This window comes from Lactuca sativa, chromosome 5 (assembly GCF_002870075.4).
Source record: "Lactuca sativa cultivar Salinas chromosome 5, Lsat_Salinas_v11, whole genome shotgun sequence".
NCBI lineage: Eukaryota > Viridiplantae > Streptophyta > Magnoliopsida > Asterales > Asteraceae > Lactuca > Lactuca sativa.
Genome location: NC_056627.2, coordinates 268,424,096 through 268,496,184, shown reverse-complemented (window position 1 = coordinate 268,496,184; position 72,089 = coordinate 268,424,096). Strand labels below are relative to the sequence as shown.

The 72,089-nt window shown below is 36.1% G+C and overlaps 5 non-coding genes and 3 pseudogenes across 5 annotated transcripts; all 8 read left to right on the top strand.

Annotated features, from left to right (window-relative positions):
• Positions 1-3,973: 3,973 nt before the first annotated feature.
• LOC111891827 (U2 spliceosomal RNA) lies at positions 3,974-4,151 on the top strand (annotated as a pseudogene).
• A 6,703-nt stretch (positions 4,152-10,854) lies between these two features.
• LOC111891876 (U2 spliceosomal RNA) lies at positions 10,855-10,966 on the top strand (annotated as a pseudogene).
• Positions 10,967-22,135: 11,169 nt separating this feature from the next.
• On the top strand, positions 22,136-22,275 carry LOC128126476 (U2 spliceosomal RNA; annotated as a pseudogene).
• A 17,369-nt stretch (positions 22,276-39,644) lies between these two features.
• Positions 39,645-39,841, top strand: LOC128126475 (U2 spliceosomal RNA). Its single transcript, XR_008224472.1, has one exon. It is a non-coding gene; the product is annotated as a U2 spliceosomal RNA (small nuclear RNA).
• Positions 39,842-47,552: 7,711 nt separating this feature from the next.
• LOC128126474 (U2 spliceosomal RNA) lies at positions 47,553-47,749 on the top strand. The gene has a single exon (XR_008224471.1). It is a non-coding gene; the product is annotated as a U2 spliceosomal RNA (small nuclear RNA).
• Positions 47,750-55,129: 7,380 nt separating this feature from the next.
• On the top strand, positions 55,130-55,326 carry LOC128126473 (U2 spliceosomal RNA). The gene has a single exon (XR_008224470.1). It is a non-coding gene; the product is annotated as a U2 spliceosomal RNA (small nuclear RNA).
• A 7,376-nt stretch (positions 55,327-62,702) lies between these two features.
• LOC128126472 (U2 spliceosomal RNA) lies at positions 62,703-62,899 on the top strand. Its single transcript, XR_008224469.1, has one exon. It is a non-coding gene; the product is annotated as a U2 spliceosomal RNA (small nuclear RNA).
• A 7,377-nt stretch (positions 62,900-70,276) lies between these two features.
• On the top strand, positions 70,277-70,473 carry LOC111878456 (U2 spliceosomal RNA). The gene has a single exon (XR_002845759.1). It is a non-coding gene; the product is annotated as a U2 spliceosomal RNA (small nuclear RNA).
• The last annotated feature ends 1,616 nt before the right edge of the window (positions 70,474-72,089 follow it).

The following is a 72,089-nucleotide window of genomic DNA, read 5'->3' as shown; positions in this document are numbered from 1 at the left end:
CAAAACTTGAGGGCAAGTTTTGAAACCTTTTTCAAAACATAAGGGTTTCAACTATTTAAATTTCAAAACAACAAAACTTTTGGGGTTCAAATTTAAACTATAAAACCTAAAGGGCCAAATATGAAACTTTTCACAACAACAAGGATCAAATAACAAATAATTCAAATTAACATTTAATCACATAATTATCCATATTTGATGATTTCTTGCAAAACAATTTATCAATTTACTTAAAATAATTAATCAATTATCTTATAAGGAAACAATTATCTTATTAATTGATAAATATCTTCAATTAGATTAAAATTATAGTAAAATATATCATATAATCGGATTAATATTAATCTAACATGATAAGGTAATTATCCCAATGTAAAAACAGCAAGAAATCCCGAGATAAGCACTGTCTGACGCACCGACTCGCCGAGTCACCCTCTGGAACTCGCCGAGTAGGGCTGACTCGCCGAGTCCAAGAGTGACTCGCCGAGTCAGGTCGAACAGTGAGGCCAAAACACGATTTTCAGTTACATCAAGCATCAATACAATAGAAACCAATCATGGCTCTGATACCACTGATGGGTTTTGGTCATAAGACATCCTATGTGCTCATACAAACCCTAAAGCTCGGATCTAGGTTTCTCTATTGTACATACTTTGAATCCAAGACTTTGAACCCTAATACTAGCATATGGAAATCAGAATTCACATGTAAATAGGTTTAAGAACATACCTTGATTGTTATATAGCAATAACAATCCAATTCCTCCTTGAATTGACCTTGGAAGGCTTAGAGTCACAAGTGTCACTCCTCTAATGGCTTACAAACACCATAAGCAAGTGGAGAAGGTATAAAGAGAGAGGAGGGAGGTTAGAATTCGTTTCTAAGACTTCTTGGGAAGGGATACCCGAATTCATGACCTTGGGGTTGTTTATATAGGTGTAGAGATAGGGTTTCAGCCATTATCCTTATCTAGTTGATTATCCATTAAGCAACCAATAAGATAATCCTTGAATCCTTATCATACTCGAATTCTAAGGCTTTCCAACCTTAAATTCGTCCACCATGCTTATAAGATAATCCTTACCTTATTTTGTAACTATCACATAATTACAAATTAGCCCCTCTAGTTTAATTAATTACATTTGATCACTAAATTAATTCTTAATTAATTATTGACCAATATTAATTAAACAAATATGATTTCTCCTTTAATATATTATTCTTATAACATATTAATAAATCATAATAACCTCTCTCTCTCTATTTATTTCTCCAATCAAGTTGCTTTGGTGAAGGCAACCCAAAAGGACCATGCACCATCGGGTCAAGTACATACCAAAATAGTTATGGACTTAGACACTAATCCAACAGCCACGATGTGGCAAGAGGAAAGCCATGACATGGAAATTGATGCAGTCTAAGCCCATGATTTTGAGGTTTTTCTCCATATTTAAACACCTAATATCAAGTATTAGGGCATCATCATCATCAACCTACAGCCCCTCTTCAATGAAACCCTAGCCACTATGAAGATTTGAGAGCTTGTTCTTTTGATTTGAAGCTTATTCCTTGGATTTTGGTGAAACGTGAGAAGAAGGAAGTTCACAAGGAAGCAAGGAAGCAAGGAGTTGGTTTGGATCCATTATTCTCTTCGTTATGAGCTATTTGGGGTATAAAGTCCTCACATTGATACATCTTATTCTATATTCAAGTTTGACGTCATTTTTAGGTAGTTTTGGTTCCTTCCATGAGTGCTCTTGGGGTTTGAGAAACTTCAGAGCTTGTTATGGCTCTCCAATGGTCCATAGGTTTTGTTGAATGAGAAAAAGACCTTAGTTTGGATGATTATTGGTCTCATGCACAAGTTTTGGCCCCATTAAGGACTTAATGAACTTAGTGTTGTAGATCTAGCCTTAAAATGGAGTCCTAATGGATAAAGTTGAAAACTTTATCCATTAAGTCATTGAGAATAAGTAGATTGGAAGATTTGGGCATAGATCTATAAGGATTAAACACTTAATGAAGAATATGACATTCTATCAAATCCCACGATGTTGCCAAGGGTTTGCCGTGTCGTGGTGGTGCTAGACGATTGATTGTTTTGTCCTTAGCTGGCCACGACGTGCCCAAGAGCTTCCACAACGTGGGGGTCATTGACATGTTGACCGTTAAATTTTGTTGATCATTCACCGTTGACTTTTTGATCAATTTAACCTTTAGTTTTTGGGTTGATCAAGGTGTTCTTTGATTGAGTGACTGTCGATTTGTGGGATTGTCCGTTGCGAGGATTTGAGGGTGTTGCAGTGTTATTCGATTCTGCATTCAAGGTGAGTTTCATCACTATATTATGTGTTACATTGAATATCCTTGAAGTTTGTTACTTTTTTTTATTTAAATTTATGGCTTTTGGAACCATTTGGGTTTAGAACGTTGCTAATTTGCAACAATTTTGATTATTTGTTATTAAAACTTGTTTTAATATATGAATTAATTTTTTTTTGAAAAAATAGTTAATTTTGTAGTTGTGCATGTTAAATAAAGTTATTATTAATGTTTTTTTTTGCAAAAGGGTAGTATGGTCATTTTAACATGTGGTTCTGTAATGTTCTATTGTTACCAAACATAACCAGACTTACCAAACAGTTTGATCTATTATGTTTCAGTCTCACCAAACGCTATACTAATTATTTGTCATGTCCAACCCAATCTCATCCTGTTCATCCGTCAAACGATACCTTAAAGAACAAGACATAGCTAGAGAGAATGAGAGGAAAAGACTGAACATATGAATGATTTTTTTTCATCAATCACATCCAATCAATCACTTGAGTTACAATTCCTTTATTTTTAGAATCTTGTTTTGAGTTTCGAGTTACCTCTTTATATCCGGATATTACTTGAAGTTGATTGCTTAAGTGGTGTTGTGATGTTAGAACATAGATTATAGCACCTTATGTCCATTCAAATGAAAAATAAACATCACAAATGGTAAAAAAAAATGAGAGCGTAAAAAAAACGAGAGCGAGTATTGAGTTTCGATTGTTGAATATGGATTTTTTTTCCCTTTTCATCCATTCACTAAATTCAAATACAATGCTATTAGGATATGGAAGATGTGTTAGAGCATATTTTTTTTTTTATCTAAATATATTTTTCAGTATTAGATCATTAAAAGTCATGGCATAAATGTTAGAATCCAATTGGAAGTGATTGTAAGATGTTACTTAGGAGGTGAAGATAGTGTGATACCACCACCGACCAAATGGCAAGTTGATGAGAAGAGAAGGGCATGTTGGTTGAAAAAGCGGATAGTATATTGGAAAGGAAGACTGGACACTTATGTGAAACATAATGTATGGTTGAGTATTCAATACCTGGGAGTGGGATGACGCAATGAAGAAACGTTGCTCGAAAAACAATTTTTATCAACTTTTTAAATGAGTGAGAAATGTGTTAGATATGATTATAAAATTATACCTTTCAAGGTATAATATGATTTTTTATTAGCAAAACAAGTTAAAAGGTTTGTTGATTAAAAACACATATTTTGATAGAATGGATTTTAACAAGTTGGAGTTATTTGATTAGTTTGAGTTTGTCGATTAGTTATTAATGTAGTTAATAGATATGTGATATTAAAGTAAATGGACAAAAGCATATATAGTAGGTACAAGAGTGGAGGCAGCCATTTGTAAGCGAGTAATTATCAACATGAAATGAAGTTGTTTTGTTCACGTTGAGTGAATTTAAACTACACAAAAATAAGAAAAGACAAGCAATGCAGTAATAAACACATATGCTTATGCTGTAGCTTAGTCTAACTTTGATTTGAATATACAAAGTAGAGAAGTAGAATAATAATATTGAAGTTAGTTTGTTGTGAAGAAAGGAAGGGAGGCAGTGAAAGTGTGTGCATCCCGTATCGGGTGAATGAAGGAAGCAGGCAAGAGAAAGCTCAGGGAGGAAATAAGCATACCTTTCTCTGCGTCTTGGCTAAGATCAAGTGTAGTATCTGTTCTTATCAGTTTAATATCTGATATGTGGGCCATCGGCCCACTCGATATTAATCTTATTTTTAATGGGGGAAGACCCATTACAGTAGCTTGCTGCTGGGGTTCTTCATGTGTCGCCAAGGCCAGACGCACCCCTCACACTACTGCCAAGGCCAGGCGCACCCCTCCAATACTCAGTTCAATGTTTAAAATTAGCTTAAAATAGACTTAATGATTTGAAAGTCTTTGCTGTCTGATTTTTTCATGTAAACCCACTCCCATAGTTCCAACCATGGACCTGGCTTTTTATACTAAAAGGACCTTTAAAGGGTTTCATTCATGTTAACAATATGGGAAGTTCTAAGAGACTCAAAAATCAGTTGGTTTTAATGATATATTTTCATCAGGAGATGAAACAGAACAACAAGGTACGGTTATTATGTATATGACTCATCAAAATGGACAAACAATAAATGTTTTGAGGTAAATTTTTTAAAAAGTGGGTGTCCATTTGAGTCTGACTAGTCGGCAATATGGGCTGAAGAGCCAAGACTTGTTATCCAACCACTGTTGGAAGTGAGGAGTTGTATTGCCCCTTTTTTCTAGGTTCCAAGAGACCCAAAGCCTTCGCTCAAGCCACTTGAACCAACTTTCGACTTGGAACGGGCAAGTCAAATTACACACAACGAGACCCAACCAAACTAACCAAATCATAATCCAACCCACTTTGATACCTCCACTTGGGTTACAAGCAAACGTTACCAGGCCCGGTGATGAGCATTCTACAAGATAGATTTATAAAATCGTCTTGGAATCCTTCACACACCAATGTAGGAGTACTCACTAATATATACATAAACAAACTTAAATTTCCTTTCGATTAACAATCCCCCCAACACATTGTAATTGAACTTCTTGTCACGTAGAACAAAACCATCTACGACAACATCAAGGGATTTTGGTTCTTCGAAACCATCAGATGGTTTCTTTTTAGTCCAACTTAATCAACTTGTATGACTATCCTGGTACCCCCACGAGCTGGATTGCAGTGGGAAAGACAATTAATGTTAAGAGATGAGGACAAAGGTTTGTCTTACTTCTAAAAGCTTCGGGAGATGTGGTCTATGTTGTCCCATCAAAACATAACACCAACGCTAAATAGAAGCTTCAGCCCGCAATGTCGACGCTATCATGCCATCGATTTACTTTTTATGTAATATGATTTAATTTATGTTATTGAAAATAATCATACTTCACACATCATACTTTTTGTTTAAATGATACAGAATAGAACACAATTAAATATGAGAAACTAAGCACTTAAACTTATATAGAACGAAATACGATACAATTAAATATGAGAAAATAAGCGTTCAACTTATATAAAACGAAATACGATATACCGTAAACACTAAACCTAAAATCTCATAGACTCTGACATACTCGATGGAACAATTATGGAACGATCGGCCGAAAATCTATAATCCGCACCTTGATCGGGGCATGTTTAACCCAAACCCTAATGTCTACCTTAGGGTCTCTCGGTTTAAGATACAATGGAATTGTGATGGGTTTTAAGCAAAACATACATTCCTATGTGTGCATGCAACCCTAAATTTATTGGATCTAAGTTTTCTCTAATCGAAGATGCAAACTTGAAGACAAAAGAAGAAACCCTAGTATGCTCCTATGATTTTTGAAATCCATATAAAATTAGGGTTTAGTTACATACCTTTAAGATTGTTATTGTAAACAATTTTGAATCCTTGCTTGAAAGACCTTTGGTAACAAGCGCCATAAGTGTCGCGCCTCTAATGGTTCACAAACAAACCAAGCAACCAAATAATACTTTACAGAGAGTGTGTGTGTGTGAGAGAGAGAGAGAGGAAGAAGAAATTTCGTCCAAGTGACTTCTTGGAAGAGCATAGCCGAAATTCCTTATGGTGGAGGGCTTATATAGCCGTTAGGAAGCTATTGGATAAGGCAGGTGTTCAATTAATTCCCTTAATCCCAAAATTAATTCCAAATTAATTTCTGATTAAATATTAATGAAAATATGATTTCTAATTAGTATATTATTTCCATAATACATTAATATATCATTTATTTAGATTTCTAATTAATTTATTAACCAAGTAATGAATTAATAAATCATTATTCTCTCGCTAACAGTTATCCTATTCAATTGCCAGGTTTCAAAGCAACCCAAAATGACATTGCTACTATCAATTCAAGTACATACCAATTATAGTTATGGCCTTAGACACCTAATCCAACAAATTGAAAACGCATAATTTACATGACGACTTGTTTGTAATTTATCTTCGTAAGCGTTCTTTTTTTTTAATTGCAAGCATGTATTAACATAACGAAATAAAACCCTAGTTAAAAGTAAGTAACCATTTTTTATATACAAATAGCTTATTTGAAATGTATTATTGAAATGTCACATTGTGGGGACATCTCGATAAAGTGACTCCTTAGTGTTAGCCATATTAAACATAACAACATATGTGATGTTATTTTTGGTAAGCATTTTTTTAGATTTTTCTTTGATAACCGGAGGCATGTATCAACATACAGGAAGAAAACCCTATTTAAATCCATAAGACCATTTCATATCAACGAATAACTTATTGGAAATGGATTTTTGAAAGGCTATATTACGGGGACATCCGACTAAAATTAATTTTGTGTGTTAATTCTATTAAATTATAGAAATTGTCTACATGAGATTGTCCCTTGGCCCGTACGTCCTGACACAAGATTATAATTCTAGCTCTTCCAAGGTGGTATCTCACTGATGGGTCGGACCCTCTTCCCCCGAAAGAAGGCCCTCTTTGCTTTTTGCCTAAGTTGCACAGGAAAAGCCCAAAGCCAAATGAAGCTTCATAGGGTCTTTCTGTCCATATGCAGGTAGAAGGGGTAGAAAGCTTGTTCTTTTGGTATAAGTCTTCTTTCTTGATTGGAACTAGCTAGCTATCTTTGAAGTCAAGTATTTAGCCGGAAAGGTAAGTCCATGGCACTACCCGACTTATTTTGGTATTCCCAAAGCTACTGGCTCATTTCATTCTTTTTAAATAAGAAAGACGGAGAGTCACTAGCTTCCTTTCCTCCTAACTAAGTCGCTATAACCAAGTCGCTACAAGGTCTATCTAATTGAGCACACACATATAAGAACATATGTGATGTTTTTTTAGTATAAATGTTAAAAAGTGACATCTGAGACCAAGGCTGCGAAGCCCAAATATATTTTCAAAATACAACCCCAACATTACATAAGTTAAAAAAAATCAAAATCCTAGTTATTTTTTGATATAAATACATGAAATCAAGTGTTGGATGATAATGAAAGATGAATACGCTTCAAAGTGGTAAACCATATACAATGTTAATTGAGAAACGGTTTAAAAAAAAACAACTTTGATCTCTATGTAGTGTTCTGGGGGAGGGGAGGGGGGGGGGGGGCAGTTGCATTCAAGGTGGGTTTAGTGTGAAAGTGAATAGATATGAGAACCATGACGGGTAAACATTCAAACATGTAGATTGATAATGGATGTTTGGAAAGAAAATTGAATCCAACGAGAACCCTAATTTAAAGATGGTAAATTTTTTTTGTCACGATGTAACATCCTAAAAATCATAGAAATTTAAATTTTTCAAAAACAACCCACTAAATATAAAGCGTTAAAAAAACCAATGTTTCAAAAGTATAATCATAATTAGAGTATCCCAAGATACAATATCATAAAAACAGGAAGATGTGCACGATCATGTCTTCGCTTTCCCATGATCCTTTGAAGTACATGAAACAATAAATTGAAATCGTAAGCCAAAGCTTAGTGAGTTCCCCCAAAGTACTGTCACATAACATAACAAACAATATCATGCAACTATGAGCCTTCAACTTGATTGGCCCTTTCGAAGGGCCTACAACCTATATGGACTGCTCTTCAGGCCTTCGACATGATTGGACCGCCTTGCAGGGCTACAACCTATCCGAACCGCTCAATTATATTGGCCTTCAACACAAAACAAGACCGCCTCAACCAGACCATTATATGTCGATATATGTAAAATATAAACATAAACACTAGTGGGCTGGCATTAGTGCCTTCGACCCGCAAGTACAGTGAGGAAAACTCACCTCTGATTCCGAACGATAGCTGAATAGTTCTCTGTTCTGAATATCGGCTCTACTTGTCACATATTAATTAAATCATGGACTAACTTAAATTAATATCAAAATACCTAAAATACCATTTGGTCAAAATTGGTCAAGGTCAAAAGGCAACAAACCAGCCGAGTACGCGGGGAGTAATCAGCTTGACCAAGAAATCGAGGCCTGCGTACGCGCAACGTACCATTTGGTATGCCCAACATATGCTCCTGGCCACCTCACCTTCTTATTAAGATCTAGACCTTAACTCATGCCCTTAACCATCAAGTTTGTAACTTTATGGTAAAGCATGGCTAGGAAGTGCCCAATAACAAAAATCCTAACTACTTAACCCATTAAGACCTTGTAACTCATGCATGGAAGGAAACTAATAATAAATATTACATTTTTATACTTCTAGATGCTCCAAAACATCTGAAAGAACAACTTATATGGATTAGAGTAACCCATACTCATAATACCAAGCTTATGGGACTTAATGAACACCATTTCTTGACTAAATAAGATCTAATCAACACTTAACCAAGTCCAGAGCTTTTTACCTCCAAATGATGTCAAACGATGATGTGGTTCTGGATCCAAAGTGCTCCAAACTTATAGGGTGATATTTTCTTCTTCCATCCTCCTTTAAGTTCACCAAAACACACTCATCAAGCTCAAAATAGTCTCAAAAGGGATTAGGGCTTGCTAGAGGGTCGAAATGGGGTTGGAGGTTGATGAAGGAAGGTGAATTGGGAGATAAATATGTTTAAATAGGGTCCAAACCCAAAAAATTAGGGTTTTGGATCCTGCCACGTACACCCAACGTATGTGTCCCACGTCCAAAAATCACAAAAATGCCACTATGGGCCATTTTGCAACAATCTTCACAAAAAAGGTAAGAAATGCAATAGATTTTCATACTTGGGGTTAAGAATTAAAATACTTCATCATCATGATGTTACACACGACATTTGCTACAATTTTGTCATGGGGATCTGGAGACGAAGGATATGTGGAAGATATGTGAAAAAGAAGGAGTAGTTGTTGATGTTTATATGGCTATGAAGTTGTTAGGGGTCAAACTTGCTTTTGTCATATGCTTAGATGTTAATAATAAGTAGTGATTGATTTAAAACATTTGCACCATATCGATTGGGATATTTATTTTTATTTTCTTCGACTGCGAGGTTTATAAGGGAAGATAAAACAAAGTCAACCCACACGGATCAACCACGACCACAAGTAAATTAAGATGGTAAGAAAACTCGACTCGGGAAGGAAATTCAAAGTCTTATGCCTCAATGTCAGCAGGGAAGGGGAGACACATAGTCGACATGAAAATATAATGTTTTTTGGAACAAAAATATATGTAGACTGTGCTTGATTTATTGTGTATGGATCTTGGATGTGTTCGCAATGTGAATCTCGTAGAAATCTTGTATAAGGTGTGCAGTGAAGAATGATTTAACAAAATTAAAGTTAACTATATTGAGGGTATGTGGGTGTGTGTTGAATTTAAGTCTCAAAATCCTTGCATTAAGTTCAAAAAATATGAAGAAAATATTGGTACTTTAAAGGGGGGTTGATAGTAGTCAAGTTACTTCATCAATTACATCCACACGATCACTTACAATTCCTTTATTTTAGAAGCTTGTTTTGAGTTTCGAGTACCATTAATGGAGACCCACGGCTTGATATCGCACTACCTGAAAGTTGAAATGGACGGCTTAAATGATGCGGTGATGATGTTAGAACATGGACTATAGCACCTTTATGTACATTCAACTGAAAAAAATAAACATCACAGATGATAAAAGAAGAGCGGGCATTGAGTTTCGATTGTTGAATATGGATTTTTCCATTTCATCCATTAACTAAATTCGAATATAATGTTATTATTGAGTGTTTCTTTATTCTAAATATATTTGTTCGGTAAAAGTCATCCCATAATTGTTAGAATCGATTTGGAAGTGATTATAGGCGAAGATGATGAGAAGAGCGGGACATGTTGGTTGAAAAAGCGAATAGTATCTTGGAAAGGAACAACGAACAATGACGGGAAACATAATGTATGGTTGAATATTCAATACCTAGGAGCAGGATGACATAACGAAGAAAGGGTTGCCCGGAAAAATAATTTTTGAGAGGTTTTTAAACGAGTAAGAAATGTGTTGGATATGATTATAAATTTATATGGTTTCAAGATATAATGTGATTTTTATAAGCAAAACAAGCTAAAAGGATTATGTTGATTAAAAACACATATTTTGATAGAATGGATTTTAAGAAGTCGGACTTATCTGAGAAGTTTGAGTTTTTCCATTAGTTGTTGTGTTTACTTAATAGATATGTGATAAAAACAAAATGGACAAATTAAAGCAAAGCATAGAAGGTACATGAGTGGAAGGAGCCATTTGTAATCGAGCATGAAATGAAGTTGTTCTGTTTGTTGGCGTGGAGTGAATTTAAACTATAGAAAAATAAGAAAAGAAAAAGCAATGCAATCATAAACACATATGCATATGCAGTAGTACAGTGTAAGTTTGATTTGAATATTACTCCATTGAAGTTGTTTTTGTTGGTGAAGGAAGGGAGCTCGCAGTGAAAGCGAAAGTGTCTGCATCCCCACATCGGGTGAATGAAGGAAGCAGGCAAGAGGGAGGCGAGTACAAAAAAGGAAGCCCTGGAGGAGAATAAGCATACCTTTCTCGGCCTTTTGGCTAAGATCAAGTGTAGTATTTGTTCTTATCAGTTTAATATCTGATATGCCCACTCAATATTAATCTTATTTTTCATGGGGGAAGACCCACTACACTCCAATACTTAGTCCAATGTTTAAGAATAGCTTAAAGCTTTTAGACTTGAAAAGGCTTAATAATTTGAAACAAGTCTTTGCTGTGTCTGATGTGAATATAAGCCTGAAGAGCCAAGACTTGTTATCCTTCCACTGTCGGAAGCGAGGAGTTGTCGTAGCTCTGTGAAGCCAGCCTAACGCATTGCCCCCTTCTCTAGGTTCCAAGAGACCCAAAGCCTTCGCTCAGGCCACGTGAAACAACTATCGACTTGGAACGGGCAAGTCAAATTACACACCACCAAGACTTGTTATCCTTCCACTGTCGGAAGCGAGGAGTTGTCGCAGCTCTGTGAAGCCAGCCTAACGCATTGCCCCCTTCTCTAGGTTCCAAGAGACCCAAAGCCTTCGCTCAGGCCACGTGAAACAACTATCGACTTGGAACGGGCAAGTCAAATTACACACCACCAGACCCAACCTAACTCGACCAAATCATAATCCAACCCACTTTGATACCCCAACTTGGGTTACAGGCAAACGTTACCAGGCCCGGTGATGAACAATCTACAATATAGATTTATAAAATCGTCTTGGAATCCTTCACACACCAATGTGGGAACAGTCACTAATATATACATAGACAAACTTAAATTTCCTTTTGATTAACAATTCCACCGACACATTGTAGTTGGACTTCTCGTCATGTAAAACAAAACCATCTCCAACGACATCAAGGGATTTTGGTTCTTCGAAACCATTTGATGGTTTCTTTCTAGTCCAACTTATCAACTTGTATGACTATCCTAGTACCCCACAAGCAGGATTGCAGTGGGAAAGACAATCAGTCTGAAGAGATGACGACAAAGGTCCATCTTACTTATAAGAGCTTCGGGAAATGTTGTCCCACCAAAACATAACACCAACGCCAAATAGAAGCTTCCGCCCGCAATGTCGACACTACTGTGCAATCGATTTACTATTTTATGTAATCTGATTTAATGTTTATGTTATTGAAAATAATCATACTTCACACATCATACTTTTTGTTTAAACAATACAGAACATAACACAATTATATATGAGAAACCAAGCACTTCAACTTATATAGAACGGAATACGATATACCGTAAACACTAAACCTAGAATCTCATAATTTGATGGAACAATTATGGACCGATCGGCCGGAAATCTATAATCTGCGCCTTATCGGGGCATGTTTAACCCAAACCCTAATATCTACCTTAGGGTCTCTCGGTTTAAGATACAAGGGAATTGAAAACGCATCATTGACATGACGACTTGTTTGTAATTTTTCTTCGTAAGCGGTGCCTATTTTAAATTGCAAGCTTGTATTTAACATAACAAAATAAACCCCTAGTTAAAAGCATGTAACCATTTCTTAAATACAAATAACTTATTTGAAATGGATCATTGAAATGCCATATTATGGGGACATCTCGATAAACTGATTGCTTTGTATTAGCCATATTAAATATATAAGAAACGCCAGGACATATGTGATTTTATTTTTGGTAAGATTTTTATTTTTTTTTTAGATTTTTCTTTGCAGGCACGCATCAACATACATGAAGAGAACCCGAGTTAAATCCCTAAGAACATTTCCAATCAACGACTAAGTTATTGAGATTGAATTTTTGAAATGTTATATTACGTGGACATATGGATAAAATAAATTTTGTGGCTAAATTCTATTACATTATAGAAACTTTCTACATGAGACTCTCCCTTGGCCCGAACCTCCTGAAAATTCTAGCTCTTCCAGAGTGGTATCTCATTTATGTCTCGGACCCCCCTCCCTCGGAAGGAGGCCTTCTTCGCATTCCACCTAAGGGGTACAGGAAAAGCCCAAATTCAATCATAGGGAACAGGAGGCCTTCTTTGCATTCCACCTAAGGTGTGAAGGAAAAGACCAAAGTCAATCATAAGGAATAGGAACAGTAAAGCTTTATAGGGTATTTCTATCCATTTCTGTCCATGTGCAGGTAGAAGGGGTAGAAAGCAAGTTCTTTTGGTACAAATCCTCTTTCTTCATTGAAAATAGCTAGCTATCTTTGAAGTCAAGTACTTAGCCGCAAAGGCAAGTCCATCACGGGCACCACCCGACTTATTTCGGTAATCCCAGAGTTAATGGCTCATTTCACTCTTTTTATATAAGAAATACGTGGAGTCACTGGCTTCCTTTCCTCCTAACCAAGTCGCTACATCGTCTATGTAACTGAGCTAACACGTATAGGAACTTATGTGATGTTGTTTTTAGTATAAATGTTAAAAAGTGAAATATCAAACCGATACTGCAAAGCTCAAATATATTTTCAAAATACAACACCAACATTACATAAGTTAAAAAAATCAAAATCCTAGTTATTTTTCGATATAAGGGCATGAAATCAGGTGTTGGATGAAAATGAAAGATGAATACGCTTCAAAGTGCTAAACCACATACAATGTTAATTGTGAAACGTTTTGAAAAAAAAAACTAGGGTTGACCTCTATGTAGCGTTCTGGTGGGCGCAGGGGGGGGGTCATTGTTAATGGATGTTTGGAAAGAAAATCGAATGAAACGAGAACCCTAATTTAAAAAAGGTGGGAAATTTGTCTTTCACGACATTTGATAGAACTTTTTCAGGGGGATTTGGAGATGAAGGATCTATGGAAGATAAGTTAAAATATAGAGTGGTTGTAGATGTTTATATGGCAAGGAAGTTGTTAGGGATGAAGCTTTCTATTGTGAAATTCTTAGATGTTGATAATAAGTAGTGTTTGATTCAAAACTTTTGCACCATATCGATTGGGAGATTTCTTTTATTTTCTTCGACTGCGAGGTTTATAAGGGAAGAGAAAATAATATGAGCCCACACAGATCAACCAAGACCACAAGTAAATTCAAATGGTAAGAAAACTCAATTTGGGAAGGAAACTCAAAATATTATGCCTCGATGTCAACAGGGAAGGGGAGACACATAGTCAACATGAACATATAATATTTTTTACGAATAAAATATATGTAGATTGTGCTTGACTTATTGTGTATGGATATTGGGTGTCTTCAGAATGTGAATCTCAAGGAAATCTTGTATAAGGTGTGTAGTGAAGAATGATTTAACGAAATTAAAGTTAACTGTATTGTGGGACGTGCGTGTGTATTGAATTTAAGTATCAAAATCCTTGCATTAAGTTCAGAAAATAAGAAGAGAATATTGGTACTTTAAGGAGATGAGGTTGTTAACAAATAACTTTTGGGTTGATGAAAGGATGGTGTGGCTTGAAATTGAGGGTGTTCCTTTTCGATGTGTGCTTGTACATCTGTTGCATTCAAGAAAATTGCAATTTCTTGGGATGAAGCTATGTTTGTTGACAGGGATAAAAAATAAAGACACGTTTAAGTGGGGATCATCTTTAAAAACCATCATAAAATCACAAAATATAAGAGTTTGTTACGGTGGAAATTGAAGAGGTGAAGTATAAAGTGTGCGTGAAAGGGATACTACTAGAAAAAAGGCCTTTTATGACGCTCATTGCACGTCATAAAACGCTCAGACGACACGCAAATGCGCGTCAAGAAAGGCCCTGTCATAACGAGAGACGACGCGCATTTACGACACGCATTTACGACACGCATTTATGACACACAATGTGTATCATTAAAACCACTGTCAAGAAAGGCCATGTCATAAATGAAGATGACACACATTTATGCGTATCGTAGTTTTTATTTTATTTTTTTTAAAAAAATATTTATAGATTTACTAATTTTCAAATTAAATTTGCATTTCATGTCTCATAATAGAAAATAAAATACCATATACAAAAAATATAATCCATTGCACAAAAGTTAATGTCATTCAAAATACAAAATAAAATACAATAAATAAGAAAGATAACTCATTGCACTAAAATGTCAAATACAAATAATCATTGCTAACTATATAACCTAATACTACATTGCTATTAAGGGACATCGTCAAGAAAGGCCCTGTCATAACGAGAGACGACGCGCATTTACGACACGCATTTATGACACACAATGTGTATCATTAAAACCACTGTCAAGAAAGGCCATGTCATAAATGAAGATGACACACATTTATGCGTATCGTCATTTTTATTTTATTTTTTTTAAAAAAATATTTACAGATTTACTAATTTTATTAAATTTGCATTTCATGTCTCATAATAGAAAATAAAATACCATATACAAAAAATATAATCCATTGCACAAAAGTTAATGTCATTCAAAATACAAAATAAAATACAATAAATAAGAAAGATAACTCATTGCACTAAAATGTCAAATACAAATAATCATTGCTAACTATATAACCTAATACTACATTGCTATTAAGGGACATCATCATAACTCACTGAAGGTCTTAGGGTTCATGTCCAAATAAATTAAAACATTGCTAGCTTAAATCCATCAAGTCCTTGGCGTGAAGTCTTAGGTAGAAGCTTAACTGCAATCTCCAATCCTTCTAGCAGGCCCTATAGATCATTATTGTCCATGTAGCAAGATCAACCTGCCAAAATAACACACCAAATTAATCAAAAGCTGAGATGCTAGCTATAGGACAATCCAAAAACAAATTATAAGAATAACAATTAGTCCATGGACTTACTGTGGATCAATAATTGCAGACACCAAAGTAATAAAAATAGATATTTGTTGGCCACACAACACACATAACAAATGTAGTTGAAATGGCACATCCAATGAACCAGAAAAGAGGTAATGTGATCCACTTTTGTTTTCCTTGTCTGTAGCAAATGAAACAAAGATGTACTGATTTTGAACTTATTTATTAACTTGACAAGGAATTTTTTTATAAAGTAGACTATTAACAAGTAAACATCTAACTTAAACGATCTATCACATCACATCACATATTAGGCAATGTCTCATTCAAATTGTTTTCAGTAAAGAGAATAGGCGAACCAAGAATAAAGATAAAGTAAAGGGAGAGGTGGGCTTATAGATTTGGACATACAACAATCCCAAACCCTGGCAGTGTGGCCAAATAGCACAGGCCCAATGGAAGGAGAAACAGTCACCTTTGTTTCGTCATCAGACTCTTTTTTTCCATTAAGAACTTCCCAGATATGAGCACTGCACTAATAAGATATCAAATAGCATAGGCTCAGTAGTCACAAGGTTAGGTTTTACCAAATTGTTGATATCCTCTCTCAAACTATTCATCATACAACACCCATAATTAATCACATCTTCAATAAAGGGCAAGATACATAAAAATGACATTTTGGCCTTTTTGCGGTTTAACCACTATACTGTGATAGAAATTTCCACTATTTTTAGTTTAGCAGACATGGCTTCTCCTTTAAATACATGACATTGTATTTACTTCCTATAATAGCATCTAACTTTTTTACTTGTAAGGTATTAACAACTGTTAAACCAGAACAAAAATAGGGTTTCATAGTGGTCTTGGTGGAAATTTCTTTCAGAAATTGTTGGCTTTCATTGATTCAAAATAAAATATAGTGGTTAAACAGAAAAAAAAAAACAAGTAAAAATAGTGGCTATTATATTATGTGTATTTCCCTTTAACAAATGTTTTAGAAAATAAGTGTATACTTAGAGAATGGAAGGAGAGAGCAAGTAAGGGTAAATTTATAAAATGGCAGGACTTAATATTCGTTATTAAGTCAAGTAAACTTTCATACGAAATGACATCTCATAAAAAAAACTATAATTAGTTAAACAATAAACTGATATAAAATAATAATAGTAACAAATAAATAAAAACTAACCTCTGCCACTCGCCAGTTGCTTTTATATGCCTCTCCACAGCTCTATAAAGACGATCCAAGGTATACAAAATCAATCCATACATACATTGCCCATCTTTCTCCTGCACACAAACACACACACAATAAGCTCATAAATTTGGACTTATTATTAGTAACAAAAAAAAGTTTTTACCAGCCCCTGATCAATGCAAGTTTGGAACTGCATGATTTTCTTCTCAACTTCCACAATTAATAGTCTTCTTTGCAGTCGAGCAATTTTCCCTTTACCTTGTGCCCTTGTGTCCTGAGACAATCAAATGACAAGATAACTGTTAAAAAAAGAAAGAATGGAACTGAATTCTTTCCATGACCACCCTATGAATGGTGAAATCCATTAACACATAATTTAAAGGATTCTGGAAAAATTCATTTGGCAACAAAATACACCATGGAATGGAATGGAATCCCAAATTCCACTTTCGTCAGATTCCGCTGGAATCTAATAACCAAATACGCCCTTAAAGACACATAGATCAAGCTAAATTTTAACTACTAATAAAGAACGGGATGAGCAAATGCAGAAGTTTTAATGAATAGACAGAATTAATGTTTCCTTGTTTAGCCTATGTTTTTTTAAAGTGCACTAAATCAACTTAAATAATTATAATAAAACAAAAGTTGCCACCAAGCCATTAGAACTTGTATAGCTAATACAACATGTTACATTTTTCACTCACGAAAAATAATTAAAAAAAAAACTCATTTCTGCTTTCCAATTATAGCCTCAAAGACAGGACAATTGATGACTAAATGGGTTTTGTTTATAATAGCTATAAAATCTAACAATAGGATAATGGGGCGATTGGAATGTAAATGGAAGAATCTGGAATCTAGACTATTTTATGCTAAACTATAATCAGGGTAGTTCATGAAATCATTGATGGAATGGATTTGGAAATCAGTGGTAAGTTATAAAATCCTTTAAACAAACGATTCTCTTAAACTCCCAGAAACTGGAATTTAGTTCTTTTAACCAAACAAGGAACTAACATGGATTTCAATTCAAAATCCTATGGAATCCTTCAATCCAAACACACCTCAAGTATTTGTGAACCCCCCATAATGGAAAGTAAGACAATCGTCAAGTTGATTTGTTGTTACAAGGCATAGAATTGGAAATGCTTTATAGGGCTATTTTCAATCATTATGGGTTGCCTCCTGCCATATCAACAAAAAGGTAGTTGTCCAAAGTACCAGATCTTGCAATATTTAGAACTTTAATGAAAACAAAATTACTAAAAGGTTCTTGAATATAAAAATAATTATAAAATAAGTTTCTTACCCAAGTACCAGATCTTTCAATATTTAGAACTTGTGAATCCGTGGTAAATAAGAACAACACAAAAGCCAAGCTACCTCCAGATATTAATCCAATCTAAACAAAAACCAAAAATTTGGATTATTTTATTAGCAATATAATTGTTATTAAGTTAAATTAAAAAGGAAAAAAGAATTAATATATATATATATATATATATATATATATATATATATATATACACTTAACCTTAAGAACTCTGTCTATTACTCTACATGCTTCACCATAGTTCTTTTGTGAATAACTACTTGCAAGAATTGCCTACAAAACAACATAATCAGACAACTACAGGAAAAAATAGAACAACAACCTTAACCTTGTACTAGGTTATTTTTAAGGTTACCTGTCCTGCAAGTGCTAAAGCATCAGTAAGCAAAGAAAGATCCAACCAAACTTCTAAATAGATCTGATAAGCAGCCATGGGAATAGAACCTTCTCTTGCAGTTATTGATGTAGATAAAGTCATACTTACAAGAACAGCAAAACTCCTCCACATTAAAAGCAACCTTGGTTGAAAATGGAGGTTGATGTCACTTGTACAAAATCAGATTCCACCCTATTCAAATATGATTATATTCCATTCACAAGATTTCGTTCCAGCCATTCCACCCATGTTCACATGATTGCATTCAAACCATATTGAGAAACCAATTACAAACCCTGTTATATAATTCCATTCCAACCAAACCTTATCATCCAGGAAGATATGTTAAATAGGACAACATTAAAAGGGAGACATATTAAAATGAACATGGATCCTTCTTGAGTATAAATTTCCTCTTTCTTTTTTACATTAAGTCAAAAGAGAACTTATCGGGACTAAACCAAACAGGCTATAAAAAACAAGTAACCCAATTCTCATGGCTTATTAGTTGGAAGAGTAAAACAAATCTTAAAGCAAAGGCAAAACAATTTGTCCCAAGCAATTACAAAATGGTGGTAGGAGTTTAAACATAAATCCTACATATTAGATCTATTAAATGATATATAATAAACCAAAAAAAAAAGTGAAAGAAAATCACCAATCCTCCAGCTTCTGCAGTTGATGCAAGATGAATATGGACAATTATTTCTTGTTGATTTTTCAGACACCTTTGTTTGGCTCTGTTATAGCTATTCAAGGAAAGGGTTATATAGGTCAACAAGTTGGATATGCATCATTGTAAAATACCCTAGGGTTCAACAGTATTCAACAAAATAGAAACTAATACAACTCTGTATCAGCAATGCACGATTGTATGCAGAAAAAGCTTAATATGGGTTCAAAAATCCTAATACAGAGATTGGTCTTACTTGAAGTTAATGAACCTTTACTATGTTTAATATTTTATTTTTACAGTTAACGGTTTTAAAATGTGTATTAAGTATAACTTAAGTACTGTTGGGCTATTGAGATAGTTGAGAGAGCTTATTACCTCTTCAACATGTTGGGGCATCTCCAAGCATGCAAACTTTCAATTTAGGCCTAGGAATGTCAGGTAATTTCACTGTTTCACTGAAACATTTTTCCTTTTTTGGGTCGTAGTTCTTGAGTCCAATTTGGAGTTCAATGGTTTCAGTGAAATTATGCTTCTTCTCTTTTGCATCTGTGGTGATTTGAGTAATGGCTTCTTTTAGGGCTTCACTCTGAAGCTTACTGTGAAATCACATATTGAGATATTAGTTGTTGATGAATCAGATAGTTGAGCCTAACACAGTCAGCATGTATTTAAAAATCTTAAAGAGCTAAGAACAACCATTTTATAAGATGATGCTGACAGAATCATGAGATTTGAATACCTGAGTAAAATGGTCGAATTCTCCACATATTTTACAAATTATTTCTTCTTCTTTTCATTTCTTCCAATTCCTTTCAGTATCTTTAGATTTCGCCTCCCAGACCATAGAATCATGAGATTTGAATACCTGAGTAATGGGACCTTTTGTTCCCCCCCCCCCCCCCCCCGAACCACTTGCGATTAGCTTCCCAACTAGTAGAATCAGAGGGAACATCTTCCGATCCAATGAAGTTAGTCAATCTAATGAAAAAAATTGAGATTCTAACTCACGAAACTTGAGAAAAGACTATGATGTGAATATAACAACTTTACCCCTACAACCAACACTTTCAGAATAAACAATATTGAACCAAAATACTTACAAATTAATTGGAATTCACCTGGGACCTCTTGTGTTAACACCTAAGTTCTCCGAATAATTCTTTGAATTCGAGATTTTAGATTTGGTCGACGTCATTGATGAGGAGACCTCGCAGATCAATTACGATTTACTTTCGCTTTATCTTCTTGTTCTCCTGTTGATGATTTCAGACTCCGTCTCCACGCTTACATGATATTTTTCAGAAAGGGGCTTTGTGGAGCATTGGGGGTTTTCTTTATTTCATAACCCTCGCATGTACTGGGTTGAGAGAAAACGAGAGAAGCGGAAGCTTGGAAGAAAATAAAACCCTAACACATGCTAGATAGAAGGGAGGTAGCGATGGCTTAGGGTTTTAAGAGAGACGGGAGGTAGAGAATGAAGGGAGATCTAGAGGAGAGAGTATCAGAGAGGGGAGAGTGGATTGCAAATTTGAAAGATAGATAGAAGGTAGAAAAAACGAGGCGGGTTTTCAAAAATTTGGGGTTTTCGTTTCCCCCCTTGTCAACTAAAAGCGCGTTTCATTAAAATTATAAAGCGACAAGTACAGACGACGCACGTTTAAGATAAAGCGCCCTCCGTGTTTTTTAATTTTTTTTCTCGTGTCATATCAAGACGATTGTTCGGAAGTTCTGTGCACGATTGAGGAAATTAAAAGTGTTGTTTGGTCGTGTGAAGGGGATAAAGTTCCGGGTGCAAATGGCTTCTCGAACTATGATATTTTTGATGGTGTCACGGAGTTTCTTCTTTAAGTTAATATTCAACATGGCTGTAATGGTTCTTTCATCACTCTAATTCCAAAGGCGGGTAGCTCATTGAAAGTTATACATTATCGACCACTTAGTTTGATTGTGTTAGGATACAAACTCATTGCTAAGTTGTTGGCTAATCGACGATTTAAGATAAAATCTTTCAAAGGTAAAAGTCGATAAACGAGGATGTTTGAAGTATGTTGCTACTTTAGATTTTTCGACAAAGATAAGTGTTAGTGCCTATTTGGGTGTTGACATTATCGGAAACTGAATTAAGTTTTAGAATCTAGAGTTTTTCCGGTAAGTGGAACTTAACGTACGAGTCTTGTACCTATTTAATCTCATCTTGTCATATCTTATATTTATAACTATGGGTAATATTGATATGAGACGAAAAGCGATGCCGGGGGACCATGTCATGAGCACGAGGAATTCTTATGATGACGTAGAGAACAAGATACAGATAGAATGAGAGGAGAAGATTGATGTGATGGATTAAATTTGGAATTTGAAGCAAAAGGGGGTTGATAGTAGTCAAGTTACTTCATCAATTACATCCACGCGATCACTTTACAATTCCTTTATTTTAGAAGCTTGTTTTGAGTTTCGAGTCCCATTAATGGAGACCCATTGCTAGATATTGTACTACTTGAAAGTTGAAATGGACGGCTTAAATGATGCGGTGATGCTGTTAGAACATGGTCTATAGCACCTTTATGTACATTCAACTGAAAAAATAAACATCACAGATGGTAAAACAAGAGCGGGCATTGAGTTTGGATTGTTGAAGATGGATTTTTCCGTTTCATCCATTAACTAAATTCGAATATAATGTTATTTATTGAGCGTTTTTTTATTCTAAATATATTTGTTCGGTAAAAGTCATCCCGTAAATGTTAGAATCGAATTGGAAGTGATTTTAGGTGAAGATGATGAAAAGAGCGGGACATGTTGGTTGAAAAAGCGGATAGTATCTTGGAAAGGAACAGCGAACAATTACGGGAAACATAATGTATGGTTGAGTATTCAATACCTGAGAGCGGGATGACATAACGAAGAAAGGGTTGCCCGGAAAAATAATTTTTGTGAGGTTTTTAAACGAGTAAGAAATGTGTTGGATATGATTATAAATTTATATGGTTTGAAGATGTAATGTGATTTTTATCAGCAAAACAAGCTAAAAGGATTATGTTAATCTTATTTTTTATGGGGGAAGGCCCGTTACAGTAGCTTGCTGTTGGGGTTCTTCATGTGTCGCCTTGGTCTTACACTACAGCCAAGGCCCGGCGTACCCCTCCAATACTTAGTCCAATGTTTAAGAATAGCTTAAAGCTTTTATACTTGAAAAGTCTTAAAAATTTGAAACAAGTCTTTGCTGTGTCTGATGTGAACCCACTCCCGTAAGTTTATAAAATCGTCTTGGAATCCTTCACACACCAATGTGGGAGCAGTCGCTAATATACACATACACAAACTTAAATTTCATGTTACCAATATGGTAATTTCCAAGAGACTCAAAAATCTGTTGTTTTTAATGATATATTTTCATCAAGAGATGAAACAAAATAAGGTTATTTGTTGAATGAATATGACTCATCCCTGTGACAAAATGGACTTGTTTCAAATTATAAAAAAGTGGGAGTCCATTTGAGTGAGACTAGTTGGCAATATAGGCCTGAAGAGCCAAGACTTGTTATCCTTCCACTGTCGGAAGCAAGGAGTTGTGGCAGCTCTGTGAAGCCAGCCTAACGCATTGCCCCCTTCTCTAGGTTCCAAGAGACCCAAAGCCTTCGCTCAGGCCACGTGAAACAACTATCGACTTGGAACGGGCAAGTCAAATTACACACCACCAGACCCAACCTAATTTGACCAAATCATAATCCAACCCACTTTGATACCCCCACTTGGGTTACAGGCAAACGTTACCAGGCCCGGTGATGAACAATCTACAAGATAGATTTATAAAATCGTCTTGGAATCCTTCACACACCAATGTGGGAGCAGTCACTAATATATACATACACAAACTTAAATTTCCTTTTGATTAACAATTCCACCAACACATTGTAATTGGACTTCGCGTCATGTAAAACAAAACCATCTCCAACGACATCAAGGGATTTTGGTTCTTCGAAACCATCTGATGGTTTCTTTCTAGTCCAACTTATCATCAACTTGTATGACTATCCTGGTACCCCACAAGCAAGATTGCAGCGGGAAAGACAATCAGTCTGAAGAGATGACGACAAAGGTCCGTCTTGTTGGATTAGTTTCTAAGTCCATAACTATTTTGGTATGTACTTGACCCGATGGTGCATGGTCCTTTTGGGTTGCCTTCACCAAAGCAACTTGATAGGATGAATTATGGAGAGAAAGGATTAAATATGATTTATTAATATATTATGGGAATAATATATTAAAGGAGAAATCATATTGTTTAATTAATATTAGTCAATAATTAATTGGTAATTAGTTTTGCGACTAAAAGAGATTAATTAAACTTAAGGGACTGGAATTGTATTTATAAAATAATTGCAATTTGGGCCATGGATTGCCTTTTATTATAAGGTGGACGAATTCTATGGGGGAAGCCCATATGAAATCCTCCAAGGCCTTAAGGAAAGGGCTCCATGGGTTGCTTAGGGCTTAAGCATCCAAATTAGGGTTTCCTTGTTAGATAACCCTAATTGCCTCCTATATATATGGATCCCTTATGACCCAAAAACGTGGCTAAGCTTCTTGCTAGGGTTTTCACACAGTTTTGGTAGCCCCCCACCTCTCTCATCTTCATCCTCTTGCTTATGGTGTTTGTGAACCATTAGAGGAGTGACACTTGTGACTCTAAGCCTTCTAAAGTCAATACAAGAGATTTGGGATTGTTATTGCTACATAACAATCAAGGTAACATTATAAACCTATTCTTATATTAATATGATTACTTGTATGTTAGAATTAGGGTTTATAGTATTGGATAACTTGTATGTACAATAGAGAAACCTAGATCCAAGCATTAGGGTTTGTATGAGCACATAGGATGTTCTTAGGACCAAAACCCATCAGTGGTATCAGAGCCTAGATTGGTTTCTATTGTATTGATGCTTGACATGTTTGAAAAATTTGATTTTTTGGTTTCTGGAGGCTGGACTCGCCGAGTCCATGCAGACTCGACGAGTCCAAGCTTGACTCGACGAGTCAACTCGTCAGATGGAGCATATCTCGCGATTTCTTGCTGTTTTTGCTTATGGAAAGTTGCCTTATCGCATTAGATCAATATAAATCCGATTTTTGATATATATATATATATATATATATATATATATATATATATATATATATATATATATATATATATATATATATGAGTATATTCTTGATCTAATTGAAGATATTTATCAATTAATAAAATATTTGTTTCCTTATGTGATAATTAATTAATTATTTTGATTAAATTGGTAAATTTTTTTGCAAGAAATCATTAAATAAATCAAATATGGATAATTATGTGATTAAATGTTAATTTAGATTATTTGTTATTTGATACTTGTGCTTTGAAAAGTTTCATATTTTCCCCTTTAGGTTTTATAGTTTAAATTTGACCTCAAAAGTTTTGTTGTTTTGAAATTTAAATAGTTGAAACCCTATTGTTTTGAAAAAAGGTTTCAAAACTTGCCTTCAAGTTTTGGAATTTAAATTTTGATTAATAGTTTAATTTTGATGTATATTTAAATTCTAAACCCTAATGTTTTGAAATGTTTCAAAACTTGCCCTCAAGTTTTGGAATTTAAAAGTTGATTAAAAGTTTAATTAGGAATGTTAAATTCTAAAACTCTAGTATTGTTTGAAAAGGTTCAAATCATACCCTTATGGTTTTATTAATTAATTAAGGAGTATAATTAAAAGAGGTTTAATAAATCCATAAAATTTTAGGTTTACAATTTAATTGAATTAAAAGTATAATTGTTAATACATAATGTGATAAGATTGCAATTGATGTTTTGTAGGATCGAAGAAAAGAAAGGAAGCTTAAGGGAAGAAGCAAGCAGAATCTAACCGTGAAGGAATGGATTTCGATCGCATTTCTTGAAGATTAGATTCTTGAGCTACTACTTAGAGTTAGAATTAGATTGCTAAGAAAGATGTATTAGCATAGTTTTTCAATGAATTGCATTGTAAGGACAAATTTTCCTACAATAAAATAAATTTTGATTTTATATTATTTATTTATCCTTGCAATGGCGTATATGAAAAATTGATGTTTGAATATTAGCAATAATGGATTTGGTTCTTATTATGTTATTTATGGAAAGTCGAGAATTTACCAAATAGGGGGAGTTTCTCATCACCCAAGTTTCAATTGAACAGAAACTTGGAATCATGCAACTTGGTTGCACGATAAATGAGAAATCTCATATTTGATAATTAGACTAATTCATTGACAAAGTGTCAAGTGAAGGACTAGGAGATCGAGTACGCAAAGTTATGTATTGATTAAGTCCACCATAAGAGTAACAAAGATATTTGTCATGATTTACTAAAGGTTTAGTAAATGTGATTATACTTACAAGATTAAGTGTAATTCTAGATTGATTGAAAAAGGTTTAAATCAATAATAGAACGAATAAGAAGAATCAAGTAGGCAGAAAGATAAAAGTTTCTCCTTTGTAAGAAGAAGGGAGAGTACCTTTTATGCTTTATGATGGGTCTTAATGATTAAGAACCATATCTCAATTGAACCTCTAAGTGAGTCTTAGTACAATTGTATGTCTAAGAAGAGGAATCAAGAATTGAAGAAATGGTTAAATCAAGAAGTCAATCATGCTTCGTTCCAATAACAGGTCTTAAAGTTAAGATTGTGACAATGAGTGAAAAGTATTAAAACATTCATCAAATGTGGAAAGTTGTGATGTCTTAGATAAGACAAAGACCAACTAGAACCAATTTATGAAGTGTTTTGATAAAAGCTACACTAACTCTTGAATATTTGTTTGTCAAGAAATGGTTATTGACAAAAGAATCTTATATGTCAAGGAGTTAGTGGGAGTCTTAATGGTATTGAAAGGTTTCAAGAACAAATCAAAATATACCTTATTGATCATCACTAGCACACGAATTGAGGTTTACAACCTATCGTGTTGACATTATTTTGTTTCTATGCCGCTCCGATTAAGTTAATTATGCATGTGAGTTCTATGAGTTCTCATTTGAATGCATAAAAGGCAAGGACCTTAATCAATGAAAGGTACAATGATAGGAAAGGGTGAGCTGCTTAACTACTTGGAAGACATGGTGGGCAGCTGTGTTACCACAAGGCAAGAAATCAAGATTAAGAAAGTTCGATCCATATAAGTTTGAATTTGTCGTAAACCTTGGTTTTAACAAATTCACATGGATAGGAACACATACACCGTTTAAATCTAAGTGTCATAAGATTTCCTCCTTAATGAAAATGATTGTGAGGAAATGCTTTTACTAAGAAAGATTTTAAGAAGATAGTGATTGTAAAATTGCATTCTCGAATTCGATTATGGTTACGGTATCCCTTTCCATAATTTGAATTGTGAGGTTTGGCAATTGTTTACGCACACATATGAACTATCTAAGGCAAAGGTGTATAAGTTCAAAAAGCCTTGATAAAAGATTATCAAAGCACTAAGTATTAGAAACATGAACTTAAGAAATTCAATAAGCATTGTTTTTCTGAAAGTTAAGTTGTTTCTGAATACATGTCAAAGCTAGTAGGAGCATAAGTGTTATGTTTTATAGTAATCATCATGATAGTGGGAGCATAAAAGTTATGATTGTATGATTATTATGGAAAGTATTGCAAGTTGGCAATATTAATTATAGAAAACAAGAGTTATAAGTCATAAGGATTGTAAAGTTGTTTTGCTATAATTAAGGGAGAGAATATTATGCTTCATTTCAAATCTAAAGGATTAGGTTGAGAAATGTTAATAAATTTAGTCAAGGGTACTTAGTGTGTTCTTAAAATTTCGATTATGATTACGGCATTCATTTTCACAATTCGAATTTTGAGAACATAGCAAATAAAACATTATGCATCGTGTCCCATACGCTTCGGGTATAGGATCGATTGCAAATGCTTTAATGTTTGACCATTCTAAAATTTTCCAAATGTCGAGCGCATTTAGAGGGAAAAGGGACTAGAATTGGTTTTGACTAAAATAATTAAACAACCATCAGAGGACAATCCAAAGTTTGACGAGGATTGGTCGCTTGTGAGTAGTTGGAAGCATGGTATTGGATGGACCATATCGACATTATTATGAATAGAAAATATTCTATTAAGAATGAGTTGTCATATGGAAATTATGGAAATGTTTCCATATTGGATGGACCATATCGACATCATTACGAATAGATAAGATTCTATTAAGAATGAGTTGTCACATGGAAAATATGGAAACGTGTCCATATTGGGAATTGAATATTGAAAATCTATGACTATATTAGAAACCTTTATGCAAAAGGATGTTCAAAGAATGTACTTTGAGTGATAGACATCATGTCTATGGAATTGTCTTGTAACAATCTCCGATAGAGGACTTTGTAATTTCATTGGCAATAGTCTTTGTGACTTTGGTGCAGTGACATTACGAAAGGATCATTGCATAAAATGTTAGAATCTAGCATATTCTATGAGTATCAAGAATTTGATATTCTTTCACTTATGAAAAAGGATTTGGAGTTATGAAACGAGTATGATTGGAAATGTGTTCAATACGATCTATTTCACAAAGTGAGAACCATAGGTAAACATTGTGTGCATGTTAGGAGCATGGGACAAGTGTTGTAATTCAAGTAAGAAGTTGATTACCCGAAACGACAAATAATGAGTAATCGATATGGTGATAAATAAAAGGTGTTTTATTTATACTCAAAGGTTTGAGGCCATATGAGATTAGTATTATTCTTGTGTTTCACATTTGCATGTTTTGACTTCCAGAAAAATTGAGTTTATGAAGAATAATCGAATTATTCGAACGGGCCATAGTGGTTCATGTGTTGGAAGTAGATATGAATGAAGACTGTCGTGAATTGGTGTGTGGATTGTCTAAAAGAGTATTAGACATAAGCAAATGTTTGCTGCAACGTTCATGAGTGCTTATGAATATGATTTGAGCATTGGATTAAACCCACGCTCACTTGGATCACTCCATGAATTGTATCACGAGTGATTGGTGAGACGATAACATCTTATATTCTTGAAACCGTGATGTGTGAGTTGTGTCTTGCAAATCGGTTGCACATTGATAATATGTAAACGCACTAGTAACTTGGTGTTATAAAACATATTGTTGTGTGTAATTCGGTGAGTAAGTGCAAGCAAGCATTGTATCAAAGTTTGTCCGTTCCTTTTATCCAAGGTAGGATAAAAGCGATATCTTTGGGCCACTCGATGATTTAGTGATGACAAACGTAAATGCTCGGCCGGGCTAGGGCTAATTTGATTTGTTCAATTAGTCGGTCGTCATAAATCGGGAATCGAGATATAGTACAAAGAGAATGATTTGAAATCATATCTCATATGATATCTAGAATGGAGGAATATATGATCGCTTATCTAAGGACATGCGTATCTGATAGGATCAGAGTTGACAGCGGCTTTGGAAAGCTACGATTGCAGATCAGGATCTGAAGTCATACGCATAATAGTTATTACACTTATCCAAGTGGGAGACTGTTGGATTAGTGTCTAAGTCCATAACTATTTTGGTATGTACTTGACCCGATGGTGCATGGTCCTTTTGGGTTGCCTTCACCAAAGCAACTTGATAGGATGAATTATGGAGAGAAAGGATTAAATATGATTTATTAATATATTATGGGAATAATATATTAAAGGAGAAATCATATTGTTTAATTAATATTAGTCAATAATTAATTGGTAATTAGTTTTGTGACTAAAAGAGATTAATTAAACTTAAGGGACTGGAATTGTAATTATAAGATAATTGCAATTTGGGCCATGGATTGCCTTTTATTATAAGGTGGACGAATTCTATGGGGGAAGCCCATATGAAATCCTCCAAGGCCTTAAGGAAAGGGCTCCATGGGTTGCTTAGGGCTTAAGCATCCAAATTAGGGTTTCCTTGTTAGATAACCCTAATTCCCTCCTATATATATGGATCCCTTATGACCCAAAAACGTGGCTAAGCTTCTTGCTAGGGTTTTCACACGGTTTTGGTAGCCTCCATCCTCTCTCCTCTTCATCCTCTTGCTTATGGTGTTTGTGAACCATTAGAGGAGTGACACTTGTGACTCTAAGCCTTCCAAAGTCAATACAAGGAGATTTGGGATTGTTATTGCTACATAACAATCAAGGTAACATTATAAACCTATTCTTATATTAATATGATTACTTGTATGTTAGAATTAGGGTTTATAGTCTTGGGTAACTTGCATGTACAATAGAGAAACCTAGATCCAAGCATTAGGGTTTGTATGAGCACATAGGATGTTCTTAGGACCAAAACCCATCATGTATTACTTATAAAAGCTTCGGGAAATGTTGTCCCATCAAAACATAACACCAACGCCAAATAGAAGCTTCCGCCCGCAATGACGACACTACCGTGCAATCGATTTACTTTTTATGTAATCTGATTTAATGTTTATGTTATTGAAAATAATCATACTTCACACATCCTACTTTTTGTTTAAACAATACAGAACATGACAAAATTATATATGAAAAACCAATCACTTCAACTTATATAGAACGAAATACGATATACCGTAAACACTAAACCTAGAATCTCATAGACTCCGAATTGCTTGATGCAACAATTACGGACCGATCGGCCGGAAATCTATAATTTGCGCCTTATCGGGGCATGTTTAACCCAAACCCTAATATCTACCTTAGGGTCTCTCGGTTTAAGATACAGGGGAATTGAAAACGCATCATTGACATGAGGATTTGTTTGTAATTTTTCTTCGTAAACGGTACCTATTTTAAATTGCAAACTTGTATTTAACATAACGAAATAAACCCCTAGTTAAAAGCATGTAACCATTTCTTAAATACAAATAACTTATTTGAAATGGATCATTGAAATGCTATATTGTAGGGACATCTCGATAAACTGATTGCTTTGTATTAGCCATATTAAATATATAAGAAACGCCAGGACATATGTGATTTTATTTTTGGTAAGATTTTTTTTTTCAAGATTTTTCTTTGCAGGCACGCATCAACATACATGAAGAGAACCCGAGTTAAATCCTTAAGAACATTTCCAATCAACGACTAAGTTATTGAGATTGGATTTTTGAAATGTTATATTACGTGGACATCTGGATAAAATTAATTTTGTGGCTAAATTCTGTTACATTATAGAAACTTTCTACATGAGACTCTCCCTTGGCCCGAACCTCCTGAAAATTATAGCTCTTCCAGAGTGGTATCTCATTGATGTCTCGGACCCCCCCTCCCCCGGAAGGAGGCCTTCTTCGCATTCCACCTAAGGGGTACACGAAAAGCCCAAAGTCAATCATAGGGAACAGGAGGCCTTCTTTGCATTCCACCAAAGGTGTGAAGGAAAAGACCAAAGTCAATCATATGGAATAGGAAAAGTAAAGCTTTATAGGGTATTCTGTCCATTTCTGTCCATGTGCAAGTAGAAGGGGTAGAAAGCATGTTCTTTTGGTACAACTCCTCTTTCTTCATTGAAACTAGCTAGCTATCTTTGAAGTCAAGTACTTAGCCGCAAAGGCAAGTCCATCACGGGCACTACCCGACTTATTTCAGTAATCCCATAGTTAATGGCTCATTTCACTCTTTTTATATAAGAAATACGTGGAGTCAATGGCTTCCTATCCTCCTGACCAAGTCGCTACATGGTCTATGTAACTGAGCTAACACGTATAGGAACTTATGTGATGTTATTTTTAGTATAAATGTTAAAAAGTGAAATATCAAACCGACACTGCAAAGCTCAAATATATTTTCAAAATACAACACCAACATTACATAAGTTTAAAAAATCAAAATCCTAGTTATTTTTCGATATAAGGGCATGAAATCAGGTGTTGGATGAAAATGAAAGATGAATACGCTTCAAAGTGGTAAACCACATACAATGTTAATTGTGAAACGTTTTGAAAAAAAAACTAGGGTTGACCTCTATATAGCGTTTTGGTGGGCGCCGGGGGGGGGGGGGGGGGTCATTGTTAATGGTGTTTGGAAAGAAAATCGAATCAAACGAGAACCCTAATTTAAAAAAGGTGGGAGATTTGTCTTTCACGACATTTGATACAACTTTTTCAGGGGGATTTGGAGATGAAGGATCTATGGAAGATAGGTTAAAATATAGAGTGGTTGTAGATGTTTATATGTCAAGGAAGTTGTTAGGGATGAAGCTTTCTATTGCCAAATTCTTAGATGTTGATAATAAGTAGTGTTTGATTCAAAACTTTTGCACCATATCGATTGGGAGATTTCTTTTATTTTCTTCGACTGCGAGGTTTATAAGGGAAGAGAAAATAATATGAGCGCACACAGATCAACCAAGACCACAAGTAAATTCAAATGGTAAGAAAACTCAATTTAGGAAGGAAATTCAAAATATTATGCCTCGATGTCAACGGGGAAGGGGAGACACATAGTCAACATGAACATATAATATTTTTTAGGAATAAAATATATGTAGATTGTGCTTGACTTATTGTGTATGGATATTGGGTGTCTTCAGAATGTGAATCTCAAGGAAATCTTGTATAAGGTGTGTAGTGAAGAATGATTTAACGAAATTAAAGTTAACTGTATTGTGGGACGTGCGTGTGTATTGAATTTAAGTATCAAAATCCTTGCATTAAGTTCAGAAAATAAGAAGAGAATATTGGTACTTTAAGGAGATGAGGTTGTTAACAAATAACTTTTGGGTTGATGAAAGGATGGTGTGGCTTGAAATTGAGGGTGTTCCTTTTCGATGTGTGCTTGTACATCTGTTGCATTCAAGAAAATTGCAATTTCTTGGGATGAAGCTATGTTTATTGACAGGGATAAAAAATAAAGACACGTTTAAGGGGGGAGCATCTTTAAAAACCATCATAAAATCACAAAATAGAAGAGTTTGTTACGGTGGAAATTGAAGAGGTGAAGTATAAAGTGTGCGTGAAAGGGATTAGATGACAGATTCATAACATTTAAAAGAATATGGATGATATAAGCCAACAAGAAGAATACAGTAACTCGGTTAATGGCGATGATGTGAGTGGAAACGAGGAGGAGGATGTTTTTGTGGAGGTTGTTCAATATACACGGGTCAATCAAATCAAGTTGGAAAGATAAAGGTATACGCGAGAGGGATGACATGTGTTTTGAGGGTGATAGTACTAATCCGAACAAACAAATATCTAGGGAAGACATGGCCACTCTGAAAGCATAACTAATGATAAGGAAAGATTAAAAAAAGTCAAATAATGCCAATGAAGATGGAAGTTCGTCTTAATCCATGTCGAAACCACGAGGGTTTGATGGGGGTCGATTTCATTGGGTTGGTGTCGAGGGGTTCCGGAAGCAACCCACCGCCAAGGAACATGATTTTGATGTCGAGAATTCGTTGGATAAGCCGGTTTATTCATCCTCCTACCAAGCCACGTCAGGAAATCGAAAGGGTATGAATCATACATTCTTAAATTATCGAGTGAGAACACAACGGATAATTGAATATTCTTTCTCTTAAATATTAGTGGGATCGGGAGCAACGACAAACCGAATAAAGACATGAAGTTGTGTAGAACGCATATTGTTAAATTTTTTGGGATTCAAGGAACATGTATGGTCCGTTACACAATGGATAATTGAATATTCTTTCTCTTAAATATTAGTGGGATCGGGAGCAACGACAAACCGAATAAAGACATGAAGTTGTGTAGAACGCATATTGTTAAATTTTTTGGGATTCAAGAAACATGTATGGTCCGTTAGATCTTGTAAAATTATAGAGTATTTAGGGAAAGGGCCAAAGGGTTATTACTATGCATTTGGGATCCTTCGGTAGTTGAATTGAATAGATTTAATGGGAAGGAATAAATTATTATTGTCCAAGGGGAGTGGGTGTTTCCTAAGTTTTTCATGAATACACAATTTATACAACTTTTCTATCAGATTCACATTTCGAGAGGGTAGGTTTGGTTTTTTCTCAAGATACGACAAATTCATTTAATGATTTCATTCATAAAAGAAGGGTTACTTGATAAGAAACATTCTATGGGTGGGTATGATTTTACCCAAATTAGTGTTAATGGTGGAAAATTAGCAAATTGGATAGATTTTCAGTTTTCAGGAATCTTGTAGATATTTCGGGTTTTATGTCACCAGCGTTGGAGAAATCAATTCCATATTAGAGACACGTTTTTTTTTCAAACATGTGGTGGCAGCTTTCAACTTGTATAATTGTTGCATGAAATGGGATGATTTTGACGATGTGAGATTGATCAAGGAAAATGCCACTCCAAAAGTAATGGGGGATCGTTTGAATATTTTGAGAAAAATCATGATTACGAGAAATTGAAAACTTTAGATGTTATTAAAGAAGCTAAGATTAAACGGAGAATTTGAAGGGGACGGAAAAGCAAAGTACGTTGACAGTATTCTTAGTATTCTTAATAGAATAAACGTGCAACTTATTATTCGTGGTAAAAAAACAGTCAATTAGCAGCATGGTCCGCAAATTGGTGATAAGATTATTTTAGTAATAAATAAAATTTAACAGGTTCGATGGCAAGAGTGTTCAAAAACATAGCACACGGTGTACAAATCTCGTGTCATATCAAGACGATTGTTCGGAAGGTCTGTGCACGATTGAGGAAATTAAAAGTGTTGTTTGGTCGTGCGAAGGGGATAAAGTTCTGGGTGCAAATGGTTTCTCGAACTATGATATTTTTGATGGTGTCACGGAGTTTCTTCTTTAAGCTAATATTCCACATGGCTGTAATAGTTCTTTCATCACTCTAATTCCAAAGGTGGGTATCTCATTGAAAGTTATACATTATCGACCACTTAGTTTGATTGTGTTAGGATACAAACTCATTGCTAAGTTGTTGGCTAATCGACGATTTAAGATAAAATCTTTCAAAGGTAAAAGTCGATAAACGAGGATGTTTGAAGTATGTTGCTACTTTAGATTTTTCGACAAAGATAAGTGTTAGTGCCTATTTGGGTGTTGACATTATCGGAAACTGAATTAAGTTTTAGAATCTAGAGTTTTTCCGGTAAGTGGAACTTAACGTACGAGTCTTGTACCTATTTAATCTCATCTTGTCATATCTTATATTTATAACTATGGGTAATATTGATATGAGACGAAAAGCGATGCCGGGGGACCAAGTCATGAGCACGAGGAATTCTTATGATGACGTAGAGAACAAGATACAGATAGAATGAGAGGAGAAGATTGATGTGATGGATGAAATTTGGAATTTGAAGCAAAAGGGGGTTGATAGTAGTCAAGTTACTTCATCAATTACATCCACGCGATCACTTGAATTACAATTCCTTTTTTTTAGAAGCTTGTTTTGAGTTTCGAGTGCCATTAATGGAGACCCACTGCTAGATATCGTACTACTTGAAAGTTGAAATGGACGGCTTAAATGATGTGGTGATGCTGTTAGAACATGGACTATAGCACCTTTATGTAGATTCAACTGAAAAAATAAACATCACAGATGGTAAAACAAGAGCGGGCATTGAGTTTCGATTGTCGAAGATGGATTTTTCCGTTTCATCCATTAACTAAATTCGAATATAATGTTATTTATTGAGCGTTTTTTTATTCTAAATATATTTGTTCGGTAAAAGTCATCCCGTAAATGTTAGAATCGAATTGGAAGTGATTTTAGGTGAAGATGATGAAAAGAGCGGGACATGTTGGTAGAATAAGCGGATAGTATCTTGGAAAGGAACAACGAACAATTACGGGCTTTTTCTTGGGTCATAGTTCTTGAGTCCAATTTGGAGTTCAATGGTTTCAGTGAAATTATGCTTCTTCTCTTTTGCATCTGTGGTGATTTGAGTAATGGCTTCTTTTAGGGCTTCACTCTGAAGCTCACTCTGAAATCACATATTGAGATATTAGTTGTTGATGAATCAGATAGTTGAGCCTAACACAGCCAGCATGTATTTAAAAATCTTAAAGAGCTAAGAACAACCATTTTATAAGATGATGCTGACAGAATCATGAGATTTGAACACCTGAGTAAAATGGTCGAATTCTCCACATATTTTACAAATTATTTCTTCTTCTTTTCATTTCTTCCAATTCCTTTCGGTATCTTTAGATTTCGCCTCCCAGACCATAGAATCATGAGATTTGAATACCTGAGTAATGGGACCTTTTGTCCCCCCCCCCCCCCCCCCCGACCCACTTGCGATTAGCTTCCCAACTAGTATAATCAGCGGGAACATCTTCCGATCCAATGAAGTTAGTCAATCTAATGAAAAAAATTGAGATTCTAACTCACGAAACTTGAGAAAAGACTATGATGTGAATATAACAACTTTACCCCTACAACCAACACTTTCAGAATAAACAATATTGAACCAAAATACTTACAAATTAATTGGAATTCACCTGGGACCTCTTGTGTTAACACCTAAGTTCTCCGAATAATTCTTTGAATTCGAGATTTTAGATTTGGTCGACGTCATTGATGAGGAGACCTCGCAGATCAATTACGATTTACCTTCGCTTTATCTTCTTGTTCTCCTGTTGATGATTTCAGACTCCGTCTCCACGCTTACATGATATTTTTTCAGAAAGGGGCTTTGTGGAGCATTGGGGGTTTTCTTTATTTCATAACCCTCGCATTACTGAGTTGAGAGAAAACGAGAGAAGCGGAAGCTTGGAAGAAAATAAAACCCTAGCACATGCTAGATAAAAGGGAGGTAGCGATGGCTTAGGGTTTTAAGAGAGACGGGAGGTAGAGAATGAAGGGAGATCTAGAGGAGAGAGTATCAGAGAGGGGAGAGTGGATTGCAAATTTGAAAGATAGATAGAAGGTAGAAAAAACGAGGCGTGTTTTAAAAATTTTGGGGTTTTCGTTTCCCCCCTTGTCAACTAAAAGCGTGTTTCATTAAAATTATAAAGCGACAAGTACAGACGACGCACGTTTAAGATAAAGCGCCCTCCGTGTTTTTGATTTTTTTCTTGAGACACTAAATTAAGGGCACGCAATAATGCGTGACGTAAATCCTTAAATTTTTTGGAAAGATAACACTATTTTAAGGGCACGCCCTTTTACGTATCATTAATCAGTGCGTGTTGTAAAAAGCGTGTCATTAAAGGTCTGTTTTCTAGTAGTGGGATTAGATGAGAGATTCATAACATTTAAAAGAATATGGATGATATAAGCCAACAAGAAGAATATAGTAACTCGGTTAATGGCGATGATGTGAGTGGAAACGAGGAGGAGGATGTTTTTGTGGAGGCTGTTCAACATACACGGGTCAATCAAATCAAGTTGGAAAGATAAAGGTATACGTGAGAGGGATGACATGTGTTTTGAGGGTGATAGTACTAATCCGAGCAAACAAATATCTATGGAAGACATGGCCACTGTGAAAGCATAACTAATGATAAGGAAAGATCAAAAAAGTCAAATAATGCCAATGAAGATGGAAGTTCGTCTTAATCCATGTCGAAACCACGAGGGTTTGATGGGGGTCGATTTCATTGTGTTGGTGTCGAGGGGTTCCGGAAGCAACCCACCGTCAAGGAACATGATTTTGATGTCGAGAATTCGTTGGATAAGCCGGTTTATTCATCCTCCTACTAAGCCACGTCAGAAAATCGAAAGGGTATGAATCATACATTCTTAAATTATCGAGTGAGAACACAATGGATAATTGAATATTCTTTCTCTTAAATATTAGTGGGATCGGGAGCAACGACAAACCGAATAAAGACATGAAGTTGTGTAGAACGCATATTGTTAAATTTTTTGGGATTCAAGAAACATGTATGGTCCGTTAGATCTTGTAAAATTATAGAGTATTTAGGGAAAGGGCCAATGGGTTATTACTATGCATTTGGGATCCTTCGGTGGTTGAATTGAATAGATTTAATGGGAAGGAATAAATTATTATTGTCGAAGGGGAGTGGGTGTTTCCTAAGTTTTTCATGAATACACAATTTATACAAGTTTTCTATCAGATTCACATTCCGAGAGGGTAGGTTTGGTTTTTCCTCAAGATACGACAAATTCATTTAATGATTTCATTCATAAAAGAAGGGTTACTTGATAAGAAACATTCTATGGGTGGGTATGATTTTACCCAATTAGTGTTAATGGTGAAAAATTAGCAAATTGGATAGATTTTCAGTTTTCAGGAATCTTGTAGATATTTCGGGTTTAATGTCACCATCGTTGGAGAAATCAATTCCATATTAGAGACACGTTTTTTTTTTTCAAACATGTGGTGGCAGCTTTCAACTTGTATAATTGTTGCATGAAATGGGATGATTTTGACGATGTGAGATTGATCAAGGAAAATGCCACTCCAAAAGTAATGGGGGATCGTTTGAATATTTTGAGAAAAATCATGATTACGAGAAATTGAAAACTTTAGATGTTATTAAAGAAGCTAAGATTAAACGAAGAATTTGAAGGGGACGGAAAAGCAAAGTACGTTGACAGTATTCTTAGTATTCTTAATAGAAGACACATGCAACTTATTATTCGTGGTACAAAAACAGTCAATTAGCAGCATGATCCGCAAATTGGTGAGAAGATTATTTTAGTAATAAATAAAATTTAACAGGTTCGAAGGCGAGAGTGTTCAAAAACATAGCACACGGTGTACAAATCTCGTGTCATATCAAGACGATTGTTCGGAAGTTCTGTGCACGATTGAGGAAATTAAAAGTGTTGTTTGGTCGTGCGAAGGGGATAAAGTTCCGGGTGCAAATGGCTTCTCGAACTATGATATTTTTGATGGTGTCACGGAGTTTCTTATTTAAGCTAATATTCCACATGGCTGTAATGGTTCTTTCATCACTCTAATTCCAAAGGTGGGTAGCTCATTGAAAGTTATAAATTATCGACCACTTAGTTTGATTGTGTTAGGATACAAACTCATTGCTAAGTTGTTGGCTAATCGACGATTTAAGATAAAATCTTTCAAAGGTAAAAGTCGATAAACGAGGATGTTTGAAGTATGTTGCTACTTTAGATTTTTCGGCAAATATAAGTGTTGTGCCTATTTGGGTGTTGACATTATCCGAGACTGAATTAAGTTTTAGAATCTAGAGTTTTTCCGGTAAGTGGAACTTAACGTACGAGTCTTGTACCTATTTAATCTCATCTTGTCGTATCTTATATTTATAACTATGGGTAATATTGATATGAGACGAAAAGCGATGCCGGGGGACCAAGTCATGAGCACGAAGAATTCTTATGATGACGTAGAGAACAAGATACGGATAGAATGAGAGGAGAAGATTGATTGGATGGATGAAATTTGGAATTTGAAGCAAAAGGGGGTTGATAGCAGTCAAGTTACTTCATCAATTACATCCACGCGATCACTTTACAATTCCTTTATTTTAGAAGCTTGTTTTGAGTTTCGAGTCCCATTAATGGAGACCCACGGCTAGATATCGTACTACTTGAAAGTTGAAATGGACGGCTTAAATGATGCGGTGATGCTGTTAGAACATGGACTATAGCACCTTTATGTACATTCAACTGAAAAAATAAACATCACAGATGGTAAAACAAGAGCGGGCATTGAGTTTGGATTGTTGAAGATGGATTTTTCCGTTTCATCCATTAACTAAATTCGAATATAATGTTATTTATTGAGCGTTTTTTTATTCTAAATATATTTGTTCGGTAAAAGTCATCCCGTAAATGTTAGAATCGAATTGGAAGTGATTTTAGGTGAAGATGATGAAAAGAGCGGGACATGTTGGTTGAAAAAGCGGATAGCATCTTGGAAAGGAACAGTGAACAATTACGGGAAACATAATGTATGGTTGAATATTCAATACCTGAGAGCGGGATGACATAACGAAGAAAGGGTTGCCCGGAAAAATAATTTTTGTGAGGTTTTTAAACGAGTAAGAAATGTGTTGGATATGATTATAAATTTATATGGTTTGAAGATGTAATGTGATTTTTATCAGCAAAACAAGCTAAAAGGATTATGTTGATTAAAAACACATATTTTGATAGAATGGATTTTAAGAAGTCGGACTTATCTGAGAAGTTTGAGTTTGTCCATTAGCTGTTGTGTTTACTTAATAGATATGTGATAAAAACAAAATGGAGAAATTAAAGCAAAGCATAGTAGGTACATGAGTGGAAGGAGCCATTTGTAATCGAGCATGAAATGAAGTTGTGCTGTTTGTTGGCGTGGAGTGAATTTAAACTACAGAAAAATAAGAAAAGAAAAAGCAATGCAATCATAAACACATATGCATATGCAGTAGTACAGTGTAAGTTTGATTTGAATATATATAGAGAAAGTAAAGAAGTAAAAGAATAATACTCCATTGAAGTTGTTTTTGTTGGTGAAGGAAGGGAGCTGGCAGCGAAAGCGAAAGTGTCTGCATCCCAATTCCCACATCGGGTGAATGAAGGAAGCAGGCAAGAGGGAGGCGAGTACAAAAAGGGAAGCCCTGGAGGGGAATAAGCATACCTTTCTCGGCCTTTTGGCTAAGATCAAGTGTAGTATCTGTTCTTATCAGTTTAATATCTGATATGTGGGCCATCGGCCCACTCGATATTAATCTTATTTTTTATGGGGGAAGGCCCGTTACAGTAGCTTGCTGCTGGGGTTCTTCATGTGTCGCCTTGGTCTTACACTACAGCCAAGGCCCGGCGTACCCCTCCAATACTTAGTCCAATGTTTAAGAATAGCTTAAAGCTTTTATACTTGAAAAGTCTTAAAAATTTGAAACAAGTCTTTGCTGTGTCTGATGTGAACCCACTCCCGTAAGTTTATAAAATCGTCTTCACACACCAATGTGGGAGCAGTCGCTAATATACACATACACAAACTTAAATATTTCATGTTACCAATATGGTAATTTCCAAGAGACTCAAAAATCTGTTGTTTTTAATGATATATTTTCATCAGGAGATGAAACAAAACAAGGTTATTTGTTGAATGAATATGACTCATCCCTGTGACAAAATGGACTTGTTTCAAATTATAAAAAAGTGGGAGTCCATTTGAGTGAGACTAGTTGGCAATATAGGCCTGAAGAGCCAAGACTTGTTATCCTTCCACTGTCGGAAGCGAGGAGTTGTCGCAGCTCTGTGAAGCCAGCCTAACGCATTGCCCCCTTCTCTAGGTTACACCCAAAGCCTTCGCTCAGGCCACTTGAAACAACTATCGACTTGGAACGGGCAAGTCAAATTACACACCACCAGACCCAACCTAACTCGACCAAATCATAATCCAACCCACTTTGATACCCCCACTTGGGTTACAGGCAAACGTTACAAAATGGACTTGTTTCAAATTATAAAAAAGTGGGAGTCCATTTGAGTGAGACTAGTTGGCAATATAGGCCTGAAGAGCCAAGACTTGTTATCCTTCCACTGTCTGGAAGCGAGGAGTTGTCGCAGCTCTGTGAAGCCAGCCTAACGCATTGCCCCCTTCTCTAGGTTACACCCAAAGCCTTCGCTCAGGCCACTTGAAACAACTATCGACTTGGAACGGGCAAGTCAAATTACACACCACCAGACCCAACCTAACTCGACCAAATCATAATCCAACCCACTTTGATACCCCCACTTGGGTTACAGGCAAAGGCAAACGTTACAAAATGGACTTGTTTCAAATTATAAAAAAGTGGGAGTCCATTTGAGTGAGACTAGTTGGCAATATAGGCCTGAAGAGCCAAGACTTGTTATCCTTCCACTGTCTGGAAGCGAGGAGTTGTCGCAGCTCTGTGAAGCCAGCCTAACGCATTGCCCCCTTCTCTAGGTTCCAAGAGACCCAAAGCCTTCGCTCAGGCCACGTGAAACAACTATTGACTTGGAACGGGCAAGTCAAATTACACACCACCAGACCCAACCTAACTCGACCAAATCATAATCCAACCCACTTTGATACCCCCACTTGGGTTACAGGCAAACGTTACCAGGCCCAGTGATGAACAATCTACAAGATAGATTTATAAAATCGTCTTGGAATCCTTCACACACCAATGTGGGAGCAGTCACTAATATATACCTACACAAACTTAAATTTCCTTTTGATTAACAATTCCACCAACACATTGTAATTGGACTTCGCGTCATGTAAAACAAAACCATCTCCAACGACATCAAGGGATTTTGGTTCTTCGAAACCATCTGATGGTTTCTTTCTAGTCCAACTTATCATCAACTTGTATGACTATCCTGGTACCCCAAAAGCAGGATTGCAGTGGGAAAGACAATCAGTCTGAAGAGATGACGACAAAGGTCCGTCTTACTTATAAAAGCTTCGGGAAATGTTGTCCCATCAAAACATAACACCAACGCCAAATAGAAGCTTCCGCCCGCAATGTCGACACTACCGTGCAATCGATTTACTTTTTATGTAATCTTATTTAATGTTTATCTTATTGAAAATAATCATACTTCACACATCATACTTTTTGTTTAAACAATACAGAACATGACACAATTATATATGAGAAACCAGTCACTTCAACTTATATAGAACGGAATACGATATACCGTAAACACTAAACCTAGAATCTCATAGACTCCGACTTGCTTGATGCAACAATTACGGACCGATCGGCCGGAAATCTATAATTTGCGCCTTATCGGGGCATGTTTAACCCAAACCCTAATATCTACCTTAGGGTCTCTCGGTTTAAGATACAGGGGAATTGAAAACGCATCATTGACATGACGATTTGTTTGTAATTTTTCTTCGTAAGCGGTACCTATTTTAAAACGCAAACTTGTATTTAACATAACGAAATAAACCCCTAGTTAAAAGCATGTAACCATTTCTTAAATACAAATAACTTATTTGAAATGGATCATTGAAATGCTATATTATGGGGACATCTCGATAAACTGATTGCTTTGTATTAGCCATATTAAATATATAAGAAACGCTAGAACATATGTGATTTTATTTTTGGTAAGATTTTTTTTTTTTTAGATTTTTCTTTGCAGGCACGCATCAACATACATGAAGAGAACCCGAGTTAGATCCCTAAGAACATTTCCAATCAACGACTAAGTTATTGAGATTGGATTTTTGAAATGTTATATTACGTGGACATCTAGATAAAATTAATTTTGTGGCTAAATTCTATTACATTATAGAAACTTTCTACATGAGACTCTCCCTTGGCCCGAACCTCCTGAAAATTCTAGCTCTTCCAGAGTGGTATCTCATTGATGTCTCGGACCCCCCTCCCCCGGAAGGAGGCCTTCTTCGCATTCCACCTAAGGGTTACAGGAAAAGCCCAAAGTCAATCATAGGGAACAGGAGGCCTTCTTTGCATTCCACCAAAGGTGTGAAGGAAAAGACCAAAGTCAATCATATGGAATAGGAAAAGTAAAGCTTTATAGGGTATTCTATCCATTTCTGTCCATGTGCAAGTAGAAGGGGTAGAAAGCATGTTCTTTTGGTACAACTCCTCTTTCTTCATTGAAACTAGCTAGCTATCTTTGAAGTCAAGTACTTAGCCGCAAAGGCAAGTCCATCACGGGCACTACCCGACTTATTTCGGTAATCCCATAGTTAATGGCTCATTTCACTCTTTTTATATAAGAAATACGTGGAGTCAATGGCTTCCTATCCTCCTAACCAAGTCGCTACATGGTCTATGTAACTGAGCTAACACGTATAGGAACTTATGTGATGTTATTTTTAGTATAAATGTTAAAAAGTGAAATATCAAACCGATACTGCAAAGCTCAAATATACTTTCAAAATACAACACCAACATTACATAAGTTTAAAAAATCAAAATCCTAGTTATTTTTCGATATAAGGGCATGAAATCAGGTGTTGGATGAAAATGAAAGATGAATACGCTTCAAAGTGGTAAACCACATACAATGTTAATTGTGAAACGTTTTGAAAAAAAAAAAATAGGGTTGACCTCTATATAGCGTTCTGGTGGGCGCCGGGGGGGGGGGGGGGGGGGGGGTCATTGTTAATGGATGTTTGCAAAGAAAATCAAATCAAACGAGAACCCTAATTTAAAAAAGGTGGGAGATTTGTCTTTCACGACATTTGATACAACTTTTTCAGGGGGATTTGGAGATGAAGGATCTATGGAAGATAGGTTAAAATATAGAGTGGTTGTAGATGTTTATATGTCAAGGAAGTTGTTAGGGATGAAGCTTTCTATTGCCAAATTTATAGATGTTGATAATAAGTAGTGTTTGATTCAAAACTTTTGCACCATATCGATTGGGAGATTTCTTTTATTTTCTTCGACTGCGAGGTTTATAAGGGAAGAGAAAATAATATGAGCCCACACAGATCAACCAAGACCACAAGTAAATTCAAATGGTAAGAAAACTCAATTTAGGAAGGAAATTCAAAATATTATGCCTCGATGTCAACAGGGAAGGGGAGACACATAGTCAACATGAACATATAATATTTTTTAGGAATAAAATATATGTAGATTGTGCTTGACTTATTGTGTATGGATCTTGGGTGTCTTCGGAATGTGAATCTCAATGAAATCTTGTATAATGTGTGTTGTGAAGAATGATTTAACGAAATTAAAGTTAACTGTATTGTGGGACGTGGGTGTGTATTGAATTTAAGTATCAAAATCCTTGCATTAAGTTCAAAAAATACGTAGAGAATACTGGTACTTTAGGAGATGAGGTTGTTAACAAATAACTTTTTGGTTGATGAAAGGATGGTGTGGCTTGAAATTGAGGGCCTTCCTTTTCGATGTGTGCTTGTACATCTGTTGCATTCAAGAAAATTGCAATTTCTTGGGATGAAGCTATGTTTATTGACAGGGATAAAAAATAAAGACACGTTTAAGGGGGGAGCATCTTTAAAAACCATCATAAAATCACAAAATAGAAGAGTTTGTTACGGTGGAAATTGAAGAGGTGAAGTATAAAGTGTGCGTGAAAGGGATTAGATGACAGATTCATAACATTTAAAAGAATATGGATGATATAAGCCAACAAGAAGAATACAGTAACTCGGTTAATGGCGATGATGTGAGTGGAAACGAGGAGGAGGATGTTTTTGTGGAGGCGGTTCAATATACACGGGTCAATCAAATCAAGTTGGAAAGATAAAGGTATACACGAGAGGGATGACATGTGTTTTGAGGGTGATAGTACTAATCCGAGCAAACAAATATCTATGGAAGACATGGCCACTGTGAAAGCATAACTAATGATAAGGAAAGATCAAAAAAGTCAAATAATGCCGATGAAGATGGAAGTTCGTCTTAATCCATGTCGAAACCACGAGGGTTTGATGGGGGTCGATTTCATTGTGTTGGTGTCGAGGGGTTCCGGAAGCAACCCACCGTCAAGGAACATGATTTTGATGTCGAGAATTCGTTGGATAAGCCGGTTTATTCATCCTCCTACGAAGCCACGTCAGAAAATCGAAAGGGTATGAATCATACATTCTTAAATTATCGAGTGAGAACACAACGGATAATTGAATATTCTTTCTCTTAAATATTAGTGGGATCGGGAGCAACGACAAACCGAATAAAGACATGAAGTTGTGTAGAACGCATATTGTTAAATTTTTTGGGATTCAAGGAACATGTATGGTCCGTTACACAATGGATAATTGAATATTCTTTCTCTTAAATATTAGTGGGATCGGGAGCAACGACAAACCGAATAAAGACATGAAGTTGTGTAGAACGCATATTGTTAAATTTTTTGGGATTCAAGAAACATGTATGGTCCGTTAGATCTTGTAAAATTATAGAGTATTTAGGGAAAGGGCCAATGGGTTATTACTATGCATTTGGGATCCTTCGGTGGTTGAAGTGAATAGATTTAATGGGAAGGAATAAATTATTATTGTCGAAGGGGAGTGGGTGTTTCCTAAGTTTTTCATGAATACACAATTTATACAAGTTTTCTATCAGATTCACATTCCGAGAGGGTAGGTTTGGTTTTTCCTCAAGATACGACAAATTCATTTAATGATTTCATTCATAAAAGAAGGGTTACTTGATAAGAAACATTCTATGGGTGGGTATGATTTTACCCAATTAGTGTTAGCGGTGAAAAATTAGCAAATTGGATAGATTTTCAGTTTTCAGGAATCTTGTAGATATTTCGGGTTTAATGTCACCATCGTTGGAGAAATCAATTCCATATTAGAGACACGTTTTTTTTTTTCAAACATGTGGTGGCAGCTTTCAACTTGTATAATTGTTGCATGAAATGGGATGATTTTGACGATGTGAGATTGATCAAGGAAAATGCCACTCCAAAAGTAATGGGGGATCGTTTGAATATTTTGAGAAAAATCATGATTACGAGAAATTGAAAACTTTAGATGTTATTAAAGAAGCTAAGATTAAACGAAGAATTTGAAGGGGACGGAAAAGCAAAGTACGTTGACAGTATTCTTAGTATTCTTAATAGAAGACACATGCAACTTATTATTCGTGGTACAAAAACAGTCAATTAGCAGCATGATCCGCAAATTGGTGAGAAGATTATTTTAGTAATAAATAAAATTTAACAGGTTCGAAGGCGAGAGTGTTCAAAAACATAGCACACGGTGTACAAATCTCGTGTCATATCAAGACGATTGTTCGGAAGTTCTGTGCACGATTGAGGAAATTAAAAGTGTTGTTTGGTCGTGCGAAGGGGATAAAGTTCCGGGTGCAAATGGCTTCTCGAACTATGATATTTTTGATGGTGTCACGGAGTTTCTTATTTAAGCTAATATTCCACATGGCTGTAATGGTTCTTTCATCACTCTAATTCCAAAGGTGGGTAGCTCATTGAAAGTTATACATTATCGACCACTTAGTTTGATTGTGTTGGGATACAAACTCATTGCTAAGTTGTTGGCTAATCGACGATTTAAGATAAAATCTTTCAAAGGTAAAAGTCGATAAACGAGGATGTTTGAAGTATGTTGCTACTTTAGATTTTTCGGCAAATATAAGTGTTGTGCCTATTTGGGTGTTGACAGTATCCGAGACTGAATTAAGTTTTAGAATCTAGAGTTTCTCCGGTAAGTGGAACTTAACGTACGAGTCTTGTACCTATTTAATCTCATCTTGTCATGTCTTATATTTATAACTATGGGTAATATTGATATGAGACGAAAAGCGATGCCGGGGGACCAAGTCATGAGCACGAAGAATTCTTATGATGACGTAGAGAACAAGATACGGATAGAATGAGAGGAGAAGATTGATGTGATGGATGAAATTTGGAATTTGAAGCAAAAGGGGGTTGATAGCAGTCAAGTTACTTCATCAATTACATCCACACGATCACTTTACAATTCCTTTATTTTAGAAGCTTGTTTTGAGTTTCGAGTCCCATTAATGGAGACCCACGGCTAGATATCGTACTACTTGAAAGTTGAAATGGACGGCTTAAATGATGCGGTGATGCTGTTAGAACATGGACTATAGCACCTTTATGTACATTCAACTGAAAAAATAAACATCACAGATGGTAAAACAAGAGCGGGCATTGAGTTTGGATTGTTGAAGATGGATTTTTCCGTTTCATCCATTAACTAAATTCGAATATAATGTTATTTATTGAGCGTTTTTTTATTCTAAATATATTTGTTCGGTAAAAGTCATCCCGTAAATGTTAGAATCGAATTGGAAGTGATTTTAGGTGAAGATGATGAAAAGAGCGGGACATGTTGGTTGAAAAAGCGGATAGCATCTTGGAAAGGAACAGCGAACAATTACGGGAAACATAATGTATGGTTGAATATTCAATACCTGAGAGCGGGATGACATAACGAAGAAAGGGTTGCCCGGAAAAATAATTTTTGTGAGGTTTTTAAACGAGTAAGAAATGTGTTGGATATGATTATAAATTTATATGGTTTGAAGATGTAATGTGATTTTTATCAGCAAAACAAGCTAAAAGGATTATGTTGATTAAAAACACATATTTTGATAGAATGGATTTTAAGAAGTCGGACTTATCTGAGAAGTTTGAGTTTGTCCATTAGCTGTTGTGTTTACTTAATAGATATGTGATAAAAACAAAATGGAGAAATTAAAGCAAAGCATAGTAGGTACATGAGTGGAAGGAGCCATTTGTAATCGAGCATGAAATGAAGTTGTGCTGTTTGTTGGCGTGGAGTGAATTTAAACTACAGAAAAATAAGAAAAGAAAAAGCAATGCAATCATAAACACATATGCATATGCAGTAGTACAGTGTAAGTTTGATTTGAATATATATAGAGAAAGTAAAGAAGTAAAAGAATAATACTCCATTGAAGTTGTTTTTGTTGGTGAAGGAAGGGAGCTGGCAGCGAAAGCGAAAGTGTCTGCATCCCAATTCCCACATCGGGTGAATGAAGGAAGCAGGCAAGAGGGAGGCGAGTACAAAAAGGGAAGCCCTGGAGGGGAATAAGCATACCTTTCTCGGCCTTTTGGCTAAGATCAAGTGTAGTATCTGTTCTTATCAGTTTAATATCTGATATGTGGGCCATCGGCCCACTCGATATTAATCTTATTTTTTATGGGGGAAGGCCCGTTACAGTAGCTTGCTGCTGGGGTTCTTCATGTGTCGCCTTGGTCTTACACTACAGCCAAGGCCCGGCGTACCCCTCCAATACTTAGTCCAATGTTTAAGAATAGCTTAAAGCTTTTATACTTGAAAAGTCTTAAAAATTTGAAACAAGTCTTTGCTGTGTCTGATGTGAACCCACTCCCGTAAGTTTATAAAATCGTCTTCACACACCAATGTGGGAGCAGTCGCTAATATACACATACACAAACTTAAATATTTCATGTTACCAATTTCCAAGAGACTCAAAAATCTGTTGTTTTTAATGATATATTTTCATCAGGAGATGAAACAAAACAAGGTTATTTGTTGAATGAATATGACTCATCCCTGTGACAAAATGGACTTGTTTCAAATTATAAAAAAGTGGGAGTCCATTTGAGTGAGACTAGTTGGCAATATAGGCCTGAAGAGCCAAGACTTGTTATCCTTCCACTGTCGGAAGCGAGGAGTTGTCGCAGCTCTGTGAAGCCAGCCTAACGCATTGCCCCCTTCTCTAGGTTACACCCAAAGCCTTCGCTCAGGCCACTTGAAACAACTATCGACTTGGAACGGGCAAGTCAAATTACACACCACCAGACCCAACCTAACTCGACCAAATCATAATCCAACCCACTTTGATACCCCCACTTGGGTTACAGGCAAACGTTACAAAATGGACTTGTTTCAAATTATAAAAAAGTGGGAGTCCATTTGAGTGAGACTAGTTGGCAATATAGGCCTGAAGAGCCAAGACTTGTTATCCTTCCACTGTCTGGAAGCGAGGAGTTGTCGCAGCTCTGTGAAGCCAGCCTAACGCATTGCCCCCTTCTCTAGGTTCCAAGAGACCCAAAGCCTTCGCTCAGGCCACGTGAAACAACTATTGACTTGGAACGGGCAAGTCAAATTACACACCACCAGACCCAACCTAACTCGACCAAATCATAATCCAACCCACTTTGATACCCCCACTTGGGTTACAGGCAAACGTTACCAGGCCCAGTGATGAACAATCTACAAGATAGATTTATAAAATCGTCTTGGAATCCTTCACACACCAATGTGGGAGCAGTCACTAATATATACCTACACAAACTTAAATTTCCTTTTGATTAACAATTCCACCAACACATTGTAATTGGACTTCGCGTCATGTAAAACAAAACCATCTCCAACGACATCAAGGGATTTTGGTTCTTCGAAACCATCTGATGGTTTCTTTCTAGTCCAACTTATCATCAACTTGTATGACTATCCTGGTACCCCAAAAGCAGGATTGCAGTGGGAAAGACAATCAGTCTGAAGAGATGACGACAAAGGTCCGTCTTACTTATAAAAGCTTCGGGAAATGTTGTCCCATCAAAACATAACACCAACGCCAAATAGAAGCTTCCGCCCGCAATGTCGACACTACCGTGCAATCGATTTACTTTTTATGTAATCTTATTTAATGTTTATGTTATTGAAAATAATCATACTTCACACATCATACTTTTTGTTTAAACAATACAGAACATGACACAATTATATATGAGAAACCAGTCACTTCAACTTATATAGAACGGAATACGATATACCGTAAACACTAAACCTAGAATCTCATAGACTCCGACTTGCTTGATGCAACAATTACGGACCGATCGGCCGGAAATCTATAATTTGCGCCTTATCGGGGCATGTTTAACCCAAACCCTAATATCTACCTTAGGGTCTCTCGGTTTAAGATACAGGGGAATTGAAAACGCATCATTGACATGACGATTTGTTTGTAATTTTTCTTCGTAAGCGGTACCTATTTTAAAACGCAAACTTGTATTTAACATAACGAAATAAACCCCTAGTTAAAAGCATGTAACCATTTCTTAAATACAAATAACTTATTTGAAATGGATCATTGAAATGCTATATTATGGGGACATCTCGATAAACTGATTGCTTTGTATTAGCCATATTAAATATATAAGAAACGCTAGAACATATGTGATTTTATTTTTGGTAAGATTTTTTTTTTTTTTAGATTTTTCTTTGCAGGCACGCATCAACATACATGAAGAGAACCCGAGTTAGATCCCTAAGAACATTTCCAATCAACGACTAAGTTATTGAGATTGGATTTTTGAAATGTTATATTACGTGGACATCTAGATAAAATTAATTTTGTGGCTAAATTCTATTACATTATAGAAACTTTCTACATGAGACTCTCCCTTGGCCCGAACCTCCTGAAAATTCTAGCTCTTCCAGAGTGGTATCTCATTGATGTCTCGGACCCCCCTCCCCCGGAAGGAGGCCTTCTTCGCATTCCACCTAAGGGTTACAGGAAAAGCCCAAAGTCAATCATAGGGAACAGGAGGCCTTCTTTGCATTCCACCAAAGGTGTGAAGGAAAAGACCAAAGTCAATCATATGGAATAGGAAAAGTAAAGCTTTATAGGGTATTCTATCCATTTCTGTCCATGTGCAAGTAGAAGGGGTAGAAAGCATGCTCTTTTGGTACAACTCCTCTTTCTTCATTGAAACTAGCTAGCTATCTTTGAAGTCAAGTACTTAGCCGCAAAGGCAAGTCCATCACGGGCACTACCCGACTTATTTCGGTAATCCCATAGTTAATGGCTCATTTCACTCTTTTTATATAAGAAATACGTGGAGTCAATGGCTTCCTATCCTCCTAACCAAGTCGCTACATGGTCTATGTAACTGAGCTAACACGTATAGGAACTTATGTGATGTTATTTTTAGTATAAATGTTAAAAAGTGAAATATCAAACCGATACTGCAAAGCTCAAATATACTTTCAAAATACAACACCAACATTACATAAGTTTAAAAAATCAAAATCCTAGTTATTTTTCGATATAAGGGCATGAAATCAGGTGTTGGATGAAAATGAAAGATGAATACGCTTCAAAGTGGTAAACCACATACAATGTTAATTGTGAAACGTTTTGAAAAAAAAAAAATAGGGTTGACCTCTATATAGCGTTCTGGTGGGCGCCGGGGGGGGGGGGGGGGGGGGTCATTGTTAATGGATGTTTGCAAAGAAAATCAAATCAAACGAGAACCCTAATTTAAAAAAGGTGGGAGATTTGTCTTTCACGACATTTGATACAACTTTTTCAGGGGGATTTGGAGATGAAGGATCTATGGAAGATAGGTTAAAATATAGAGTGGTTGTAGATGTTTATATGTCAAGGAAGTTGTTAGGGATGAAGCTTTCTATTGCCAAATTTATAGATGTTGATAATAAGTAGTGTTTGATTCAAAACTTTTGCACCATATCGATTGGGAGATTTCTTTTATTTTCTTCGACTGCGAGGTTTATAAGGGAAGAGAAAATAATATGAGCCCACACAGATCAACCAAGACCACAAGTAAATTCAAATGGTAAGAAAACTCAATTTAGGAAGGAAATTCAAAATATTATGCCTCGATGTCAACAGGGAAGGGGAGACACATAGTCAACATGAACATATAATATTTTTTAGGAATAAAATATATGTAGATTGTGCTTGACTTATTGTGTATGGATCTTGGGTGTCTTCGGAATGTGAATCTCAATGAAATCTTGTATAATGTGTGTTGTGAAGAATGATTTAACGAAATTAAAGTTAACTGTATTGTGGGACGTGGGTGTGTATTGAATTTAAGTATCAAAATCCTTGCATTAAGTTCAAAAAATACGTAGAGAATACTGGTACTTTAGGAGATGAGGTTGTTAACAAATAACTTTTTGGTTGATGAAAGGATGGTGTGGCTTGAAATTGAGGGCCTTCCTTTTCGATGTGTGCTTGTACATCTGTTGCATTCAAGAAAATTGCAATTTCTTGGGATGAAGCTATGTTTATTGACAGGGATAAAAAATAAAGACACGTTTAAGGGGGGAGCATCTTTAAAAACCATCATAAAATCACAAAATAGAAGAGTTTGTTACGGTGGAAATTGAAGAGGTGAAGTATAAAGTGTGCGTGAAAGGGATTAGATGACAGATTCATAACATTTAAAAGAATATGGATGATATAAGCCAACAAGAAGAATACAGTAACTCGGTTAATGGCGATGATGTGAGTGGAAACGAGGAGGAGGATGTTTTTGTGGAGGCGGTTCAATATACACGGGTCAATCAAATCAAGTTGGAAAGATAAAGGTATACACGAGAGGGATGACATGTGTTTTGAGGGTGATAGTACTAATCCGAGCAAACAAATATCTATGGAAGACATGGCCACTGTGAAAGCATAACTAATGATAAGGAAAGATCAAAAAAGTCAAATAATGCCGATGAAGATGGAAGTTCGTCTTAATCCATGTCGAAACCACGAGGGTTTGATGGGGGTCGATTTCATTGTGTTGGTGTCGAGGGGTTCCGGAAGCAACCCACCGTCAAGGAACATGATTTTGATGTCGAGAATTCGTTGGATAAGCCGGTTTATTCATCCTCCTACGAAGCCACGTCAGAAAATCGAAAGGGTATGAATCATACATTCTTAAATTATCGAGTGAGAACACAACGGATAATTGAATATTCTTTCTCTTAAATATTAGTGGGATCGGGAGCAACGACAAACCGAATAAAGACATGAAGTTGTGTAGAACGCATATTGTTAAATTTTTTGGGATTCAAGGAACATGTATGGTCCGTTACACAATGGATAATTGAATATTCTTTCTCTTAAATATTAGTGGGATCGGGAGCAACGACAAACCGAATAAAGACATGAAGTTGTGTAGAACGCATATTGTTAAATTTTTTGGGATTCAAGAAACATGTATGGTCCGTTAGATCTTGTAAAATTATAGAGTATTTAGGGAAAGGGCCAATGGGTTATTACTATGCATTTGGGATCCTTCGGTGGTTGAAGTGAATAGATTTAATGGGAAGGAATAAATTATTATTGTCGAAGGGGAGTGGGTGTTTCCTAAGTTTTTCATGAATACACAATTTATACAAGTTTTCTATCAGATTCACATTCCGAGAGGGTAGGTTTGGTTTTTCCTCAAGATACGACAAATTCATTTAATGATTTCATTCATAAAAGAAGGGTTACTTGATAAGAAACATTCTATGGGTGGGTATGATTTTACCCAATTAGTGTTAGCGGTGAAAAATTAGCAAATTGGATAGATTTTCAGTTTTCAGGAATCTTGTAGATATTTCGGGTTTAATGTCACCATCGTTGGAGAAATCAATTCCATATTAGAGACACGTTTTTTTTTTTCAAACATGTGGTGGCAGCTTTCAACTTGTATAATTGTTGCATGAAATGGGATGATTTTGACGATGTGAGATTGATCAAGGAAAATGCCACTCCAAAAGTAATGGGGGATCGTTTGAATATTTTGAGAAAAATCATGATTACGAGAAATTGAAAACTTTAGATGTTATTAAAGAAGCTAAGATTAAACGAAGAATTTGAAGGGGACGGAAAAGCAAAGTACGTTGACAGTATTCTTAGTATTCTTAATAGAAGACACATGCAACTTATTATTCGTGGTACAAAAACAGTCAATTAGCAGCATGATCCGCAAATTGGTGAGAAGATTATTTTAGTAATAAATAAAATTTAACAGGTTCGAAGGCGAGAGTGTTCAAAAACATAGCACACGGTGTACAAATCTCGTGTCATATCAAGACGATTGTTCGGAAGTTCTGTGCACGATTGAGGAAATTAAAAGTGTTGTTTGGTCGTGCGAAGGGGATAAAGTTCCGGGTGCAAATGGCTTCTCGAACTATGATATTTTTGATGGTGTCACGGAGTTTCTTATTTAAGCTAATATTCCACATGGCTGTAATGGTTCTTTCATCACTCTAATTCCAAAGGTGGGTAGCTCATTGAAAGTTATACATTATCGACCACTTAGTTTGATTGTGTTGGGATACAAACTCATTGCTAAGTTGTTGGCTAATCGACGATTTAAGATAAAATCTTTCAAAGGTAAAAGTCGATAAACGAGGATGTTTGAAGTATGTTGCTACTTTAGATTTTTCGGCAAATATAAGTGTTGTGCCTATTTGGGTGTTGACAGTATCCGAGACTGAATTAAGTTTTAGAATCTAGAGTTTCTCCGGTAAGTGGAACTTAACGTACGAGTCTTGTACCTATTTAATCTCATCTTGTCATGTCTTATATTTATAACTATGGGTAATATTGATATGAGACGAAAAGCGATGCCGGGGGACCAAGTCATGAGCACGAAGAATTCTTATGATGACGTAGAGAACAAGATACGGATAGAATGAGAGGAGAAGATTGATGTGATGGATGAAATTTGGAATTTGAAGCAAAAGGGGGTTGATAGCAGTCAAGTTACTTCATCAATTACATCCACACGATCACTTTACAATTCCTTTATTTTAGAAGCTTGTTTTGAGTTTCGAGTCCCATTAATGGAGACCCACGGCTAGATATCGTACTACTTGAAAGTTGAAATGGACGGCTTAAATGATGCGGTGATGCTGTTAGAACATGGACTATAGCACCTTTATGTACATTCAACTGAAAAAATAAACATCACAGATGGTAAAACAAGAGCGGGCATTGAGTTTGGATTGTTGAAGATGGATTTTTCCGTTTCATCCATTAACTAAATTCGAATATAATGTTATTTATTGAGCGTTTTTTTATTCTAAATATATTTGTTCGGTAAAAGTCATCCCGTAAATGTTAGAATCGAATTGGAAGTGATTTTAGGTGAAGATGATGAAAAGAGCGGGACATGTTGGTTGAAAAAGCGGATAGCATCTTGGAAAGGAACAGCGAACAATTACGGGAAACATAATGTATGGTTGAATATTCAATACCTGAGAGCGGGATGACATAACGAAGAAAGGGTTGCCCGGAAAAATAATTTTTGTGAGGTTTTTAAACGAGTAAGAAATGTGTTGGATATGATTATAAATTTATATGGTTTGAAGATGTAATGTGATTTTTATCAGCAAAACAAGCTAAAAGGATTATGTTGATTAAAAACACATATTTTGATAGAATGGATTTTAAGAAGTCGGACTTATCTGAGAAGTTTGAGTTTGTCCATTAGCTGTTGTGTTTACTTAATAGATATGTGATAAAAACAAAATGGAGAAATTAAAGCAAAGCATAGTAGGTACATGAGTGGAAGGAGCCATTTGTAATCGAGCATGAAATGAAGTTGTGCTGTTTGTTGGCGTGGAGTGAATTTAAACTACAGAAAAATAAGAAAAGAAAAAGCAATGCAATCATAAACACATATGCATATGCAGTAGTACAGTGTAAGTTTGATTTGAATATATATAGAGAAAGTAAAGAAGTAAAAGAATAATACTCCATTGAAGTTGTTTTTGTTGGTGAAGGAAGGGAGCTGGCAGCGAAAGCGAAAGTGTCTGCATCCCAATTCCCACATCGGGTGAATGAAGGAAGCAGGCAAGAGGGAGGCGAGTACAAAAAGGGAAGCCCTGGAGGGGAATAAGCATACCTTTCTCGGCCTTTTGGCTAAGATCAAGTGTAGTATCTGTTCTTATCAGTTTAATATCTGATATGTGGGCCATCGGCCCACTCGATATTAATCTTATTTTTTATGGGGGAAGGCCCGTTACAGTAGCTTGCTGCTGGGGTTCTTCATGTGTCGCCTTGGTCTTACACTACAGCCAAGGCCCGGCGTACCCCTCCAATACTTAGTCCAATGTTTAAGAATAGCTTAAAGCTTTTATACTTGAAAAGTCTTAAAAATTTGAAACAAGTCTTTGCTGTGTCTGATGTGAACCCACTCCCGTAAGTTTATAAAATCGTCTTCACACACCAATGTGGGAGCAGTCGCTAATATACACATACACAAACTTAAATATTTCATGTTACCAATTTCCAAGAGACTCAAAAATCTGTTGTTTTTAATGATATATTTTCATCAGGAGATGAAACAAAACAAGGTTATTTGTTGAATGAATATGACTCATCCCTGTGACAAAATGGACTTGTTTCAAATTATAAAAAAGTGGGAGTCCATTTGAGTGAGACTAGTTGGCAATATAGGCCTGAAGAGCCAAGACTTGTTATCCTTCCACTGTCGGAAGCGAGGAGTTGTCGCAGCTCTGTGAAGCCAGCCTAACGCATTGCCCCCTTCTCTAGGTTACACCCAAAGCCTTCGCTCAGGCCACTTGAAACAACTATCGACTTGGAACGGGCAAGTCAAATTACACACCACCAGACCCAACCTAACTCGACCAAATCATAATCCAACCCACTTTGATACCCCCACTTGGGTTACAGGCAAACGTTACAAAATGGACTTGTTTCAAATTATAAAAAAGTGGGAGTCCATTTGAGTGAGACTAGTTGGCAATATAGGCCTGAAGAGCCAAGACTTGTTATCCTTCCACTGTCTGGAAGCGAGGAGTTGTCGCAGCTCTGTGAAGCCAGCCTAACGCATTGCCCCCTTCTCTAGGTTCCAAGAGACCCAAAGCCTTCGCTCAGGCCACGTGAAACAACTATTGACTTGGAACGGGCAAGTCAAATTACACACCACCAGACCCAACCTAACTCGACCAAATCATAATCCAACCCACTTTGATACCCCCACTTGGGTTACAGGCAAACGTTACCAGGCCCAGTGATGAACAATCTACAAGATAGATTTATAAAATCGTCTTGGAATCCTTCACACACCAATGTGGGAGCAGTCACTAATATATACCTACACAAACTTAAATTTCCTTTTGATTAACAATTCCACCAACACATTGTAATTGGACTTCGCGTCATGTAAAACAAAACCATCTCCAACGACATCAAGGGATTTTGGTTCTTCGAAACCATCTGATGGTTTCTTTCTAGTCCAACTTATCATCAACTTGTATGACTATCCTGGTACCCCAAAAGCAGGATTGCAGTGGGAAAGACAATCAGTCTGAAGAGATGACGACAAAGGTCCGTCTTACTTATAAAAGCTTCGGGAAATGTTGTCCCATCAAAACATAACACCAACGCCAAATAGAAGCTTCCGCCCGCAATGTCGACACTACCGTGCAATCGATTTACTTTTTATGTAATCTTATTTAATGTTTATGTTATTGAAAATAATCATACTTCACACATCATACTTTTTGTTTAAACAATACAGAACATGACACAATTATATATGAGAAACCAGTCACTTCAACTTATATAGAACGGAATACGATATACCGTAAACACTAAACCTAGAATCTCATAGACTCCGACTTGCTTGATGCAACAATTACGGACCGATCGGCCGGAAATCTATAATTTGCGCCTTATCGGGGCATGTTTAACCCAAACCCTAATATCTACCTTAGGGTCTCTCGGTTTAAGATACAGGGGAATTGAAAACGCATCATTGACATGACGATTTGTTTGTAATTTTTCTTCGTAAGCGGTACCTATTTTAAAACGCAAACTTGTATTTAACATAACGAAATAAACCCCTAGTTAAAAGCATGTAACCATTTCTTAAATACAAATAACTTATTTGAAATGGATCATTGAAATGCTATATTATGGGGACATCTCGATAAACTGATTGCTTTGTATTAGCCATATTAAATATATAAGAAACGCTAGAACATATGTGATTTTATTTTTGGTAAGATTTTTTTTTTTTTTAGATTTTTCTTTGCAGGCACGCATCAACATACATGAAGAGAACCCGAGTTAGATCCCTAAGAACATTTCCAATCAACGACTAAGTTATTGAGATTGGATTTTTGAAATGTTATATTACGTGGACATCTAGATAAAATTAATTTTGTGGCTAAATTCTATTACATTATAGAAACTTTCTACATGAGACTCTCCCTTGGCCCGAACCTCCTGAAAATTCTAGCTCTTCCAGAGTGGTATCTCATTGATGTCTCGGACCCCCCTCCCCCGGAAGGAGGCCTTCTTCGCATTCCACCTAAGGGTTACAGGAAAAGCCCAAAGTCAATCATAGGGAACAGGAGGCCTTCTTTGCATTCCACCAAAGGTGTGAAGGAAAAGACCAAAGTCAATCATATGGAATAGGAAAAGTAAAGCTTTATAGGGTATTCTATCCATTTCTGTCCATGTGCAAGTAGAAGGGGTAGAAAGCATGCTCTTTTGGTACAACTCCTCTTTCTTCATTGAAACTAGCTAGCTATCTTTGAAGTCAAGTACTTAGCCGCAAAGGCAAGTCCATCACGGGCACTACCCGACTTATTTCGGTAATCCCATAGTTAATGGCTCATTTCACTCTTTTTATATAAGAAATACGTGGAGTCAATGGCTTCCTATCCTCCTAACCAAGTCGCTACATGGTCTATGTAACTGAGCTAACACGTATAGGAACTTATGTGATGTTATTTTTAGTATAAATGTTAAAAAGTGAAATATCAAACCGATACTGCAAAGCTCAAATATACTTTCAAAATACAACACCAACATTACATAAGTTTAAAAAATCAAAATCCTAGTTATTTTTCGATATAAGGGCATGAAATCAGGTGTTGGATGAAAATGAAAGATGAATACGCTTCAAAGTGGTAAACCACATACAATGTTAATTGTGAAACGTTTTGAAAAAAAAAAAATAGGGTTGACCTCTATATAGCGTTCTGGTGGGCGCCGGGGGGGGGGGGGGGGTCATTGTTAATGGATGTTTGCAAAGAAAATCAAATCAAACGAGAACCCTAATTTAAAAAAGGTGGGAGATTTGTCTTTCACGACATTTGATACAACTTTTTCAGGGGGATTTGGAGATGAAGGATCTATGGAAGATAGGTTAAAATATAGAGTGGTTGTAGATGTTTATATGTCAAGGAAGTTGTTAGGGATGAAGCTTTCTATTGCCAAATTTATAGATGTTGATAATAAGTAGTGTTTGATTCAAAACTTTTGCACCATATCGATTGGGAGATTTCTTTTATTTTCTTCGACTGCGAGGTTTATAAGGGAAGAGAAAATAATATGAGCCCACACAGATCAACCAAGACCACAAGTAAATTCAAATGGTAAGAAAACTCAATTTAGGAAGGAAATTCAAAATATTATGCCTCGATGTCAACAGGGAAGGGGAGACACATAGTCAACATGAACATATAATATTTTTTAGGAATAAAATATATGTAGATTGTGCTTGACTTATTGTGTATGGATCTTGGGTGTCTTCGGAATGTGAATCTCAATGAAATCTTGTATAATGTGTGTTGTGAAGAATGATTTAACGAAATTAAAGTTAACTGTATTGTGGGACGTGGGTGTGTATTGAATTTAAGTATCAAAATCCTTGCATTAAGTTCAAAAAATACGTAGAGAATACTGGTACTTTAGGAGATGAGGTTGTTAACAAATAACTTTTTGGTTGATGAAAGGATGGTGTGGCTTGAAATTGAGGGCCTTCCTTTTCGATGTGTGCTTGTACATCTGTTGCATTCAAGAAAATTGCAATTTCTTGGGATGAAGCTATGTTTATTGACAGGGATAAAAAATAAAGACACGTTTAAGGGGGGAGCATCTTTAAAAACCATCATAAAATCACAAAATAGAAGAGTTTGTTACGGTGGAAATTGAAGAGGTGAAGTATAAAGTGTGCGTGAAAGGGATTAGATGACAGATTCATAACATTTAAAAGAATATGGATGATATAAGCCAACAAGAAGAATACAGTAACTCGGTTAATGGCGATGATGTGAGTGGAAACGAGGAGGAGGATGTTTTTGTGGAGGCAGTTCAATATACACGGGTCAATCAAATCAAGTTGGAAAGATAAAGGTATACACGAGAGGGATGACATGTGTTTTGAGGGTGATAGTACTAATCCGAGCAAACAAATATCTATGGAAGACATGGCCACTGTGAAAGCATAACTAATGATAAGGAAAGATCAAAAAAGTCAAATAATGCCGATGAAGATGGAAGTTCGTCTTAATCCATGTCGAAACCACGAGGGTTTGATGGGGGTCGATTTCATTGTGTTGGTGTCGAGGGGTTCCGGAAGCAACCCACCGTCAAGGAACATGATTTTGATGTCGAGAATTCGTTGGATAAGCCGGTTTATTCATCCTCCTACGAAGCCACGTCAGAAAATCGAAAGGGTATGAATCATACATTCTTAAATTATCGAGTGAGAACACAACGGATAATTGAATATTCTTTCTCTTAAATATTAGTGGGATCGGGAGCAACGACAAACCGAATAAAGACATGAAGTTGTGTAGAACGCATATTGTTAAATTTTTTGGGATTCAAGGAACATGTATGGTCCGTTACACAATGGATAATTGAATATTCTTTCTCTTAAATATTAGTGGGATCGGGAGCAACGACAAACCGAATAAAGACATGAAGTTGTGTAGAACGCATATTGTTAAATTTTTTGGGATTCAAGAAACATGTATGGTCCGTTAGATCTTGTAAAATTATAGAGTATTTAGGGAAAGGGCCAATGGGTTATTACTATGCATTTGGGATCCTTCGGTGGTTGAAGTGAATAGATTTAATGGGAAGGAATAAATTATTATTGTCGAAGGGGAGTGGGTGTTTCCTAAGTTTTTCATGAATACACAATTTATACAAGTTTTCTATCAGATTCACATTCCGAGAGGGTAGGTTTGGTTTTTCCTCAAGATACGACAAATTCATTTAATGATTTCATTCATAAAAGAAGGGTTACTTGATAAGAAACATTCTATGGGTGGGTATGATTTTACCCAATTAGTGTTAGCGGTGAAAAATTAGCAAATTGGATAGATTTTCAGTTTTCAGGAATCTTGTAGATATTTCGGGTTTAATGTCACCATCGTTGGAGAAATCAATTCCATATTAGAGACACGTTTTTTTTTTTCAAACATGTGGTGGCAGCTTTCAACTTGTATAATTGTTGCATGAAATGGGATGATTTTGACGATGTGAGATTGATCAAGGAAAATGCCACTCCAAAAGTAATGGGGGATCGTTTGAATATTTTGAGAAAAATCATGATTACGAGAAATTGAAAACTTTAGATGTTATTAAAGAAGCTAAGATTAAACGAAGAATTTGAAGGGGACGGAAAAGCAAAGTACGTTGACAGTATTCTTAGTATTCTTAATAGAAGACACATGCAACTTATTATTCGTGGTACAAAAACAGTCAATTAGCAGCATGATCCGCAAATTGGTGAGAAGATTATTTTAGTAATAAATAAAATTTAACAGGTTCGAAGGCGAGAGTGTTCAAAAACATAGCACACGGTGTACAAATCTCGTGTCATATCAAGACGATTGTTCGGAAGTTCTGTGCACGATTGAGGAAATTAAAAGTGTTGTTTGGTCGTGCGAAGGGGATAAAGTTCCGGGTGCAAATGGCTTCTCGAACTATGATATTTTTGATGGTGTCACGGAGTTTCTTATTTAAGCTAATATTCCACATGGCTGTAATGGTTCTTTCATCACTCTAATTCCAAAGGTGGGTAGCTCATTGAAAGTTATACATTATCGACCACTTAGTTTGATTGTGTTGGGATACAAACTCATTGCTAAGTTGTTGGCTAATCGACGATTTAAGATAAAATCTTTCAAAGGTAAAAGTCGATAAACGAGGATGTTTGAAGTATGTTGCTACTTTAGATTTTTCGGCAAATATAAGTGTTGTGCCTATTTGGGTGTTGACAGTATCCGAGACTGAATTAAGTTTTAGAATCTAGAGTTTCTCCGGTAAGTGGAACTTAACGTACGAGTCTTGTACCTATTTAATCTCATCTTGTCATGTCTTATATTTATAACTATGGGTAATATTGATATGAGACGAAAAGCGATGCCGGGGGACCAAGTCATGAGCACGAAGAATTCTTATGATGACGTAGAGAACAAGATACGGATAGAATGAGAGGAGAAGATTGATGTGATGGATGAAATTTGGAATTTGAAGCAAAAGGGGGTTGATAGCAGTCAAGTTACTTCATCAATTACATCCACACGATCACTTTACAATTCCTTTATTTTAGAAGCTTGTTTTGAGTTTCGAGTCCCATTAATGGAGACCCACGGCTAGATATCGTACTACTTGAAAGTTGAAATGGACGGCTTAAATGATGCGGTGATGCTGTTAGAACATGGACTATAGCACCTTTATGTACATTCAACTGAAAAAATAAACATCACAGATGGTAAAACAAGAGCGGGCATTGAGTTTGGATTGTTGAAGATGGATTTTTCCGTTTCATCCATTAACTAAATTCGAATATAATGTTATTTATTGAGCGTTTTTTTATTCTAAATATATTTGTTCGGTAAAAGTCATCCCGTAAATGTTAGAATCGAATTGGAAGTGATTTTAGGTGAAGATGATGAAAAGAGCGGGACATGTTGGTTGAAAAAGCGGATAGCATCTTGGAAAGGAACAGCGAACAATTACGGGAAACATAATGTATGGTTGAATATTCAATACCTGAGAGCGGGATGACATAACGAAGAAAGGGTTGCCCGGAAAAATAATTTTTGTGAGGTTTTTAAACGAGTAAGAAATGTGTTGGATATGATTATAAATTTATATGGTTTGAAGATGTAATGTGATTTTTATCAGCAAAACAAGCTAAAAGGATTATGTTGATTAAAAACACATATTTTGATAGAATGGATTTTAAGAAGTCGGACTTATCTGAGAAGTTTGAGTTTGTCCATTAGCTGTTGTGTTTACTTAATAGATATGTGATAAAAACAAAATGGAGAAATTAAAGCAAAGCATAGTAGGTACATGAGTGGAAGGAGCCATTTGTAATCGAGCATGAAATGAAGTTGTGCTGTTTGTTGGCGTGGAGTGAATTTAAACTACAGAAAAATAAGAAAAGAAAAAGCAATGCAATCATAAACACATATGCATATGCAGTAGTACAGTGTAAGTTTGATTTGAATATATATAGAGAAAGTAAAGAAGTAAAAGAATAATACTCCATTGAAGTTGTTTTTGTTGGTGAAGGAAGGGAGCTGGCAGCGAAAGCGAAAGTGTCTGCATCCCAATTCCCACATCGGGTGAATGAAGGAAGCAGGCAAGAGGGAGGCGAGTACAAAAAGGGAAGCCCTGGAGGGGAATAAGCATACCTTTCTCGGCCTTTTGGCTAAGATCAAGTGTAGTATCTGTTCTTATCAGTTTAATATCTGATATGTGGGCCATCGGCCCACTCGATATTAATCTTATTTTTTATGGGGGAAGGCCCGTTACAGTAGCTTGCTGCTGGGGTTCTTCATGTGTCGCCTTGGTCTTACACTACAGCCAAGGCCCGGCGTACCCCTCCAATACTTAGTCCAATGTTTAAGAATAGCTTAAAGCTTTTATACTTGAAAAGTCTTAAAAATTTGAAACAAGTCTTTGCTGTGTCTGATGTGAACCCACTCCCGTAAGTTTATAAAATCGTCTTCACACACCAATGTGGGAGCAGTCGCTAATATACACATACACAAACTTAAATATTTCATGTTACCAATTTCCAAGAGACTCAAAAATCTGTTGTTTTTAATGATATATTTTCATCAGGAGATGAAACAAAACAAGGTTATTTGTTGAATGAATATGACTCATCCCTGTGACAAAATGGACTTGTTTCAAATTATAAAAAAGTGGGAGTCCATTTGAGTGAGACTAGTTGGCAATATAGGCCTGAAGAGCCAAGACTTGTTATCCTTCCACTGTCGGAAGCGAGGAGTTGTCGCAGCTCTGTGAAGCCAGCCTAACGCATTGCCCCCTTCTCTAGGTTACACCCAAAGCCTTCGCTCAGGCCACTTGAAACAACTATCGACTTGGAACGGGCAAGTCAAATTACACACCACCAGACCCAACCTAACTCGACCAAATCATAATCCAACCCACTTTGATACCCCCACTTGGGTTACAGGCAAACGTTACAAAATGGACTTGTTTCAAATTATAAAAAAGTGGGAGTCCATTTGAGTGAGACTAGTTGGCAATATAGGCCTGAAGAGCCAAGACTTGTTATCCTTCCACTGTCTGGAAGCGAGGAGTTGTCGCAGCTCTGTGAAGCCAGCCTAACGCATTGCCCCCTTCTCTAGGTTCCAAGAGACCCAAAGCCTTCGCTCAGGCCACGTGAAACAACTATTGACTTGGAACGGGCAAGTCAAATTACACACCACCAGACCCAACCTAACTCGACCAAATCATAATCCAACCCACTTTGATACCCCCACTTGGGTTACAGGCAAACGTTACCAGGCCCAGTGATGAACAATCTACAAGATAGATTTATAAAATCGTCTTGGAATCCTTCACACACCAATGTGGGAGCAGTCACTAATATATACCTACACAAACTTAAATTTCCTTTTGATTAACAATTCCACCAACACATTGTAATTGGACTTCGCGTCATGTAAAACAAAACCATCTCCAACGACATCAAGGGATTTTGGTTCTTCGAAACCATCTGATGGTTTCTTTCTAGTCCAACTTATCATCAACTTGTATGACTATCCTGGTACCCCAAAAGCAGGATTGCAGTGGGAAAGACAATCAGTCTGAAGAGATGACGACAAAGGTCCGTCTTACTTATAAAAGCTTCGGGAAATGTTGTCCCATCAAAACATAACACCAACGCCAAATAGAAGCTTCCGCCCGCAATGTCGACACTACCGTGCAATCGATTTACTTTTTATGTAATCTTATTTAATGTTTATGTTATTGAAAATAATCATACTTCACACATCATACTTTTTGTTTAAACAATACAGAACATGACACAATTATATATGAGAAACCAGTCACTTCAACTTATATAGAACGGAATACGATATACCGTAAACACTAAACCTAGAATCTCATAGACTCCGACTTGCTTGATGCAACAATTACGGACCGATCGGCCGGAAATCTATAATTTGCGCCTTATCGGGGCATGTTTAACCCAAACCCTAATATCTACCTTAGGGTCTCTCGGTTTAAGATACAGGGGAATTGAAAACGCATCATTGACATGACGATTTGTTTGTAATTTTTCTTCGTAAGCGGTACCTATTTTAAAACGCAAACTTGTATTTAACATAACGAAATAAACCCCTAGTTAAAAGCATGTAACCATTTCTTAAATACAAATAACTTATTTGAAATGGATCATTGAAATGCTATATTATGGGGACATCTCGATAAACTGATTGCTTTGTATTAGCCATATTAAATATATAAGAAACGCTAGAACATATGTGATTTTATTTTTGGTAAGATTTTTTTTTTTAGATTTTTCTTTGCAGGCACGCATCAACATACATGAAGAGAACCCGAGTTAGATCCCTAAGAACATTTCCAATCAACGACTAAGTTATTGAGATTGGATTTTTGAAATGTTATATTACGTGGACATCTAGATAAAATTAATTTTGTGGCTAAATTCTATTACATTATAGAAACTTTCTACATGAGACTCTCCCTTGGCCCGAACCTCCTGAAAATTCTAGCTCTTCCAGAGTGGTATCTCATTGATGTCTCGGACCCCCCCTCCCCCGGAAGGAGGCCTTCTTCGCATTCCACCTAAGGGTTACAGGAAAAGCCCAAAGTCAATCATAGGGAACAGGAGGCCTTCTTTGCATTCCACCAAAGGTGTGAAGGAAAAGACCAAAGTCAATCATATGGAATAGGAAAAGTAAAGCTTTATAGGGTATTCTATCCATTTCTGTCCATGTGCAAGTAGAAGGGGTAGAAAGCATGTTCTTTTGGTACAACTCCTCTTTCTTCATTGAAACTAGCTAGCTATCTTTGAAGTCAAGTACTTAGCCGCAAAGGCAAGTCCATCACGGGCACTACCCGACTTATTTCGGTAATCCCATAGTTAATGGCTCATTTCACTCTTTTTATATAAGAAATACGTGGAGTCAATGGCTTCCTATCCTCCTAACCAAGTCGCTACATGGTCTATGTAACTGAGCTAACACGTATAGGAACTTATGTGATGTTATTTTTAGTATAAATGTTAAAAAGTGAAATATCAAACCGATACTGCAAAGCTCAAATATATTTTCAAAATACAACACCAACATTACATAAGTTTAAAAAATCAAAATCCTAGTTATTTTTCGATATAAGGGCATGAAATCAGGTGTTGGATGAAAATGAAAGATGAATACGCTTCAAAGTGGTAAACCACATACAATGTTAATTGTGAAACGTTTTGAAAAAAAAAATAGGGTTGACCTCTATATAGCGTTCTGGTGGGCGCCGGGGGGGGGGGGGGGGGGGGTCATTGTTAATGGATGTTTGCAAAGAAAATCAAATCAAACGAGAACCCTAATTTAAAAAAGGTGGGAGATTTGTCTTTCACGACATTTGATACAACTTTTTCAGGGGGATTTGGAGATGAAGGATCTATGGAAGATAGGTTAAAATATAGAGTGGTTGTAGATGTTTATATGTCAAGGAAGTTGTTAGGGATGAAGCTTTCTATTGCCAAATTTATAGATGTTGATAATAAGTAGTGTTTGATTCAAAACTTTTGCACCATATCGATTGGGAGATTTCTTTTATTTTCTTCGACTGCGAGGTTTATAAGGGAAGAGAAAATAATATGAGCCCACACAGATCAACCAAGACCACAAGTAAATTCAAATGGTAAGAAAACTCAATTTAGGAAGGAAATTCAAAATATTATGCCTCGATGTCAACAGGGAAGGGGAGACACATAGTCAACATGAACATATAATATTTTTTAGGAATAAAATATATGTAGATTGTGCTTGACTTATTGTGTATGGATCTTGGGTGTCTTCGGAATGTGAATCTCAATGAAATCTTGTATAATGTGTGTTGTGAAGAATGATTTAACGAAATTAAAGTTAACTGTATTGTGGGACGTGGGTGTGTATTGAATTTAAGTATCAAAATCCTTGCATTAAGTTCAAAAAATACGTAGAGAATACTGGTACTTTAGGAGATGAGGTTGTTAACAAATAACTTTTTGGTTGATGAAAGGATGGTGTGGCTTGAAATTGAGGGCCTTCCTTTTCGATGTGTGCTTGTACATCTGTTGCATTCAAGAAAATTGCAATTTCTTGGGATGAAGCTATGTTTATTGACAGGGATAAAAAAATAAAGACACGTTTAAGGGGGGAGCATCTTTAAAAACCATCATAAAATCACAAAATAGAAGAGTTTGTTACGGTGGAAATTGAAGAGGTGAAGTATAAAGTGTGCGTGAAAGGGATTAGATGACAGATTCATAACATTTAAAAGAATATGGATGATATAAGCCAACAAGAAGAATACAGTAACTCGGTTAATGGCGATGATGTGAGTGGAAACGAGGAGGAGGATGTTTTTGTGGAGGCGGTTCAATATACACGGGTCAATCAAATCAAGTTGGAAAGATAAAGGTATACACGAGAGGGATGCCATGTGTTTTGAGGGTGATAGTACTAATCCGAGCAAACAAATATCTATGGAAGACATGGCCACTGTGAAAGCATAACTAATGATAAGGAAAGATCAAAAAAGTCAAATAATGCCGATGAAGATGGAAGTTCGTCTTAATCCATGTCGAAACCACGAGGGTTTGATGGGGGTCGATTTCATTGTGTTGGTGTCGAGGGGTTCCGGAAGCAACCCACCGTCAAGGAACATGATTTTGATGTCGAGAATTCGTTGGATAAGCCGGTTTATTCATCCTCCTACGAAGCCACGTCAGAAAATCGAAAGGGTATGAATCATACATTCTTAAATTATCGAGTGAGAACACAACGGATAATTGAATATTCTTTCTCTTAAATATTAGTGGGATCGGGAGCAACGACAAACCGAATAAAGACATGAAGTTGTGTAGAACGCATATTGTTAAATTTTTTGGGATTCAAGGAACATGTATGGTCCGTTACACAATGGATAATTGAATATTCTTTCTCTTAAATATTAGTGGGATCGGGAGCAACGACAAACCGAATAAAGACATGAAGTTGTGTAGAACGCATATTGTTAAATTTTTTGGGATTCAAGAAACATGTATGGTCCGTTAGATCTTGTAAAATTATAGAGTATTTAGGGAAAGGGCCAATGGGTTATTACTATGCATTTGGGATCCTTCGGTGGTTGAAGTGAATAGATTTAATGGGAAGGAATAAATTATTATTGTCGAAGGGGAGTGGGTGTTTCCTAAGTTTTTCATGAATACACAATTTATACAAGTTTTCTATCAGATTCACATTCCGAGAGGGTAGGTTTGGTTTTTCCTCAAGATACGACAAATTCATTTAATGATTTCATTCATAAAAGAAGGGTTACTTGATAAGAAACATTCTATGGGTGGGTATGATTTTACCCAATTAGTGTTAATGGTGAAAAATTAGCAAATTGGATAGATTTTCAGTTTTCAGGAATCTTGTAGATATTTCGGGTTTAATGTCACCATCGTTGGAGAAATCAATTCCATATTAGAGACACGTTTTTTTTTTTCAAACATGTGGTGGCAGCTTTCAACTTGTATAATTGTTGCATGAAATGGGATGATTTTGACGATGTGAGATTGATCAAGGAAAATGCCACTCCAAAAGTAATGGGGGATCGTTTGAATATTTTGAGAAAAATCATGATTACGAGAAATTGAAAACTTTAGATGTTATTAAAGAAGCTAAGATTAAACGAAGAATTTGAAGGGGACGGAAAAGCAAAGTACGTTGACAGTATTCTTAGTATTCTTAATAGAAGACACATGCAACTTATTATTCGTGGTACAAAAACAGTCAATTAGCAGCATGATCCGCAAATTGGTGAGAAGATTATTTTAGTAATAAATAAAATTTAACAGGTTCGAAGGCGAGAGTGTTCAAAAACATAGCACACGGTGTACAAATCTCGTGTCATATCAAGACGATTGTTCGGAAGTTCTGTGCACGATTGAGGAAATTAAAAGTGTTGTTTGGTCGTGCGAAGGGGATAAAGTTCCGGGTGCAAATGGCTTCTCGAACTATGATATTTTTGATGGTGTCACGGAGTTTCTTATTTAAGCTAATATTCCACATGGCTGTAATGGTTCTTTCATCACTCTAATTCCAAAGGTGGGTAGCTCATTGAAAGTTATACATTATCGACCACTTAGTTTGATTGTGTTAGGATACAAACTCATTGCTAAGTTGTTGGCTAATCGACGATTTAAGATAAAATCTTTCAAAGGTAAAAGTCGATAAACGAGGATGTTTGAAGTATGTTGCTACTTTAGATTTTTCGGCAAATATAAGTGTTGTGCCTATTTGGGTGTTGACATTATCCGAGACTGAATTAAGTTTTAGAATCTAGAGTTTTTCCGGTAAGTGGAACTTAACGTACGAGTCTTGTACCTATTTAATCTCATCTTGTCGTATCTTATATTTATAACTATGGGTAATATTGATATGAGACGAAAAGCGATGCCGGGGGACCAAGTCATGAGCACGAAGAATTCTTATGATGACGTAGAGAACAAGATACGGATAGAATGAGAGGAGAAGATTGATGTGATGGATGAAATTTGGAATTTGAAGCAAAAGGGGGTTGATAGCAGTCAAGTTACTTCATCAATTACATCCACGCGATCACTTTACAATTCCTTTATTTTAGAAGCTTGTTTTGAGTTTCGAGTCCCATTAATGGAGACCCACGGCTAGATATCGTACTACTTGAAAGTTGAAATGGACGGCTTAAATGATGCGGTGATGCTGTTAGAACATGGACTATAGCACCTTTATGTACATTCAACTGAAAAAATAAACATCACAGATGGTAAAACAAGAGCGGGCATTGAGTTTGGATTGTTGAAGATGGATTTTTCCGTTTCATCCATTAACTAAATTCGAATATAATGTTATTTATTGAGCGTTTTTTTATTCTAAATATATTTGTTCGGTAAAAGTCATCCCGTAAATGTTAGAATCGAATTGGAAGTGATTTTAGGTGAAGATGATGAAAAGAGCGGGACATGTTGGTTGAAAAAGCGGATAGCATCTTGGAAAGGAACAGCGAACAATTACGGGAAACATAATGTATGGTTGAATATTCAATACCTGAGAGCGGGATGACATAACGAAGAAAGGGTTGCCCGGAAAAATAATTTTTGTGAGGTTTTTAAACGAGTAAGAAATGTGTTGGATATGATTATAAATTTATATGGTTTGAAGATGTAATGTGATTTTTATCAGCAAAACAAGCTAAAAGGATTATGTTGATTAAAAACACATATTTTGATAGAATGGATTTTAAGAAGTCGGACTTATCTGAGAAGTTTGAGTTTGTCCATTAGCTGTTGTGTTTACTTAATAGATATGTGATAAAAACAAAATGGAGAAATTAAAGCAAAGCATAGTAGGTACATGAGTGGAAGGAGCCATTTGTAATCGAGCATGAAATGAAGTTGTGCTGTTTGTTGGCGTGGAGTGAATTTAAACTACAGAAAAATAAGAAAAGAAAAAGCAATGCAATCATAAACACATATGCATATGCAGTAGTACAGTGTAAGTTTGATTTGAATATATATAGAGAAAGTAAAGAAGTAAAAGAATAATACTCCATTGAAGTTGTTTTTGTTGGTGAAGGAAGGGAGCTGGCAGCGAAAGCGAAAGTGTCTGCATCCCAATTCCCACATCGGGTGAATGAAGGAAGCAGGCAAGAGGGAGGCGAGTACAAAAAGGGAAGCCCTGGAGGGGAATAAGCATACCTTTCTCGGCCTTTTGGCTAAGATCAAGTGTAGTATCTGTTCTTATCAGTTTAATATCTGATATGTGGGCCATCGGCCCACTCGATATTAATCTTATTTTTTATGGGGGAAGGCCCGTTACAGTAGCTTGCTGCTGGGGTTCTTCATGTGTCGCCTTGGTCTTACACTACAGCCAAGGCCCGGCGTACCCCTCCAATACTTAGTCCAATGTTTAAGAATAGCTTAAAGCTTTTATACTTGAAAAGTCTTAAAAATTTGAAACAAGTCTTTGCTGTGTCTGATGTGAACCCACTCCCGTAAGTTTATAAAATCGTCTTCACACACCAATGTGGGAGCAGTCGCTAATATACACATACACAAACTTAAATATTTCATGTTACCAATTTCCAAGAGACTCAAAAATCTGTTGTTTTTAATGATATATTTTCATCAGGAGATGAAACAAAACAAGGTTATTTGTTGAATGAATATGACTCATCCCTGTGACAAAATGGACTTGTTTCAAATTATAAAAAAGTGGGAGTCCATTTGAGTGAGACTAGTTGGCAATATAGGCCTGAAGAGCCAAGACTTGTTATCCTTCCACTGTCGGAAGCGAGGAGTTGTCGCAGCTCTGTGAAGCCAGCCTAACGCATTGCCCCCTTCTCTAGGTTACACCCAAAGCCTTCGCTCAGGCCACTTGAAACAACTATCGACTTGGAACGGGCAAGTCAAATTACACACCACCAGACCCAACCTAACTCGACCAAATCATAATCCAACCCACTTTGATACCCCCACTTGGGTTACAGGCAAACGTTACAAAATGGACTTGTTTCAAATTATAAAAAAGTGGGAGTCCATTTGAGTGAGACTAGTTGGCAATATAGGCCTGAAGAGCCAAGACTTGTTATCCTTCCACTGTCTGGAAGCGAGGAGTTGTCGCAGCTCTGTGAAGCCAGCCTAACGCATTGCCCCCTTCTCTAGGTTCCAAGAGACCCAAAGCCTTCGCTCAGGCCACGTGAAACAACTATTGACTTGGAACGGGCAAGTCAAATTACACACCACCAGACCCAACCTAACTCGACCAAATCATAATCCAACCCACTTTGATACCCCCACTTGGGTTACAGGCAAACGTTACCAGGCCCAGTGATGAACAATCTACAAGATAGATTTATAAAATCGTCTTGGAATCCTTCACACACCAATGTGGGAGCAGTCACTAATATATACCTACACAAACTTAAATTTCCTTTTGATTAACAATTCCACCAACACATTGTAATTGGACTTCGCGTCATGTAAAACAAAACCATCTCCAACGACATCAAGGGATTTTGGTTCTTCGAAACCATCTGATGGTTTCTTTCTAGTCCAACTTATCATCAACTTGTATGACTATCCTGGTACCCCAAAAGCAGGATTGCAGTGGGAAAGACAATCAGTCTGAAGAGATGACGACAAAGGTCCGTCTTACTTATAAAAGCTTCGGGAAATGTTGTCCCATCAAAACATAACACCAACGCCAAATAGAAGCTTCCGCCCGCAATGTCGACACTACCGTGCAATCGATTTACTTTTTATGTAATCTTATTTAATGTTTATGTTATTGAAAATAATCATACTTCACACATCATACTTTTTGTTTAAACAATACAGAACATGACACAATTATATATGAGAAACCAGTCACTTCAACTTATATAGAACGGAATACGATATACCGTAAACACTAAACCTAGAATCTCATAGACTCCGACTTGCTTGATGCAACAATTACGGACCGATCGGCCGGAAATCTATAATTTGCGCCTTATCGGGGCATGT